Source organism: Acipenser ruthenus, chromosome 39 (genome assembly GCF_902713425.1).
Source record: "Acipenser ruthenus chromosome 39, fAciRut3.2 maternal haplotype, whole genome shotgun sequence".
In the NCBI taxonomy this organism is placed as follows: Eukaryota; Metazoa; Chordata; class Actinopteri; order Acipenseriformes; family Acipenseridae; genus Acipenser; species Acipenser ruthenus.
Genome location: NC_081227.1, coordinates 5,398,686 through 5,470,774, shown reverse-complemented (window position 1 = coordinate 5,470,774; position 72,089 = coordinate 5,398,686). Strand labels below are relative to the sequence as shown.

Here is a 72,089-nt window from a genome sequence, read left to right as displayed (position 1 = left end):
GGTAGCATAGTGGTCAAGGCAGGCCGCGGGAATAGCAGAGGTAGGAAGCAAAATTTTTAAACAATAAAAATAAAGTCAATTCAAAACAAGCTCTGCTATCACAGTGCAGCGCCAGGGAGCACAACCTGCTGCTCCCTGTCCTTTCCCTAAATTAACCAACCCAGAACAAAGCATCTGGCTCCTCTTTTTAATCATGTGACAGGGCTTAACATCAGTTAATCAACTGAGACCCAGCCGCCTTCTGCACACTAAACTGAACTCATAAAAACAGCTTTAAGAATCTTCTTCTTCTTCTTCTTCTTCTTCTTCTTCTTCTTCTTCTTCTTCTTCTTCTTCTTCTTCTTCTTCTGTATCTTCTTTAGTTATTATAAAACAAATATTCCTAAATGTTTAAACGCATTCCTGAAAAAACAGTAAATGCTAAATTGTTGAATATCTTGTTTGTCCATCTTTTAAAGAAAAAAAATATATATATATATAAATAAATATAAAAATAACGATAGACATGAGAAATGTCCCCTTCTTGTACTGGACAGAGCACTCTTTAGCTGGTGTTTTTTTCATTGAAGACATTTTAAGAAATCGTGCAGCTCTGTGCAGTGTGTGTTCAATTATTTACCAGAAGCAAACTAAACCGGCTGCCAGGTTCCTACACGCAGTGTAACAGGTAGTGCACCAATAAGGCAAATGTTTACTGTATTTAGTCATGAAAAATATGCATGAGTAGGAATTTTCACAGTTACACAGCATTGGCTACATTTCACAGAAATCATGAAATCCATGATAAGACTGGACTTGAGTGCCCACTCTTTGATCAGTCCAGAAGAGTCCTGAGCTCTCATTCGAAGCTGTCACCATAACTGTTCATTAGTGACTTTATTGATTCTGTGGGCAGTTTCGCCCTCTGCACATGGTGACCCTCTCTGTTATTCCTGAGGTCTGGTTACAAGCCAAAACTCGAGGGGGTGGTTAAGAGGGCAAAGGTCATAACCTCGGCAGTTAACAGCTACCAGACAGGCTTTATAATCCCACGATAACGCCACTGTTGCAAAGCTCACCTGAACCTTTTAACCTCCATCGGAAACTGCTTTTACACAAAGCTTTAGTGGGCCAACCAAGCTGGATGCCATACAGGTGAAATGCCAGGTTCCAAATTATATTGGCGTGCCCATACTAGAACTGTTCCATTTAAAGAACATTTTTGACAGTGCAATTTGTTCAAAACGCACACGAGCGTTCATATTTTTTTTTCTTCATTTTTGAAAAATAGTACATACTTTGACACAACCATACCTCATATCGTATCTCATTGGCTGGCAGGTCCCAATTCATTATGATATTACATTACATTTTCCGGTTTATTGATAAGGTTGTTGTGTACCAATGGTTTTGAGAAGTAGCTGTACTTCAATAGAAATGTAACAAATAACGCTGCTCTTTGTGAGCGAATATGAAATGCTTGTGATGAAAAGCCCTATGTATGTATTACTATAAAGCACATGTATTCTTCATGGTGAACTACAATGAGCTGTGTTGTGCTTTTGGTCTTGTAGCATGAGACAAACAACACACACCTCTATTCTGATAGAATATATAAAGTAAAGAAAGTATTACGTTCATTGTTACATCCCTAAGCGTGAATGCAATCTGTTGCCCCAGTTGAGACATGTACAGGTACGCTGCAGCTATACAATCAGAGGTTTAGGGTCTGGAAGCTGTCACGCTGTATCCTGAATAAACTTGTATTCCAAATGCAAAACAATCCCATTATCATGTGTAGTATTATCTGCACGCTAGGACCAGGCAATGCCCCATTAGTACTTGTCAATGGTAATTGATGTGTGGTAATTGAGGGATGATCCCTCGCTGACACAAAGACCCTGAGGTCCTTCGAGAAAAATTACAACTGTCATTTTTTATCTAAAGGCACGCAGCTCAAGATATATTTTAAAGTAGACTTGCATACAGCATGTATACTAATCTCCAAGGGTCCCAGTTCTAACTACCCTTTGGAAAGTTAGCAGGCAACAGCGTTACCAGTGATGGCAGCACAGTGGATTGGATAGGGTGGTCCACCTGATATGGCAGTACACCGCATTGATATGTTCAAGCTATGGAAATGTTCAAGCTATGGAAATGTAACCACCATAGTACCATCCCATCAATTGTTCAGGCCATGTTCGCATCCTTGTTCAGAAACATTGTAATGCCATTGTAAGTTACACAGTCGACAAGTGGGGTTCTAGAGCACTATTTCAAAGTTCAAATAAACGTCTGACTCTCTCTCGAGCATGCTTGTTTTCAAAACCACCTTGAAAAATGGACAGGTTTTTCCTCCAGTGTCACTTCTCCAAAGTATCTAGTATTTTCATCAATGACCATGACTATATTTATAAACAATCCCCTTGGGTAGCGGGTGGGAGTGGGTAGAGAGGTGGGAGGGTTCACCACCCCTCTCCCTGAATGCTCATACCAGTCTTGCCGGAGTGTCCTCTTTTGTCATTTCCCTATTGTTTCCAAAGATGGCCCTGACCTGGGGGGGGGGGGGGGCCTATTTATAATTTGCAGTTTCCTCCTCTCTTATTGTTGCCTCTCTCCCCTCCCGTGCTTCACTTCCTATGACAATGATTTTGTGTGCGTGTGGGTGTGGGGGGGTCTCGGTTGTCCTTTCCTCTCCTTCCTGTTTGCGAGTTAGTCCCCGGCTCACTGATTGTCTTCATTGATTGTCTAGTCGCCTCCTTGATTACTGTCTGGCCAAAACAATATTTTCAAGTGTTTTGTTTGTACCAGCCCCTTTCTTCTCCGAATTTGCCTTTACGGAAGAAAAGCTAGACTGTCATAGAGCCGCCTTCCAGTAAATACAGACCTGAATAAATACATTTTGAAACTTGCAAAAGGGCTGCCTGATAATACCCTTTTACAATTTGTACTTATGAAAATGCACAGGTTGCATGGGTTATTATATGCAATGTGTGTAGTATAGTAGGGTTACAGTAATCTGTATCATATATTCTGATGTTTTTGCTAAGGCAATACACAAAGGATGTTATACAAGTGGTGCATGTTATATTATTATTATTATTTATTTCTTAGCAGACGCCCTTATCCAGGGCGACTTACAATCGTAAGCAAAAACATTTCAAGCGTTACAATACAAGTAATACAATAAGAGCATATCTAGAGAATTGCAGTCAGGTTTTAGTTTTGAATGAAAAGGTTTGTGAAAGAACAAGGTCTAGGTATTAAAGTTAATATGATGAGTGTACATGAACAGATAAATGGTCATACTCATTTTTCTTGACTGTTTCAAGAATTATGACTGGTCTGTGCCCTGAGATCTTTAAAAGCTCTGTGACGTGCCTTTCAGACCAAGTGAATCAAACATTCGCCCACTGAGACGTACAGCAGAGTAGGAAATGACGCGGGCCGGAGTTCACAGAGACAAAAACATATTTTGTAAAGGGTTCCTCTAGAGATACAGTTGAACAATAGATCACAATGGCTGCAAACAATAGCCCTGAGTAGCAGAAAATACACATGGCCTATCCCAGGTGCCTTTCGCTGTGTGAGAAAAAGGGTTTAGTTTGATTATTTGGCCCTATGAAAGCTCAAGCCAAGGTTAAGCCCATCTGGATTTCAAAGGCCTTGTTTGAGGGAGTAAGGGTGGACTCTGACCGTGGCTAATCTTCGTTTTATTTGTCAGACAGGGACATCTGTTTATCTCAACCTGCCAGATGTTTCCTAACCTGCTTCTGGACCGAGAGAAGGCATAGCCAGCCTGCTTGTCTGTCCTCTCGGCCTGGTGCGTGTGTTGCCACCGTGGGTCCCATAAGCGTTGTTTACCAAGGCCTGTTATTGCAGAGATGGTTGCCTAGCAACCAGTTGAAAACATACCAAAATGTCATCATGCGCTGGACTTAAGAGAAAAGGAAACAGTTATTTTTAAGTTGAGCACGTAGTTTGAGATTTTAATAAAAGTTGTGAAGAAAGAAAAAACATCTGTTTTTTTTTTTCATTCCGTGAGGATATTTATAGCAAATTATCCAGTACCTAAAGTATTCATAAAGTTAGTTATATTTATTATGATATAAAGCATTCCCACCATATATGTCAACCTTAATACAATGCCTTTAAAAATAAACCAAATCATTAGGGATTGTGAAGTGAATGTGTGCCGTGTGGTACACTGCTAAGCATCGCAGCTTGAGGAAGGAGGGTTGACCAAAATGCAAGGCGGTGTCCTAATACACTACAACACCCGAAGTGCATTTTCTCAGACTCTGTCGTTTTAGGGTGTCTCAGTGTCTAGGAAACACACAGCACTTTTGATTCCAATTCTGAATGGCTTCTGAAGGAAAGAGAGAAATGTGTAGCGATTCTTGGGATAGAGTTTGAATCAAGACACTGCTTAGATAGGAACAGGTTCTTGTTTTGTTTAGGTGTTATAAATACTGCTGGGGAGGGATTGATACTTTCACTGTGTCAGATCTTTTCCTACAGTTAAATTGACTTATTTACAAAATAGCATGTGCTTCATTGGCGACTTTAGTTGATCTAGAATATCATGCTAATCACAGCATGCTATAAAAGTACAAATGAAAGAGAAGCTCCCAGTTGATCTTGTTTGATAATTATTACTATAATCATCTGTTTTTATGCAGGGACCAAAATACTGCTAGTGGATGTCAAGGAACCAAGCAAAAACAGATCCATTGATTTGAAAGGCTTCCCGTACATACAGTAACACACCACATGTTGCTCAGATGAATTAGTAACAGTAAATGGGCCAATATTGATGAACACTACAAGTAACGGATACAGACGATTGGAAAATGGATGCAGTAAGCTCAAATGCAAATAGTGCTGTGTACTACGCCAATTTAACACTACAGTACTTACTAAAGAAAAGAGAAATCAGCAAAAAGAGAGAGGAAGACTGTAACGAAAGTGCAGACCCCCTTTTTGTCATCCTCTCATCCTTGGGGTTTTGCCTTCCTTCCTACTGCCTTATCAGAGAGCAAAGAGGCACCTCTGATGGAGTGGGTCTGCCATCATCTGGATTTCAAAACAAGACTGAAGACACCCAACGGTAGCCCTCATTCTGTCAACAGCTAATTCAAGTGCAGTGCAACTCATTCAGAGCTAAACAAGAGCTCCCCTTTAATACCTCAGTCAGTGACTCACAGCAAACACAGCACTACAGCTGAGGGCTACTTACTACTCACTGGCTCAAAGCCACAGCAGAGAAACCCACACTGAGCAAATTCAACACCCAGGGCTGAGAACGCCTCAGATCAAACACCGTGTTCATCCACCAGCAGACCCCCGCTCACCATCAAGAGCTCCCACAAACACGCTCGGCTTCTGCTGTAAATGTCACGCAGAACACTGCTCAAAGCTAACGAGGGTGGCCGGCTGCTAACAATAATTTATTGTCAACGGGATGACGAGTTCTAGCATCCTTACTTCTCTGTGGGTATTGTAGTTAATGCAGACCCTCCCTTTAATTATGCTGGGAATTTCTTGGTTCTATTGATAAAATGAGCCATGCTTGTGACCATGGTGTGATTGAAGTTAGACTACAGGAGTTGGTTTGAACTGCAGCACAACCAGAAGTTTACCACAGTATTTTTGCACCCCCCCCCCCCCCCCCCCCCGCTTTTACCATGGTTTTACTATGCATTTACCACAGCTTACCATGATTTGCCATGTTTTTATATGCTTTACCATAGCTGACCTTCACAATGCTTTCCTATGCTTTACCATGCTTGAATCAGCGTGCCACTAAACCCACAGTTATAATGCATTTACTGGAATGCAAATACAGTAAATGCCACCCAACAAGATTTAAAAAAAGTAATAATTGATAAAACCACTAATTGCATTTATTATCCCTTTACAAACAGAGCGATGAAAATGCATTACTCCTTTATGTAGCCAGAAATATGAAGTCCTTTGGTATAGTAATGGGCATTGTTTTCTAAAAATAAGTATTACACATCTGTTTGATCTATCTCTAGTGCGCCAACGCTGGGAATCATGTTTAAAAACCTAAAATATTTGTATTGAATCGGCATGCAACTAAACAGTGTTATAATGCATTTACTGGAATGCAAATACAGTAAATGCCACCCAAGAAGATAAAAAAAGTAATAATTGATAAAACCTCTAATTACATTCATTAGCCCTTTATAAGCAGAGCTGAAACTCATCTTCCAAACAGATGTAATCTCATGTGGTTTTAGTCAGGATTGTTTGAGTTTAAGCGACTCCAGTGAATTTTGAAAATGTAAAGCACTCCCGTGTTATTTAAAGATGAAGAAGCAGCTATGCCCCAGGCAGAATCGTTCAGCAGAGGTGTTGTGAAACAGAGCTAGTTTAATTGAGGGTGAGGGTGGCAGTGGTGTGTGACTTCATGTCTGTGGGCATTAAGCATGCAGTGTTGGTTGTTTCTCACTTCATGGCTGACACTTTGTTTTGTCAAGATCAGAAGGTTGTTTTTTTTTTGGTTTACTTGTTGATTTAAGCTAGATAGGCAAACCATTTGCACCAAAAAAATGTTGACCTTTATAAATGTCATTTCAGGTGTAGTCCCTGAATTTTAAAATTAGCTTCAGAGACAATATTTTCACTCCTCCTTTTATTATTGTGCAGATTATGAATATCTCCTCCCCACGCTTTCCTTGCTAAACAGAGACATTCCGTTAATACTTTACAAATAAAGAGCAGTTTGATAAACCTGTCCTGGTCTTGGCTTCTTTAACAGTGAAGAGACATTTCACCAATACTGCATTGTATTTTTCTTATTCTTCAAATAAGAATGATATTCTAATGGCGAGTGGCCACCCTTTGAGGCTAATAGAGCCATACCACTTACCAGATCAACAACAACCAAAAACATCACAAACAGAAAATGGTTTAGTTTGACTAAATAGTACCAACTACACTCAAACACCACCTCACCGCTCTTTAAAACATAGATTTTGCTGCATTTTGCCTGTACTGGTTTCTACCTAAGTGTATGTCAAACCCATTACAAACCATAAATGTGATACTTCAAAAGAACCTCAAGAGCTCAAGGAGTTATATATGGCTCAAGGGCCATCATCAGGACAGCCCGGTTCTAATAGGACGGGGTTTGTGTTTCTTCTCTTCTCAGAAAATAATAATTCATTTGACTGTTGGGGGCACTGGGGGTCCATAATGTACACTGGTTCTACGTGAAAGAAAAAGTATTACAGACTTCAGTTCTTCTAACATGCCATGCTGTGCAGTAATATGGTATGATCTGGCTGCTTTCCAGTACTGTTCTCCTGTGTAAATTAATTGTATCCCGCAGCCAGCGGCTGGGCTAAGCAGTTTCATTCTGCCTAACTGTTATTGCAGAATATGAATCTGCTCGATTCTCGGTAGTCATAGAGTGCTAATCCCAGGAAATGCAGAGGTGTTGTGAATGTGACTGCATGAATTCCAAAAATATAGCAGTCCCTGTATCACCACCCTTGCCACTCTCAGAAGCCTACCTACATCATTGCTTTAAGCAGTGCATACGCAAGGGGAGGTGTTGCGTGACGTACACGGCTGAACCCTGCGTGTGAGGGATATGAGCTTGAAAAACCACTCAAGGAGATGTTGCTTGGGAACCACAGAGGTCGATTGCTCACACCCATCTGTTAAGGTGGTTTGATGTTCCAGTGGTTAAAGAAAAGGGCTTGTTACCAAAAGGTTCCTGACTCACTGTGTGCGACCCTGAGCAAGTGACTTAACCTCCTTGTGCTCCGTCCTTCGGATGAGACATAAAAAACGGAGGTCCTATTGTAAGCGACTCTGCAGCAGCAGTTGTGATGCATAGTTCACTACTTAGTCTCTGTAAGTCACTTTGGATAAAAACATCTGCTAAATGACTAATAATAATATTGCACATACTGTTGTACTGTAATACTGTGTTAGCAGACTACAGTATATCCCACTACTGTTTTATCACTGGTGTACTAATAAATAATATACAGTTTCAGACTGCTACACAACCTTGTAAATCAGTTATGCTATTTAACAAATTAATGGCTTCAGAAGTACAGTAGTAGTCGCAGTAGTCGTGGTAGCAGTAATGCAGCAGTCCCAAACTAACAGTAGGGTTTTTGTATGAGATGCTTTCTACATTAATATACCTTATCTAGTTTTGGAAAATAACATCTGGCTGTGTTTGCACAGCCACTGTCACGCTATGTTGCAACCTGCATGCAATACGGCGAGCTAGAGAATGCGAGCAATGCATGATGTCATCGACTGGTTTCTGCATATGCTATTGAACATTGTCTACGCACAGTGCCTCTCTTAATGATACCAGCGCAGCCCTGTGGTTAGGGCACAGCCACCATGTACCAGTAGCCCCTCCCCTCCACGACCCAGATAGGCGTCTTAACACTGAATAGTGTTACATTTATGTTGTGCAAGCCACACCAAGTCATGCCACTCTGGTGTCAGAATTTAAAGAGGCAGCTGGGGGTTGTCAGGTTGATTTCCTAGTTTGTTGCTGCAATGTTTCAAAAACATTGTGGCTTTTCTTATACATTGCTTCATGTTACTTCTATCTGTGGTCTCTTACAAAAAACATTACCTGAAACTGATGCAAACTACTACTTGTACTGCAAAAGACAGTTGTCCCAGCTTAAGTCATAGCACTGCCAGGTTTATTTTACAGCAGGTACGGCACTTCTAATTCCATATGGTTTGACTCAAAGTGGTGCATTGTGTATTTGTAAAAGTGCACCAGTAGCCATTTAGTAGTTTAGTATATATGTAGGCAAGCATTGTAAAACATAGCGAGGTATGGTAAAGCATATTAAATAACATGGCAAACTATGGTAAATGCATAGAATAACCATGGGAAAACTGCCAAAATTCTATGCAAAAATAAACTTCTATAAGGAATTTCATGACTGTTTAATTTTTCACTGGATTGTGCGTTAACATATACTGTAATTATACATGTTGCTATTTCTAACGCATTGATTTAATGTGCCCTTAAGTGAGCCAATAACTCCTCATATTCCTCAGAGGTCACCTGTCCAAGTACTGGCTTGACCCACTTTCATTGGCTTTTGACATCTGACAAGTTCCCAGAGCAAGATAGGAACACATGTGAAACTGTGCAGCACAGGTAAGATCCAAGGCTTTCTATAGACAGTATTTTATTGCTTCCTCTAAACGTCTGTTGTCAGCACATTTAAAAAGGATCTGTTTAATATATTCTAAAATGCATTGTCTAATTTATAGTTCATACAGGTGATTTATGTACAGAAAAAATGTATTATCAAAATCTCACAAAAAGTGCCAGGAGTTGCTTAATGTTTCCCAGCTTGTCTAGCCAGAGCTTGGAGTTTGCCCTCAAGAGCTTAGAGATATATGTGTATATTCTGTTTTTTACAGTACATTTTTTTGGAATGAATAGCAGCATGTGGAGCAAGGAAATCCATCAAATCCGCTCCATGTTAGACCTCATTGCAGTTCCTCAAAGATAAAGACAGCTTCAAAGCCAGAGGAAGCCGAGGCCTAATAGGGTGCATCCTCCAGGTTTCCTGTTGAGCTGACCCCAGTTTCAGTGCACTTTGCTTAGGCGTAGAATTGAGGTGACCAGCCAACCCCAACCCCCACCCCCACCTCCACCTCTCACAGATACTTGTACAGAAAGTACAAGCTTTCTCATGGTTCCCATGCAGCAGTTAATAATACAAATTGTAGTTATGTATTCATTCATTTATAATTGATTGACCTGTTCTCCCCCATCAGCTAGTAAAAATAGCTAACAGACACATAGCTAGAAAATGATGGTGTAGAGATGATAGTTATTGTGAACTGAGACCCAGGTTTTACCTGGTATATAGTTCTCTTGGGCAGAGTGTTCTAAGAAGCTAAGCAAGTTTTGTGTCTGATTGAATTGGTTCTTCCAACCCGCTGCTCTATCATTAAGATAATTGATAATTGCTTTATGATGGTAAATTATGCCATGAATTATTGTAGGCAGGAAGTCTGTATTCCAATTATATGCGGTACCTATATGGATTAGGAAAGACTAAAACAGCTCTTAATAAGCACTTACAAATATCTGTGCTTTATTAAAGGTTTCGTAAGAACAATTTAGGCGATACATCCATAAATGGATAACCCTAATGTGCAGACAATATTAATGGATTCACTAAGGTAACCCAACAAGGAGACGGGTCTCTCTGAAACAGAAAAACGAGAGAATGGCAAAACCCAGCACCCAGCATTATAAAGTAGTTTATAATTCAAAAAGAATGCATGGGCAGTACAACACTATGAAGGTTAAACGATGATGGTGGATGTTTAATGCTGCTCTAGAGTACAGTTGGGGAACTGGCAAGCGAAGAGTTAAGCATGTCGGAAGGAAACTAATAAAGAACATCAGGTGCACATCTGGATTCAATCTCACCTTGGCACAGATAAAAATAGAGCCTGCCACTCAGTGACGTGCCGTGGCTAAAACACACCAGCCTGAGATCAAAGAAACGAATATTAAAAGAAAGGGGAGGCCTACTGAGCCAACCTGATGCCCAACAGTCAAAACGTCATTGAAGTGTCTCCACGGTCAGATCTCTGAACTGCGCCCTGCTTTGAAGCAGAGGGGTTACCGCACCCCGGTTTGCAGATAAGATCCGCGGATTAGAGTTGTTGAAAGGATATGTTTTCAATTTGAATTATGCCACCCCCTCCCTGTCTCTCTCCCTGTCTATCCCATGTGCCTGACACCTGATTAATAGTCCTTTAGAGACTGGGTGAAATGGGGATCAATAAATCACTTTTTTTATGCATCTGCAGGAAAATTAAAAACATGCTCGTTGCTAAAAATATATAGAAATCTTTCAGCAGATGCTTTTTGCCTTATCTTTTCCTGACTCTGATATGCTTCTTGAATTTATAAACTGCTGTTATATTTAGCATTGGGTTTTGTACGCTTGCTTTTTTCTTTTTGGATTTTCTTTGTTCTGCAAATGCTTCCCCGTCAGCCTCTTTGCTGTACAGGCGTAGTTTGCTTTTTATTGGCCAGCTTCCAGGTAATTAGAGAAAGCATGAAACAGAGGTACAACTCTAATGATCTGTGTATACAGTATTGTGTACATTAAACTCTTGATGTATTTTATCAAATCGTTTTTTAGTACTTAGCATTGAATTCTGTAATTAGGAAAGTAAAATGTTGGACTTGGAATCATTTAAGATATAGTGGGCTTAGTAAGACCCTTTGATTAGAGTTATCATATGGCCCCATGTACATTAGGACAGTTTGGGACAGGCTTTTCAACTCACTGCATTCTGGTACTTTTTACAGCAGGACTACACTTACCAGAATGCATTGAGGTGTGAGTTAAAAAAAAAAAACCTGAACTGTCCTAAACTGTCCTAGTGTACATGGGGTCACATGGTAAACCTGCCTTTGATGGCTCTTACATCTGACACACCCTATACTTCCATCCATAGTAATACCCTTTGACCCCCTGTTTCTTTGGGGGTTGTGGTAAGCCAAACTAGCCGTCACCCACACTCCGTATTTTCGATTTTGGTAGCCTGATTGGTTCATGCTGAATAGTGGGAACCAATCAGAATACTATAAGTTTCCTGATTCATGCACTAGGGCAGCCTCCTTGCTATCAAGTCAGCAGCTGTATTAAAAAAAAAACAGTACTTGTAAACTCTTTTTGTTTCAAAAGCACAAAACTTTTCTCCCCACTGTGCCCATTTAGGTTTCGCAGAATGTCTTCGACTTCGACAGTCCCGTGCTGGGAGGGTAACCCTCTATATACACAGTGCTGTGTCCTTATATAACCATGTGTGGGCGGTTGATTGTGAGGTCTTGGTGTAAACGATCGGGCACAAATGCAGGAAACCAGGCAGCTGTTGAAATAGCAATGCTATTGAGGACTTTTTAAACAAATAATAATAACAAGCTATAGTTACATTTTGGCTGCTTTTGGCAGCAACCCAGTGGAGCTCATTCCTAACCCCCAGCCTCTACAAGACTGACCATACAAGCCAGGTGCAGCCTTTTATACACACACCTGCCTCAGTTAAACAAGCTCAATAAATGAGTTTCCCACCAATCAAGGTCCACGTTTTACTCCAGTACATTAACATTCTCACATGGAAATGTATTTTAAACAGGCTCAGACTGAACCCTTTGCTGCGTCAAGCTAATACACACACATTTAACCGAAACCCTGTTTCCACGAGAGGGTGTCTCACCCTGTCACAAGGATACATCACTGTAGTGAATGGGGTATGAAGATGTAGGAATTTATAACGATCACATAAATCAGCAACACGGAAGCCGCAGGGGAGTGTTAAAGATCTCTCTGATGAGCGAGATACAGAACCCGCCAGAACCTTACATGTTTCCAATATGTACCATGTGTGTTTTTAAAAGAGCGCAAAACGGCAGGTGTGGAAAATATTTGTGCAGGAGTAGCATTTTCTAATCTTTCCATATCAGCCACAACACCACTGACAAAAACGTGTCATTAAACGTTTGCCAAACATATTAATATTGTATGAGTTGAAAAAGAATAATAATATAGTCAAATGTATTTTCCCAATAAATATATTTTAAAATGTATATAATACAGTATATGCCCTATAAAAGTTTACCAACATCATTTTGCACTTTATTTCTGAAGTTTTCCCATGCTTTTCCCATAGTTATACATGCATCTACCATAGTCTAACCTGGTTTTCCATTTTTTTAAAAATATGTTTTACCATGCTTCTCTGGGCTTTACAATGCTACCAATGCTTTACCATACATTCACTATGCGTCATTACATTTTGCTATGCTTTTACTATGGTATGCTTTTATAAGAGATAGTGTGATATGTATTTCTATTTTCTTTTAAAAAAAAAATGAATTGATTTAGTAATACAGTGTAATAAACCTATCTGTATATTTTAATAGCTTCCCAGTTTTTGGTTTATAGACAGTTCTCAAGCTGTTCTTTAAAAAATATGCTTTAAAATGCAGATCTGTAAATGTCTGTAAAAGCTAGAGGAGATACCCAAGCAGAGGTGGCTTGGTAGTTTGAGAAGAGACACCAAGCCAGAGATCATTTTCAAAGACTTTGAGAGTTCTGTCTCAGCCCTGCCTGCTATTGCAACACCCTGCGAGTCTTGTTTACATCCTTAGCTGCCACCTGCAGCAGGATTGCAGTGCAGCACTTTGAACTCCCCTTTCTGCTCGAGAGTGTATGCACTGTAAACAACAGCAGTACATGAGAAAGTGTAAACAGCAATCCATGTGGGCTGCAGGTGTGAAGCTTTTTAGTTTGCTTGTTTGCTGGTTTCAGCCCACAGTAATTGTAAACCCTTATCAAATGATCTTCAATGGCAATGCCACTACAAAAGCAATGGAACGGTTCTGTACTGAGGGATGATGGTACCTACAGTGATGTGAGTCACATGTAGAACAGGACTTTCATATTTTGACAAACCAGTGAACATAAGAACATTAGAAAATGTACAGTCCAGAGGAGGCCTTCCGGCCCATTAGTGTTTATGATTTGTTATCAATGGAAACTGATACCTGAATAGTGCTGCTTGTAAGTCACTACTTCTGCTGTAGATGCATGTTCTTTTTGCCAGGAACATCTTAAAAATGTGTGTCAGGCTCTCAAACTGATGCACGAATCGGTGTGTGCAAAGATAACGTTTGTTTCCTGTAGTCTGTCCCATTTAAGTTTGTTGCAAACGAATCTCAAACCACAGCATAAAATGGAAAAAAGTCCTCACCAGAGTTGAGCACCTTAATTGGGGTTGCTTCCTGTGGTCAGTCCCTGGAACAGAGGCGTTCTCTCTGGAACATCTGGGTTTGGGCAACCACTGGCACTGGTCTCGCTGACTTGACCTCTGACCTTGGATACAGTGGAGCTTTCCTATTGTTTACCTCTCCTGTGCAATCAAGTGCCCCCCTCCTTTTCAGTTGTGTTTATTGAGAGCACCATTGATCTTATCCAATGCTTACATTTTTAAAAACTTACAGTGTGTCCATATTTTGATCACGCAAACCTGCTTCTTTTCGTTCATTTTATTGTAGTTTGTACACATTCCCAATGTAGATTTACCTCTAAAGCATTATCTTCTTCCCCCTCCTGAAGCACGCTTTGCTGTTCTCTGAGCCAAACAAGCAAGTTCTCCTGCCACTAATTCTACTGTGAATACACTATACACACAGGTTAACATCCCTGTGTGAGCTTTATAATTGTGTTAATTTGGGGTGTCCTGGGAAAAGCTGGTGTGAAATGAACTGTAAATTAGGCAAGAATGTAACGCAATGGAAAACAGTTGACGTCAGAGAACGCAAGAATCCTTCATCACTGCTGCAAGTTAATGGGAACTGGGAAGGAGCTGGTTTTGATTTTCTGAGCGGCGGGAGGCTGGGAGTCTCTGTTGTTTTTAGAGTTCACTGTATCGGGACAGTGAGGCTGGAAAGCCCTCGGTCTCTGAAGGGAGGGAGCCCTCTAGGAGCTGGCCAGTGATATACGAGCCCCTGGTGTCTAATTAGGGGGAGCGCTGGGCGGATTTATTTTTTATCTAAAGCGCTCTTTCCCAAAGATAAATGCCAGGGCTGTCTGCTCTGTTTCACTCCTGGAAACAAACCAGTTTCTGACTTGCCAGGCCCATCTATATACACAACCACCCAGTACTCTCTGGATCATGGTCTATTATGTGTCCCAGTTCTTGGGGGGTAGTAAAGCATTCTCAGTGCAGGTCCAGTGAACACACATGGCATGGCTCAAAACAAGAAAATACGTCATACTTGGAGCTGGTGTCTTTTTTACTACAGGTAGAAATTATTCCTTTAAGGACTCAGCCAGCAGAAAACAAGAACATATCTGAGATGAGCATGGACTGTAGTCAGTGGAAACAAAGCTTTTCTTTTTCATTTGCTCAAATAGTTGGGTCAGTGGTTTCCATTCTAGGATGGACACCCTCAAATTATGCTGTTGTTGGTGTTTTTGTCCCATCAAAATTACTTTTTGTAGCACAAATGTGCTCAATTAAGGACACATTTTTAGGGGTCATCATACCATGGGAAATGCACGGTAAATTAAAAACTTTTCCTTGATGTAGTCTTCTAGTATTTTTTTTTTTCCATTCTGCATGTGAAAAAGGCTTTTATCCTCCCCTAGCCGGTGTGTGCAGTATTTTGTATTGTTGTTATTTTTTCTTTTAAAGTTTCATTGACTCAGTGGGGTGGTGCCCAGCTGGCTCAGTCAGACTGTCTCTGGTTTATATTAGACGTGATTCATTCCAGAGGCTCTGTTTACATTGCCAGAGCCTGCACACTGGCAAGGGGCTGAGGGAATTTGTATTTATGTACTTATTTATTTTACAAGCCCTGGTGAAACATTTCTGAAAAGGGTCGGATTACACCCAGAGACGAGTCCTCTGAGGGTTAATTTAGGGGGTCTGGGTGGGATGGCGGCCCTCGAGAATAGAAAGGGGGTGAGAGTGAGGCGACTGTGTTGTTCTGCTATATCATAGTCAGAGTGACTTTTATCTTTGTCACATTATGACTGATCTCTGACTTGCTTTTTGTAGTTAGTCAGGTTTATGACTACTACCTACACAATTTGTACTGGTACTGAAAAACATACAAGATTGACCAAGACCCTGTCCTACAGTGCTTGGTTACAACTCATGTCATTGTGCCACCCTGCTGCACTAAAAGTGGTGGACAACACAGAGGTGAATAAATATACTTCCTCTGAAAGAGATACCATTAGGGGACCTGAAGATTTGTAAACCAACACAGAGCTCTGAGCATTCCGGTGTTTTAAGATTAATTAAAAATTCTAATTGAAATAAACAACCACAAAGAGTGTGGAGCAGGATAGGAAACTTTACTACACGTTTAACCCTCCAATAGTACGCAGGACTTTCTTGGTCTTGTCAGCCTGCTTATCTACAGCCAACCTTTGTTCATACACCTGGTTTTCCTTGGAGGATGTCCATCCAAGTATTGCCCAAACTCTACCTTCTGTATCTTGTGAAATCTAACGAGTCCATCATCCAGATATTGCCCAAACCCAAACTTCTGTATCTTGTGAAATCTGATGAGTCCATCATCCAACGTGGCTTGGTTGTAGTCATTGGAAGCAAGAAATAAAAAATCTTGGTCTTGGTTTCTGCCAAGAGGGACTTGGAGTTCCCCTGGCACAATGTCTACTGACTTGCAGTTTGTCTTGTTAATCTACAGCAGTTTCTAAAACCGCTTTCCAAATGTATTTCTGTAAAGCTGGCGTCAGAAATAATAGCAATGGAAAAAAGGAGAAGCCAGGCCCTTTGAAATAAAGCTGTTCCAAAATGCTGGTGGGGGAAAAAAGAGATTGGATTATTTACACAAGAAATCCTGAAATGACATGCACCCACATCTGGTTCCCAGCGTCGGTCCATTCCTGTCCAGTTTCTGCAAGTGTTTGAGTAAATATGTATTATGCTTGCGCATGATCATATACAGCATTGCATTGTGTAAAGTGTCACCTTTGGGGTAAAATGACAAACACACTTTCCACCCCTAGTCTTTCTGCTTTGGTAGTAAAACGGATAATACTGGGGTTTGGGCTACTGCTGTAGTTATTAACCACCATAAATTAATACTGTTCTGCTTCTGGTCAATACCAGTTGGAGAGTAGGTACTTTTGAAATGCATTTAGCAATTGAGAAACAGATGATTTAAGATTAGACCTTCCTGTCAATCCACACCATGAGCTCCTGTCACTTTGAAAAGTATAACTTTTTATCATATTATCTATTTTGTTCTTTGCAAACTTAGTCAATGTAAATGACCTGCAGATGACAGAAAAGTTCTGTGTTTGGTTAAGACCTAAATGACCAGTGTGGGTCTATTGGAGTCCCGTATAGCATGAAACATAATGCTATTAATGCAATCAAGAAAACTCGAAAAGAAATACATTTTGGCTGGCCGAAAAGTGCTGAAATTAACAGTAATCTGGGGCTGCCTTGCAGAGGTTAAGGCTTTGTGGGAAAGGAATCTTGCTAACTTTGTGTGAACGCAGTCGTAAGCGATATATAAATGAATTTGCTCTCTTATGATAACATAGTAAATCACTCCAGGCTGCCCCGAGCCACAAACTATGTGAGCATGAAAGCTTGATTCTTTCTTGTCCTCCCCTCCAGCTTACTTACTGCAGCTTTGGCTTCTGTGCCAATAAACAAAGTGCAGCAAAGTCCGTTCCCACAGTACCAAGGGAGTCTTCAGGAGCATGGCACCCCACACTCACACCCGTTTAGACAGACATAGCCTGCATGAAAGACCGGCTAATATGAACATGCAGACCTTTAGGTCAAAGCGAGTTTAATATCAGCATAGTACAATTATCAGAGCCCAGCAGCAAACACAGATTTGGGAGACATACAGCAGTGATATGGTACAACGCTGGCTCATGCCATTGAAATGCCATTAGCGTGACTAAAAAAAGAAAACGTTACCACTGTGGTACTACTCTCCTATCCTTGTGACACCATTGACCCATGGTACAGAACCACTGCATTGCCTTTGCAATGAAGAACATTTGGTAAGGACATTGAATCTCTTGTTCTTTGGGTCTATCACAAGGGAGATACAAGTGGATGGGTTTGATTGGTTGTGGAGCATGCTAAAAGTGCCCAAGCAAGGCAGAGCTTAGTGGGATAAGGAAGACAGACCAAGAGCAGTGTGTGTGTGACTATAGATCCTTCAGCTCCATGTGTCAGGAGCTTGTGGCCTCATGCTCTGGTTTATATGTTAGACCTGAAAGGTACTTATAGAGAGGGGGTGGAGGCTGGAGTTTGAAATACATCCTCAACCTGTTTTGTATTTCACCTTTTTATGCCAAGACGGCTCTGTCATCCGAGAGGAGGGACAGCATTACACTATTAAGGTTTTTAGCTCCAGCCTTTGCTTATGCTATTATGTTGAGTATGTGAACACTACTGAACGTGGTTAAGCATAGTGAAAACCCATTTCACAGCCCAGACAACGGGCGCTGAAACTTGTCAAGTCATTCAACTGCGAATGAAAACATATTATTAACATTTTCTTTGCTTTTATGCAGTCGTATTTAAAATCAGGGTTAAACATTTGGGTCTCTGTTGTGTTGGCTGTTTGGCTGCAGCGCCTCAAACCAAATTTTTTTGATAGAATGGAATTCCGGGGGCTGTTCTATGGCTCTGAACAGTGGCAGATCTACAAACAGTTTCTGTTGCTGAAATCAGACTTCCATTCCTGACTTTCCCATAAGAGTTCTTCCCAACCCTGAATTGAAATCATTAAACTTTGACTCAGGCTAATCCCATTTATTCTGTAACAAAAATGAGTTTGATAGAAGAACTCTGGTTTTCATCTGTGTTACTGGATATTGATTGTGGCAGGAAAAGTCATCTGCACCTCAAATCCGTATCGTAACTCTAAACAAGTTGACTGGGAAGGTTGGATAAGTAATGATGGTGGAACTCTCTCCGAGCTTCAGGGTGTGCGTACACAGTCTCCTCAAGCTCTGCTGGTTAGCACAGATTTATGAGCCAGCCATTGCTAAGATTAGCCAAGGGAAACGACAGTCGCTACTGGGCATTGAATCACTGGGCTGACATTGAGGAGAGCGTGTGGCGGAGCAGGGGAGGAAAAGGTCATTGGGCAACCAGCCGACCAACTGGACAGCCGCTTCCTGTCCTTAATCCTCGAAACACAATTGGGTCAAACTAAAAAGATATTGCCACCAGTGGCCCTGAATTGGAGTATATCATTATTATTTTTTTCAGATGTGCAGCGGGATTAAACCCTGACCAAGTTGTGATACCGATTTCACTCAAGGACAGTGAGGTCCTTTTCTAACCCAGTGCAACAGCAGCCACCACAAGCAAGCCCGCGGGTGTTCAATCATGCCGTTGGGGTCTGTATAGACAGCAGTAGAGCAGAGGGTGATCAGGGTGTATATCAGTATGCTTCAGAACAGAAAGCCTTCGTGAAAGGGGCGGAAGCTGCAACCTTACATCAGAGACTACTACTACGAGTGCAAAGCTGCAGAATGAGGGTTCGGTGTGTGTCTATTTTTGCTAGCCTCAATAAAGATGTGTCATGTTTTTTTTTTCTTCGAATATATTTATGGAAAGTACCTGTTTTTACAAGCAGGTTTGATATTTATTGACACAGACCAGTTGAAAGGCCTTTAAAGAAAGCTAAAACAGGGACCACACAAGAAAGAAAAATACTACATTCAAAACAACAACAAAAAAAAAGAATAACAAGCTCTAAGAAAGTGCCCTGAGCAGAGAGGGGGGAGAGGGTGGGATTGGAAGCCAGGGGACTTTGGCATGCCGGACTGGCCCAATGTTTGGTTTTTCAGGGAGGGGGAGGGAGCAAGGGAGAGTGCTGAAAGCAGCAGTTCCTTCACTCAAATCTGGTTTTTATATCTGTTTGTAATGAAAAATGAGGCCAGAGTAGGCAGTCCTCTTGATGTTGCCTTGTTCCCAATGCTACTTACTGGCAGCAGGATAAATCACACCAAAGCAAATGAGGGAGAGAAAGAAAAAAGGAGGATAGAAATATAAAAAGAGGGAGAGAGACAGAAGATGGGAGGTGTATATCAACAGCAAGCCGAGCACCACAGTCAGCTGCTCAAATTGTTTTTTTAAACGTTTGAACATTGATGATAGATGATAATCATATTCCACCTCCAATATGAGGTTAATGCATGAAGGTGGGTGAGGCAAATAGCGTGAGAGTGGGAGAGGGAGATCATGGAGTGGAGAAAGTGACAGAACTTGAAAGGGAAATTAGTAGCTTTTCACCTCCGGAGACACGGGTTCAAGCCTGGTTTAAGTCACAACTGAAATGAGTTTGGATGTATCAAGAAAGGATACACATCACAAAAACAATTTAGCACAAGTGGCACTGGCATCTTTGCAAGCAGTCTTTCAAAGGAAGGCCAGGGTGTTAGCAGCCCACTTGACCCCCAGTAGTCCCATTTACTCAAAGTTCATATTTCTAGTTTTCAAAAAAAAAAAACAGAAAAGAAGAAAGCATTGATGTTACAAAGCTTTGAATACTCAGAAAGATAATTTAATAGTGAAAACATAGTTTAACCGTAGCAGTTTCCTTTAACAAAAAAATATATATAAAAAAGGTGATGTAAATGAGAATTCTAGCTTTACCTGAGTCATAGTGAAAATGAGTCTGAAATACGTTCATGAGGGTTTTGTGCTAATGTGAGGTAAAAGCTTGGTAGTTAGATCTTTAATGGCCCTCAAAAGAAATTACAAAAAAAAGAGTTAAAAATAGACACATAGTGGGGTTAGTAGTGTGAGAAAGAGAGAGAGAGGAGGGTGAAAGGCAGGACACTTTGATTCGAAGCAGATGCTTGACAAAGTTATGGCTTGGGGAGGGGGGGGGGTTTAATTTCGGAAAATTCTCAGGCTGCAGCATTCCCTTTCTGAGGACTGGCCTCCACAGCCAATCAGAGGACAGAACGGTCTGGCCAGGGGGTTTGCTCAAGCCGCCCCATTGGTTTAAGGGTCACATGGTGGGCTCCAAGTGCAGATGTCCTGGGGACACTGATGAATCCCTATGGTTTGGATGTAAAAATGCTGTAAAAACATGAACTCATGCAACTGGAGACTTGCGCAGTGTTCCAGTCCCCAGCTGCACGCACACAAACACACTCTCGCAAAAACTATGCGTACACACACACCCCCCAAACATTTCCATAGACAGTATTCTGGTAATACTGTTGGTAATTCTACTAGTTTTTCCTTAGGGTAATACACTGGTGTTGTAATGCTATGGCGTTGTTTTACAGTAAACATTGGGTTGCACAGATCTGAATTGGTTTATTAGTAATAAACCACGCTTGCTTCCAATCTGCACCCAGATCTGCGGCTGTGCAGCACCTCTTCACAAAAGAATGACTCACTCTCTTCTAGCCTCTTGTTATTAGTGGTAGCATTGTTCCTCTGTTTAAATCAATCATAATTACTAATGGGAATCATGAATTACCATCTGAAATGGTTTCATTTTCATGCAAACCTGGGGTCCTCTTTGTGCTGCGCCCGTCCGCGTGCCTCATGAATATTTCTCTTTTATTTTTCTGATTATTTTGGACCTGGCGAGATCCGTGACAGGGCAGGGAGGGTGATTGGCAGCGACGGCAGCTGCAATAAAAATGCAAATCCAAATAAGAACAGAACAGCCTCAGCCTGACCCCTGCGTCCGCGCTATCTGGAAGCACTGCTTATTAGTGCTTTGCAGAGAATTCACATTTGACTTTCCCTGTTAAAGAAATAACAATATTATCTCGATACATAATTGCACAATAATAAGCTGCTTGTAAAAAGAAAAAAAAGCAAGTTTCTCATGAGAAAAAGATTGATAAATCAACTGGGGAATTGCTCCCAAATTAATTTCACTGCCCACCAATAAAACCAGTCTTCCACTGTCAACAATGCCTGTGGTCACTGTCATGTTGTCGAGGCATGTGGATCCTTCAAACCTAACTTGACAAAGTTCTGAGATTGATCAGCTACTTGCCCATTGTCCTCCTCTCGTTGGTAAATCTTCTTATGTTCTTAGTCCAGACTAGTCCTTTTTTCTTACCAATCTTCTTACAGCATGGTCAACTGTTGAGTTTAAATACCCCAACATGCCACTGAGATACCATTATAATACAATACCAATGCATTTCCCTGGACTGGGGTCAAATACTGCATAGTGATTCTGACAAAGTAGCATATCACCCTATATCACTGCAATTAAATAGCAGTATGTACAAGTTCACACCATTGCTATGTCAGAATATGAAACTGTTGTATCATTGTGGTACTATTCATTCAATGGCATCCTGTATGCCTGGCCTTATGCATTTCCATTGTGGTGCCACTAAATTGCTACTGAAGATCATTTGGTAAAGATACTGTGTGACCCTCACATCAACTGTCATGCGATAGCGCCTGCTTTCAAAAATATGCTTGCTGTGTGAATGTTATAAAAAAATTATTTATGAGATTGTTGCTGGTGTAGCATAGATAAGAGTTTAGGTAATTCATATACAGCATGCATGGGTATATATCTATGCTTGTCCTGCATATACAAAGAGGTGTACAATAGTGAGTGGGAGATGTGTTATATCCTAAATAAGTAGCTCATGAAAGCATGAGTGTCCTAACTGAATGCCAAGTCTGTCAAACGTTGTCAGATCTTCTACTAAGTGTGCGATGCATATTGCCTGTCTTCAAGTTCTCAAAAGTTTACATTTTACAAGAGAGAATTGTCTGTTATGTTCACACTGAGCACCAGTGCCATTAGTAACCTCACTTGTTTGGTGTGAATATTAGCAAAGTACCATATCTTGAGACTTAACACAGTGGGTGCAATGTCTCACTAAATAAAGTGCCTGTCTTCAAAGCTGTTTGATATAGTTGTTATATTGCTGTGCAAGTACAGTGGAGTATGAGCAGTGGAGTGTGCAGTCAGTGTATGAGGTCTTCAGTCAGGCAACAGGTGTTGGAGCTTCTTTTTTGGCAAAAGTAACAGAATCTTTTTTTTTTTTTGGCAGATAAAAATAACCGCCGTGAATTCCCCCGTTTTGAACAGGTACTTTTTTCTGTCGCTGAAACACCGTGCAGCTGCGACTTCGAGGTTTCTGAAGAGACTATCTGATTGATAAACACAAAGACAGACAGACAGACAGACAGACTGACAGACAGACAGACAGACAGACAGACAGACAGACAGACAGACAGAACTCCTGTTTTAAAAACAATAAAGCATTGGTTTTACAACCGAAAAATAAAAACACTTTACTAAGTGTGTGTAACTACAATGTAATTACAGTATAATTACATGAGTGGTTGCAAAGTAATAACGTTGTTATTACACATGTACATGCAGCGTCATTAGAGGTCCCAGAGTGGCTCATCTGGTAAAAGCATGGCCACATAGTGTGCAGGGTGAGTCATTCAGTCAGGGGAGTGCAGGTTTGTGTCCTGGCTGAGCGAGGTCACCGGTTTTCGCTGGGGATTCTGGAGGGAGCGTTGCATTAGCTCTGGTGCGCCTGTAGGTTAGGGAGGCAAAATCGGCAGGGACTGTTTCTCCTCATCGTACTACTGCGGACCCTGCTGGCCAGGAATCCAGTGAGCTCAGGTGGACACCTGCAGGGCTGGTCTTTGTCCTCCCGAGGCTAGTAGCTTGCAGACTGCTCTCGAGTTCCTGGGTATAAAAGAGGAAGCTGGCTTGGTTGTGGGATCGTAGGACGCCCAATGAACCTTCAGTTCCCCTGAGCTGCATGGGGAATTGCTGCGGTGAGGGGACACAAATAACTGGGCATTCTAAATTGGGGAGAAAATCAGGGGGTAAAATAATTGGGCACACTAAATGAAAAAAAAACATTTTATAATACAGCATTGTTACAAAAGACACTAGGAAATACCACCATTTTTCATTTTCATTTGCAACTACACATGTGTAGTTACTGTGTAGTTAGAGACAATGTAGCATTTCTCACCATGTGCATTCGACCCTGTCTCCTAAGGGAAGGCCTATGTTATTTTCTCACTTTCACTAATGGGTTGCAGTCCGTAAACCAAACTACTGCTAGCATATTGCACCCACAGTTTCCATATTTTGTTAACCTTGTATGCGTCTTATACAGAACTCTATTCATCCAGTTGTGATAAAAGCACAGCTGAGCTTTTGAATTAACTCAAAGGAGATTGAAGGTGTGTGGCTTGATCCATCAGGAACCATAAATTCGGTTTTATCCTTTTTTTTATTTCAAATAACATGTCGAGTTACAAAGGTTTTAACAAGACCGGTTTACTTTGCATTGCTTTCGCTATGGTATAGTAAACTGCTGGAGTCAAACCAGGAATTTTGGAGCGGTACATCAGTAGAAATGCGCTGATTGGATCACCTGAAGCATCTCTAGTCTAAGCTGGCAAGCTCTCAGTGCCTGTTACCGGAGTGTGTGACCCACCACTAACTGGAAACAGGTCTGTGCTAGTAGGATGAGAGCTGTTGCCAACAGATCAAGCCAGAGGGAGCGAGACACAAAGATATTCTTCTGATAAGTAACACCATCCATTTTCATCTGTGCTTGGCATTCACAACATACCTGTCTGGCAGCCCAGACTTCACAAGCAATATGCTGCTCTCTTGCGGGGTCAGTTCCTGTTTTTCGATTCCAATTCCACTTCCAATTCCTTTTTAGAATCAATTCCCAATTCCAATTCCAATTCCAATTCCCAATTCCAGTTCCCCAATCCCATTCCCATTGCCTTTTAATCTTAGAAAAAGACCTTCGACCGGTTTCAGAGACTGGTTTGCTCTAGTCTTTTAAAGCTACTGAAGGTCTATGAAACCAGCTGAATATGACAGATTCGACTTAATATTTTCTGAACCCAATTTGAATGTAAAAGCTATTATTGTATGTGAATTCCATATCATATCGTTCACATTCTATGAAAATTCTGTATATTTGGTTGTTATATATATATATATATATATATATATATATATATATATATATATATATATATATGTGTGTGTATGTGTGTGTGTGTTTTCTAGTTATCAATTATTTTTAATCTAAACTATATGTACTATACAAGCTGTGTGCTTGTTTTTTTTTTTTATTTAGACGTGGGCTGTATAGAAGCCAGACATTACAAACACATGAATGGGCCCTGTGTGGATATTCTCTGGGCTGACTTCATTGTCAGGCATGGAAGAAACATGCCTGTTAACCAGGAACATGCCATGGATGAAAGTGCGGGCCTGGGCTGGTGGGTCGTGGACCAGAGCTCAGCTCTTTAACAGTGCACGATGCCAGGCAAAAGCTTTCAGTGCTACATTTTCAACTTTCGGGTCTGAGTACTAAAATTCATACTTCTGACTTCCCCTGAGAGCATAGTGTTAAGACACAGAAATGTGTTTTTACTTACAGTACCAATGGTATAGCACTATGATGGTTTCAGAAAGTCATTTAGCAGTTCATGAAATACGTCATTAACTTTCATGCATCTTCTTTTTCCGTTTAGTCCAAAATAAATGAACAGCTATATAAAATATCATACGAACTGACACAGTTTATCTTTATTAAAAATGTGCATGGCATTTTGCAAATGCATGGCTGATATATTTTGCTAATGTCTTCTGAACAAGTTGGTTTCAACAACACAATACTTAAAGCTGTCTTATTTTCACCAGCCTCATCGACTAAGTGCAGCTATCCTTCAATGTTAAAAACAGTTCATCAGAATTAATATTGAAATGAATACTTAAGAACACCACTCTATGTTACAATGTACAGTTGTCCTGTCAAGAATACTCTTAGAATTAACATGTGATTCCCTGCACACACACACACACACACACACATCTCCACAGGTCTCGCCTCAGCTGTGTGATGTCACATCCTGTAATAATCTCTCCCCTCGGTCAAGTTCTGGTCGAGTTACTGTGTTCCTACGGTAACCCTTCACCCAGATGCAGTGATAGAAACGTCTGTCAGTCAGTCAAGGCCTCGGGGGTGTTACCTAGAATTCAGGTGACCACAGACACAGGGCAAACAAATTAGCAAGCTGCTCTGGTCCCCAGTGTTTCTGATTGGCTGAAGGAGTCTCAGGGAAAGTAGGGATTGGGAAGATTGAGAGTCAAGGAGGAGAAAAGGCTTCTTCAGAAGTACATTATAATATACTGACATACTGATAATGGACAACAATGGTTATCATGCATTCTTAAACCTCCACTGTTGTCAAACAAACAGGATTTAACAATCCCCAAATATAGCTCTACTTTAAAAGCTATTCTTGATTGTTTTTATTTACTTTCTAGAAGCCAACCATTAAACAATTCCATGACTCTCAAACTTTATTTATGACATCAAAACATATATTGTCAATATATTCCATAACATAGAATATGCTATTCTTTTCTTTCTGTAATGACAATTGAAGTACAATCATATTGAAATATGTGTTGCAGCTGCACCTGCCATAATATATTGCTTAAGTTATTAGCCAACTGAAGTTACTCAAACTGACCAGGAAACTAGGATTGCCAAACTCCATTCCGCATTCTCCTTCATGAGAACCTCATGTGCATGTTTCTGTGCAACTCAAAAGTTCTGTTTTAGACTTTGTGTGGGTTTGACCAAACAAAAGTTGCCTAACAGGCTTCGAACAAAATATTTTTATGTAGCAGAGCAGCAAAACACAAAGGTAGCCAGCCTCTCCCGGGAGTCCAAAACAGAACTAAATGCAGCACAAAGGGCCAGGAGGTGGGCCAGGCTAAATTGACAATTAATTAAGCCATTTAGCATGACAAGCTGCATTCACATGATCATTAAGACTCTTTTCTGGAAACATTTATAAAGTAATACATTTAACACACTAAAATATGATGGTAAAGATAATGCTGTAGTTGATTTTACAATAGAGAATCATAAGATCTCCAACAGAGGAGAAGTGTGACAAGAAAAGATATTCCTGATGCCAATGAGAGCTGGTCATGCGATCTTCATGCAGTTCAATCTCAGATTTGTGTGGAAGCAAACTCATTCCATATTTGAATAGTTTTTTGTTTTATTCAATAAGATACATTTTGGTGGTGGTGAGAGGATTGGATAAAGAGACTAGGTTTCACGTGGGTCTGAGAGGCTCAAACAGCAAACTAAGAAGGTTGGTTTATCCACACACACACACACACACACACACACACACACAGTACCAGAGTGGGTATGACCCCGATCTCAAACATCAGCACTCTTCTAAAACACATTCATAATGAAAACGAGCTGAATACACGCTGCTCCACGCAAATTGTTAACGATCTTTTTTTTTGTTGGTGCGTTTGACCACCAAAGGGTAAAATCAACCAAATTAACATGGATACAAAAGCAAACATGGAAGTGTCACCCTAGACCAGGGCTTACCAAACACGGTCATCGAGACCCGTGTTTTCTGATTTTCATTCCAAGCTCTCAAGTACCCAACTTAAACCCTTAATTAAACCAATAATTTGCTTAATTACTTTTTTTAATTGTTCTCAGATGTCATGTTACTTGTAACATCGTATAGTTGAAATCTTCAACTGTTTAAGAGCTGGAAACAATTAAAAAGGTCTAATTAATCAAAGTATTACTTTAATGAAGGGTTTAGTTAAGTAATTAAGAGCTCAGTTGGAATGAAAACCAGAAGACAATGGGGGGATCGGGTTTGGGGAGCCCTGGTCTGGACAGGATTAAACAAAATTGTGTTTGGAGGAATGAGTTAATTTACTGTAGGTAAAAAGCAAAAGGAGTCTGGTGACCTTGTAGTGGCATAACTGGAATCCTCTGCTGGAAAGAATCTCAAGACTTTATAGAAGAGGAGTGGTGCTTTGTGTGAGGATACTATATTCAGATGCATTGACAGAGCTGTACTGGGAATCTCACCCAGAGTACATGTGTGTCTGCGGCCAGTTGTAATGAAATCTGTGTTGGGTAATACAGAGATGCTTCTGCAAGCTGGTCTCTGATCTTGGAGCAAATACCTTTCAGAATTACACCACTGTTAAAAAAGAGAACAAATAAAAACACAAGACTCAAAAGTTATGAAATATTTTTTTATCATGTTTTTTTTTTTTTTTTTTTTAAGTACAATAAGATTTAAGACTACTGTTTTATAAAACTTTCCAGCAGAAATTCAATGATGGCCCAGCATCAGCCTCTTTTAAAACAATTATTTTGCAGACAGGCAATCTGTTTTTTTTTGTTTGTTTGTTTTTTTATTTACAAAAGAAAAAGTAAAAGTCGCTACATTTTTTAAACGGTCTTTTTTTACATTTAAAGCACCAGCTTTTTGTCTGCTTCTCTATTTCAAATTTTATAAAATATAAATTATTTGAAAAATATCAGAAAGTTTGTGTAACACATACATAAAAAAATGATCTTATTAAACAACAGCAACAAAACCAAAACCATATAAAATAATCTCAACAACAAAAATAATGGCTTCCTTGCGGTATACATATAGATCTGTAAAAAGGGTTCCACTGAGAATGATCCATGTGTGGTAGAGTTTACTCAATATTTCATACGAAGCATTGCAAGAAGTTTCAGCTTAATTCCGTGAATCATTTTATTTTCATGTAGCCACATTGCTAAAGTTTAGAAAAATGCACTATGTGTGCTTAATTCAAAACAGGCACTGTCAATTCAGAGTCTGATATTCTCAGAAACTTGAACATATTGGTTCTGAGGTTCTCCCCCACACTTTTGGAAGCTTGGGTGAAACATCTTGCAACATGCAATGTAACAATATAGTGCAAACCCTACCGGATTCTATACAGCTACATACACATACATGCACATACGTACATTATACATACTGTAGACAGATGTATACAAACACATATATAAGTATGCTTGAATACAAACACTTCTTTGGAATGGTTAAAAATACTGCGAGGTGACGAGAATTCTTGCTTTCACTAGCTTACTTATGGAGTGTTCCACCCCATTGTAAAGTACGAAGAATCAGCTACTTTCTTTCTGTTCATACCTATGTGAGGTTTCGAGTGAAGACACAGGGGTTTTAACTACAACAGAGGTGCTGACACCGAGAGGCCTGTTTGATTGTCATTGGGAGGCAAGAGGTCCAGGACACCAAACTGCGGCGTTGCACAGAAGGAGGTCACAGCAACGCCACTGTCACACCACTGCAGCAGTGTAGCAGTGGTCACCCCCATAGCAACCCAACAGCACAGGCCTGTGCGGTCCAGCAAGGATATTCCTGAGCAAGTTCCGGCTTGGGGGGGGAAAACATTAAGAGCTAATGTGTGCGTTTTAGTCAAACTAAAAATACCGCGTTTCAACTGGAGAGGTGATAATTATGATAATTACCAAGTAAAAATAATCCTTTTTGGGAAAGTTATTTTAGTTATCCTAACTCAAACAGAGACGTGTTTTTTTTTCTTAGTCTAACACATATTTATCTTGCAAATCAACAATGTCTCTTTTGAGTCGACAGATAAGACAAGTAACTGTCTTCATTTTATGCAGCAGAATTCTGGTCACCTGCACTGCACACTGTATACAGACCCCATCTTTTTAAGTAAAACAATGAAATCCAATCCGCCCTCACTTTTATAATACTTTCTTTACAATATAGTTCTGCTACATTCCACCTTCATTTTCAATCTCTACAAAAAAGAAAAATGACTATCCAGCCCCAGCACTCTGTTGGTTTGACCAGTTATCTAAGTGGATCTACAGCTCTGTGTTGACTGCTCGGAGTTAACAGCCGTGCTCCTTGATAACGGTTTGCAGAAAAAGAGCTGATTCAGATATCCTGATAGCAGGTGAAACATAGTCAAGTAAGTCGACAGCCGCTTCAGCGAACTCCCTCGTCAGTGGAAACACTCAAAGGCCTGCAGTGCTGCTACTGCCTTGTCTGCCCACTCTTTTTCATCAACGTTTTCAGTCCACGATTCGGTCTCTCTTTCTGAAACAGCTCTTCAAAAAACACCTACCCTCATTAAGGTTCTCTGTTTAAACAAACTTTTTTTTGTTCAATCCTCTTAAGCTATATCGTTCTACATCCCCTCCCGTGCTAAAGCTCTCTGTTTAAACTATGCATCCCATTCACAAAACTCAGGAGTTATTTAAAAGTTTTATGAACATATAGTCAGCACTCAAAATCTCTTTATTTTACAACAAATAACTAACCGATCAGCTTATAGATACCGTGACACAGTCAGGACCATAAAAATAACATTCAGAACTTTGAACTCCTTCAGTCCCATCTTAACCCATCATTTACTAGTTACTGTTTTACAATGTCCATCATTTCCAGAGGTATAATAAATCAGACTTCTCAAAACATGACAAGCTGAATGCGAAACACTGAAAAACAAAGCTGGAGAATGAATGCAAGACGACACAAGCCTTGATTTGGGATCTGTTTTCCAACAGTTCAGTAGTTTGTGACAGTGTGCTTCACTATAATTAGCTCTCCTGTACCCCTTGCATTCGCTGCAATCTCTAGCAGTGTGTGGAGAGTTCTATGCGTTAACGTAAAATAAAAAGAAATCAAAGCTCCATTTTTTAGACAAAGCGGGGCAGACATTCCTTAAAAGGGATAGTTTTGTAGCAATTTTATTTAAAAAAAATAACACTCTCAATAGGAATATAAGAAAGCACATTTTGCAGATCATTATGACATGTTTAGCAATCCTGCACACAGGGCCAGCGTGCAACAGCACAATACAATCTGGTAGAACTCCAGCAAACAGACATGTACAGATCTGACTGGCTACTCTTTATTAATGCCTTTCGATGTCTGCACGTTGCTACTTTTTGCAGTAAAACCTTTCACACGGAGAGCAGGTGGCTCTGTCAGTTGCTGCTGTTACAGAAGTCAGGTAGATTTTTATCCGAGACTTTCGATTTATCTAAACCAGTTGCTTTTGGTATGAGGTGGCGAGTGCTTTTAAGTTGATGGGAGTGGACACCTCTATGCAAATAAGTGGCCAATACTATGCGTCATTGACTCCAGTGTTGTACAAGAACAATCGGGTGGTTTACCCTTTAAAAATGAACCATTATCCAGCTCTGTGCACAGAATTTCTCATTCCTTCTCCATCTCCAGTCTTAAGGAGATGTACTTACACTGTGGTTTGTAAAAAATCCTTTTTCGATGGGGTCTAATATACATTTACCTTCATCTATTTTAAAAACGTACACACGGATAACTTGGCCACAAAAATACAATACTGAATTCAGTTTAGACATGAGCTTAAGACACAATAGGAATACTGGCACAGACTTGTATAAAAATGACAATAATAATATTAATAATAATAATAATAACAATAATTAAAAATTACATTTTTTTTTGGTCCCAAGTGATGAGAATTGTTCCCCTTTGTTCACGTGGACAGAGGGTCAGTGAGTGAGACAGCAACAACAAACACAGATAATATACCTATATAGTTCATTTTATTTGGCAACAGTTTTCGTAGCAGGACATTTCCGTCCATCTTTTTTCCATCCCAGAATCCTCTCCTCCCTCTTCTGTCTTGTTTCCATGTCAGTTACTCGTGCTATTAAAGCAAAACTGTTCAAACTTTTTTTTTTTTTTTTTTTTTTTTTTAAATTAATTAATTTTTTTAATTGCTAGCTTTTCATTTGTCTCTGTCTTGAGCTGCAATTTTTTGGAGGGGACGTTTGTCTTTGTCGCACGTGTACGGAATGACCCCTTTTTCTTTTTGAAAAGCTCAGAAAGTAAATTGACAAACAGCTCTGCATTAAAAAAAAAAAAGCAACTCAAGACTCAATCCCACCGCACCCACCAATCTGTCAGTAAAGCCTTCAGTCTGGTCCTTCCTTCGTACACCTCCCCCCCCACCCCACCTCCGCTCAGTTTCACTCATCCACGTCCGGTTTCACATCCAACATGGCGTGCAGCTCCTCGGGCGTGTACCCCAGCAGGCTTTTCAAGTCACACACGAAGCGGTACACGTATCGCTTCCCTGACGTCTTGTGGATGATGTTTTTGTCATAGTAATAGCGCAGGCCTCGACTCAACTTCTCGTAGTTCATCTTGGGCTTGTTCTTCCGTTTTCCCCATCGTCTGGCTACCTGTAAAGAAAAAAACAACTCAATCAATACAAATGTATTTTTATATAGCGCCCTCCCTTCAAGCCATGGCATCCCAGAGCGCTGTACAAAGTTAAAAACAAAACAAGACAGCTCATGTGTACAACACACTCCAGCGACAACCAGTTATTAAAAGCATGTTCAAAAAAGGATGTTTTCAATTAAGACTTAAAAGAATCTAATGTTTCAAACTGCAGTTCCACAAACAAGGCGAACAACAGCTGAACTGGCTGCAGTTGATTTAAGATTATTTATTTGGAACAACTAGAGTCCTGCATTTCCTGATCTCAAAGAATGACTAGGAATATATGGAGTTAGTCGTTCCTGGAAACACGATGGCCCTAATCCATGAAGGACCTTATAAATATATCAAACTTAATATATTGCATGTACTGTTTCCAAAATGCCACCCCAGTTAATCGAACCTTCATGAAGGTGTTTTTAATTAACAGCACTCCCCTTGCTTCTCTCTCTCTTGCAATATTATAAAACTGGTAAAATAGGATTAATCTCTCATTCACACACCAGCTTAATGTAATGACTGAACATGCATCTCTTGAGAGACTCACTGCAAGAATTCATGATAAAACCACAGAATTTGATATGGTCTGGAATCCCTGTTTTCACTTTCTAGGTTAGTGAGTATTAATGCTTAAACCAATCCACTGATAACACCCTCAACACTGTCATTATTTCATCTCTGGTTTGCAACTTGTTGAATATATTTATTCATTTATGAATTGGTCTATTTAGCCATCTGTCTATATATATATATATATATATATATATGTTTTTTTTTTAAATTTATTTACTTATTGGTTTGTTTATTTCCAATATTAAGTTTGATATTTTTAACTGTTATTTCAATCCTCTTTATTATAGATGTGTTTACTTGTTAGACTGGGGTGAGGGGGGCTGAAGGGTGAGATTGGGAGGGTGTGAGGATTGGGGTATATGTAGTGTAAAGTGCTTTCCTTAGATTTTGTTGATTTGATTGTTTATATGTAATAAAAAACAAACCCAGCGCTCACCTCATCGGGGTCGGAGAGTTTGAACTCCCAGCCATCCCCCGTCCAGCTGATGAAGGACTGACACGACTTGTCCGTCAGCAGCTCCAGCAGAAACTGCCAGAGCTGGATGGGTCCGCTACCTGCCAGAGAGGAGAACAGGCATGGATTAGAAACGTGACGCACAAGCTAAACCGCAGTGCATTAATGCAGTTCACAGGACCCGTGATTGCGGCACACGCTGAGAAGCAAACATCTCTGCCTCTTCAATAACTGTTAAGCATTAAGGATCTGAAAAAAATATAACTATAACACTATATTGACATTGAATCAAATTAAGAGCTTATCAGATGCTTCCAAAAAAGTGTTTTTCAGGACTTGTTTGCCTATATCTGTAAGATCGAACAAGGAAACTGAATGGGTTGTAAAGAACTATTTTTTTTTCATTGAATCAGCCCAACCAAATAATTAACTCTTTTTTCGTAATTCTTTGGGAAAAAAAACATGACTGAAGTATGTAAATGGTTTTCAAAGCTGCATCCTTAGAATTTACTAAGAAAAGCATCTAAACTTCCAAACACAGCTCTTCAAAGGCTTACGATAAATGTCCACACCAGTATCTCTGTTTTTTCTGAATCCTTTCCTCACAACAAGGTACTTGTAGCACTTATTATTGCAATAGCAAAATGGGACAGCTGGTCTAGTGGAACCCATTTCTAAGCTTGTTGCGTGTCGGTAGAGAGCTCTGGGTTGCAAAGGCAGCTTGCTGGGTTGCAAGGCTGGCCAGCGAATTAACTCTGCAGCCAAGTGGCTCTCTGCTAGGATATTGTGCCTGTGTGGGGTTTTTGTTTTTGGTTTGTTTGTTTCCTTCGCCCTGTGGCTAATTCTCTCAGTCTTTCCAAAAATTCCACGCAGATGATATCACGCAATTCTCAGAAAGGGTATTTTTCTTTTTCTGCACGAGACTTGAGAGCATGACTGCGCCAGGGAGGCGTGTCCTGAGGAACAAGACTCGGCTCTCATTCACAATTCTCTACGCACTCTCCCGTGGCTTTCATATTTTAGTGCTGCTTAACAGGCGAGCCTGGCACCCACAACAACACAAAATACCACTGGGATAATACCAATGTGCATCCCACGTACTGCAATGAATGACCATTATGATAAAACTTGACATAGGAAACCGCTACCACTGCGGTCTCATTCTATCGATGGCAGTTTCACTAATATAGCCTTGAGCCACTACTTTCCATGCAGGACCGTAGCATTGCCGTTGTGGTCTACAGCATTGCCACTGAGGATCAAGTCGCGATCCCCCATTTCTAAAACAAACCGTTGTAACACCGAAGGCGACTGCATTTGAGGCTGTAAGGTTGCCCATCACACTTGCAAAAGAGCTAGGTGAGATTTAGTTCTACTTAACTAAAATTAACATTTAAAAAGCTTTTTCAATACATGTTATTACAGTATGCTCCATTTGTCTTGCTATCTACTGTAGTGAATTAAGTCCTGTTTGATCACAATGAAAAGTAGCAGTGTGCTTTCTGCAATCTGCAGTTTTGCAGCAAGGAGAAACTGTTTTTTGTTAAGGCACAATGATGTATACTTAACTGGGGCCCAGACTAACTGGATCAACTTTTCTGTTGAAAACTGACAGTACACATTCAGTCCGCACCAAGAGACCAGCTTGTGATCGCTATTTTAAAGAATGCACAAAACAATTTAACTGGGGACATAGACATGATCAGCATTCTGCAATCTCCTGTCATGTCACTAGCCAGACAATGTGACCATTGTGGAGCGGGCACCATGTGACGGCCCGCAGCTCAGGACTCGGCTATTCTTACCCGCTGCCAGGGCCTAGGGGTCAACGAGAGATACAGTGCGATTCATTCTCGATCACCTTCCTGCACGGCACATTCTTAAAGACTGCTGCTGACTCGAGCCCCACAGTGTGGGTGGAAGCTATGAAAAAGCAGAGCTACAACCCAACCACTGGCAGTCTACCCTCGCTGTCAAGTGCCTGTTTCTTTTCATGCCTTTAACCTTTAAAAGGTGCTTGGTGGTGAATTTCTTACAAATGAAATGAAGCTTCCAGACAGAGCACTGTGTCTGTCTGTCTGCCTATCCACACGGCAAGCACAAGATTCTTACAGTGTATGTCTGATCCAGACAAACAGACAGCTTCAGTCTGTAGTCCTTCCTACTCTATAACAAGTACCAAAACGCTGCCAAAAGAATTTGTAAAGGAACAAAATATACCACCTGGAAAACATTGCTTTTGAATAATTCCTGTAAGTTATATAATTCAACACTTTAATATTATTTATTAATAATAACATACGTAGTATTATTCAAAAAGGACCAGAACATTTAACTAAATAACTAAACTAAATGAGAAGACTTTCAGAATTTGTTAAGACTCTTGACTTCTCGCTTGTCGTTATGGGCTGTTGCAATGAAAAACAAGAAACCCTCAAGGTGGAGGCAGTTAGGAGTGAATCTCTCACCTTTCTCTCTGCCTGCTTATCAGCTGCTCCATCTCGAAAGATCTCTCGATGTCTGTCCCTGTGGTGCTGTGGCAGGAAACAGAACCTCGCGTTTTCATAAACTGTTATTCCGATTATGAATTTTTAATATCATTTCTCAGCTGTTGCTCTGTTTCAGAGAAGCACGCTGCTACCTCATACTTGAATTATCTACTACTTTTCTTTCTTGGCTCGGGGTAGGATATTAAATTTAAAAAAAAAAGGTTTTATACTGCAAGTTTTCTGCCAGAAACTCTATTAGCTAAAAATATTTAAAACTTTTCGTAAACCGCTCAAGAGTAAACACTCTTAAACACACTGCTACTGCCATCTCTGCTATTTACATTCTTGGCATAGCATCTACATTAAAATGTTTTCCTATTTTTAAACATAAAAAGTTAAATCATCCAAAACAAAGAAAAAATCCCACAAAACGTGGATTAAATTACACAACCAACAAAACAAAAACATTTTAATACACCACTGCCGCTATTAATGAAAGTTACACACAAAACCATATAAATATAGTCATCTATCAAGGACCACAATCTTGTCTGAGACACACAACGAATAATCTTCAGAAGATGTACACATAACAGGGGTTTGCAGTTACGCATACTCAAATTGCCTTTAAGTATTTAATCGTCAGGGAAACAAGAAAAGCTGTGTGCCTTCCCTCACATTTACAACCAAGTACCAATCAATGACAATTAACTTTCACATCGAGTGTTTTAAAAGCCGACTGGAAGATCATTCTCCTCTCATCCCAGGCACTGACATTTTCACTGCCGTACTTAATCCTCAAGGATCACAGCTTTTCTTGTGTTGAAATCAACACATCAATTATTATTATTAATTTTCTTAGCAGACGCAATTATCCAGTGCGACTTACAATTGTTACAAGATATCACATTATACATTATTTCACATTATATAGATATCACATTATTTTACATACAATTACCCATTTGTACAGTTGGGTTTTTACTGGAGCAATCTAGGTAAAGTACCTTGCTCAAGGGTACAACAGCAGTGTCCCCCACTGGGGATTGAACCCACAACCCTCTGGTCAAGAGTCCAGAGCCCTAACCACTACTCCACACTGCTGCCCTATCAATGAATGGATTTATTTAATACCTGCCGATAAATACTTCTTCAAGGCAATAGTCCCCAAACACATACTAACCTAAATACTGTAGCAGAGGGTTGACCGTTTATATCGTGTCTAGCACTAATATGATTGTTTGGACGCTGTATTTGTGTAGGTCATGTATACAAATCTTATTATTAACTACAGCAATTACAATTCGTTTCTCACAGTGCTTCTTTAAGGGTTTCCACGGCAACGTAAATAACTTAAAGCTAGATCAAATCATGTGGCGTCTGAGAGATGTCATGTCCATGGAACTCCTGCCTGCAGTGAATGGTGAGGCTGTCATTTAAAACCAGATACCATGTCATTGCATTATCATGCCGTGTCAAGTGGTACAGGGTTTTTAGAACATCGCTTTCACTTGTCTGCTGTTGCAGATTTCTTCCTCTGTTCTTCACTGAAAAGGTTGCGGACAGTTCCTGGAGAGTAATGTAAACAACCAACTGCCCATGACAGGCCCACCCCATATTAATAGTGCTACAGTCAGTGCTCCTGATTGATTTACATATCTTGTATGTCTCCCATTTGTACTGCTCTTTGGTAAAGACAAAACAACTGCTAGTGCTAAACAACTTCTAAAACAAAACAGCCAGCATTTTAAACCACATGTTAAAAATGTAGGCCACAAATCGAACCAAAGGCAGAAAAACAACAACCACTCCGAACTTTTTCTTTTAATTATATACTGCACTTTTAAAAAACGCTTTAAGAATGTTTTTGTATGTAGGTTACAAGCATGTTTTTGAGGTAAGTCCTCTCTTTGACGCTTCACAAAAGTACAGACAGGTATCACTAGCGCTCTGTACCGCTCCCAGGTTGCCACGGCAACCCGATAAATAGGTCAAGATGTGGGATAGATAACGCTGCAGATGAAAACTCTTCGACTTATGTTGAAAGAAAAAAAAACACGCAGCCAGAGATAGCTCTACTTCCTGTAAAATGCTTACTCTCTCACCTCAGTGGATTCAGTTCTGTTTCAGAAAGTACCGATAAACACAGATAGACAATCTCTATGGGGTTTTAAAGCACATACACAGTCACACTTTACCAGCAAGGAATACAGATACCGCAGACAGTAGTTACATGCAGCAGTGCCAGTATATACTGTAAAGAAAGCTGCTCCACTAAAATTGGTGCAAATAAAATAAAACCACTCTCTCCAACACGCATTTTAGATCAAATGAAAGGGGGGCCGCTTGTTTCATTTTTATGTGCCAGGACCAATTTTGTTTTAAAGCGTGCTGAGAGTGTTTGTTATGAAAACATTGGAAGAATTTGATAAAAAAAAAAACATTAACTGCAATTGCGTTACACTTTCACGGTCACTGTTTAATGGTGACCAGACAAAAGTTAGGGACGAGGGTTGACGACAAACTTCAGCCATGTATGTGCTTTTGGAAGCACTCCTGTGCTGGACATGAACCTCCCTAACTGAAGCCCGGAATGGTACAGCCCCCCCGGTGGCGTCCGTACCTGTGTAGCCGGCGAGTGCAGCGGCTGGGATGACAGGCTTGTCCTTGTTGAGGTCGGCTCTCTCCCTCACGTAGTCCTTGAAGGTGCCTTTGGGTTTGTGGCCGTGCACGGTGCTGGGGTAGTCCTCCGAGTCGAAGCTGTCGTAGGACGGCACGCGCTGCAGGCTGCTGAATGACGATTGGCTGCTCCAGGACTGCGTGAGATGGTCACAGCTGTCAAAGCTCTCGATACTCTCCAATGAGTCCTGTCCGGCTAGCTTCCCTGGGGTGAGAGAGGGGGAGGAGACAGGTCAGGACAGCTTGAATACGAGGGCTTGTCCTAGAAAAAACCTTCATTCATATTACCAGCCAAATGCAATTTTCTGAAAACTGAAGTGGGTTATCACGCTTTTTGACAATGTCTTGTTTAATTTTCCAGACAATATTGGTTAGTCTATGGTCAAAAGAGCAGGGACAGCAGGATTTGTATGAATTTGTAATGAATGTATTGTTATGGTATTTGAATGGGATTTTATAATCAGTGCTATTTGAAGCCATAGTAACAATAAAAGGGGAGGAATATATATATATATTTAAATCTTTGTCCAAGAGCTGTATGAATACGCAACTAAGCAATATATAGTCCTGTATTTAAAGAGCTGTATGAATACTAAGCAATGCCTTTTGACCCTGCAGAGTTTTCCGTTGGTCAAGCGGTTATAAACGCTGCTGTGAAATAGTACCAGAAACAGTAGCAGCCTCTGCCTCTCGCTGTGTCTCTGTGCACTGTGTCTGAATCACACCGCTCAGGCAGCTCCCTCTCTGTGCCCCAAACCGCTTGAAACAGATAGCAAGAAACAAAACAGAACATGCCTGTGTCTGCGTCTCTCTGTTCTAACACCTACCTCATTTCAATAAACCCTCAAACACACACACTAAGCGAGGAGAAGACGCTTTTAAAGGTTATCTGACAAAAACAAGTTACAGACGGGTTAGAGAGCTGGGCCACTGTGTACAAGTTGTTAGTTTGAGAAACACAGTTAAGTGGCTTACACAGCACGGAACGAATGTGTTTCAAGATATCAAAACTTTGCAAGCTTTATTTACAGTATGATACAAAGTCAGAATTTTACATTACTTTTACACAAGAGTAACTTATTAATATATATATATATATATTAATTCCCATTTTGCTACAATATAGAGGAAAGTCTACTCCTCTTTGCATTTTGACTTGGGGGCTAAGTTGCATTATAGATCATGTTAACCCTATATTTTTTTTAAATCTCGAGAGAGCCACTTGTCTTCTTGTGCAGCAGGGGGCGCTGTGGCGAGTGTGGGGCACTCTCACCTCGGCTGATGCGGCCCACGCACATGTTGTCCGGGGAGATGACCTCCTGCTTGACGGAGAAGTAGTCTCCCTGCAGCGGGTTGAGTGGGGCGTCGCGCAGGATCACAGAGGGGTAATCGCTCTCGTACTTCAGAGACAGCAGCTCCTCGGAGCTGATTGGGTGCAGGGTCTGGTAGGACTCTGTGATGAAACCGGGCTCCGAGTACTCTGAGGGAGGCACGCACTGGGCATGCTCAATACCATAACCTGGGAAGAGAACAATTGCGGTTTTGCTTTGAATTCGTTTTGCTCACTGATGTTTGATAGAATGAATTTAGGATGCAGGTCTATCACTCGTTGTCTCATGTGTCGCCTCGCTACTTACTGAACTGAATTGGGTTGATTTTAGTAAATTTGGAGGAAGAGTAAAACAAATTCAGCTCTCCTATTGGTGCTAAAATGTGCTGAGGAAGTTCTGAAACATACTCGCTCACATTTTAAATATAAATCAAAGGGGGAGGGAGTTACTGGGTGACTATTGACACTGATAGATTAACAATCTGAAGATCTTTTTTAAAGCAGGAACTTGGTCTGTGTGTGTGTGTGTGTGTTTGTGTGTGTGTGTGTGTGTGTGTGTGTGTGTCGGTGGGTGAGGTTAACAGGTGACACCTGGTCAGCCTCACAACTGAAAATAAACAGACCGTGATAAACAATTACGGCAAATAATGTTTGCAGTAGGACCTGCTGTACTTAACGATGCTTGACTGAAGATAGCAGTTTATCTGTAAAGTGGAGAGCTGGTACTTACTAGCAAAGTAATCCGAGGAGTAGCGCGACTCTGGGAAAGTGGAGCTTAATCCGCTGACAGGAAAATGCTTCGCGTCTTCTTAATGAAAGAGAAAGTGTGTGAGTGAGGAAACTTGCCCAATGAATCAATGCAGAATACTGTACAGGGCAAGCTGGAAGTCAGCTACACAGACTACGTTTAAGATCACACACTACAATTAAAGAGCAAGCCGCTTGTCATTTTAACAGCTTTTTTACATTTTTATGCTGTTAGATTTTTATTCGGCCACGAATGCTGCAATATATGCACGGTTAAACAGAGGTCAATCATTTAGAGTTTCTGGTTGATCCATAACCTTCCACGCCTGGCTTAAATGAGCCCTTACCTTTCTGCAGCATCTCCAGATGCTCCCAGAGAATGTCTCCTACGAAGTCTGGGGCGAGCTCTAAGAAGCGCTCCTTCCCCAGCGCACAGAGCATGGCGCCGTTCATGCAGAACTTGTGAAACTCCAGGTCCTTCAAGCTGAACTCGTTCGCCGTCCACGTCAGCCACTCCGCCACGTGGCTCTGTGTCCACTGATGGGGGTCTGGGAGAGCAAGAGAGGGAGTGGGTGAGAAACAAGGGCTGGGAAGGAGACAGCCCCCTACTGATGGTCACCCAGTAATGCAACAGCAGCCAGCATAAAAAAAGGCAGCAGGGATGTTTGGAACTAATTGCAGAGTATTATAGTAGATACATATGTGGCCATTCTAAAGACCAGCACAAGCAATATGGCATTTGTGGTTCCAGTACCAAACTCAAGGCGCTTAATATGTCTTTATTATGTTAAATTCAACGGCATCATGACTATGGGAAACGTCATTGAAGATTTCATTATTTGACTTGTTTTACAGATTCAATTTCTATGAGACTAATGGGATTGCAAGATTTCACAATACCATAATTCCTTCAGCGTACTTTAGTTCGTGATCTGTATGCCTCTGTCGTAACATCCCCTAGTCTTTTCCAAAATGATTATTCTCAACTCCCCAGGGTGGTATTAGGTTGTATTACATGTGAAACAGACTCTAAACCGTGCATAACAGGCTCCTTCCTAGCCGCTGTTTCTCACCCACTCCCTGAGAACAAAGTATACTATGTGGTATCATGTAGCCTGTTCAGTTCTATGCTGAAATGGAATTAAGTTGGTGTCTGCTTACTTAAATTTTCCATGGATTGGCTTTCTGTTTTCTCTGCTGTGTCAGCGCAAAAGCCACGATTGTTGTCTATCTGAGGTGGCTTCAGCTTTTTTTCATTACAATGAACGTCTGCTGGTCTAACCGTGAGTCTTGGACGGTTTTGAAAGGAGACGTTTTAATTCAGTAGCTTCATGAATAAGCTAAGGTCGTGGTTTAGTGTGATCAAGTGTACAATTTATCATGCCCTTAATAGTGATGTCTTTAAAGAACCATTTAAAAAAGTGAAGGGTTATTATTATTATTATTATTATTATTATTATTATTATTATTATTATTATTATTATTATTATTAATAGGTTACCTTTGGGGATTCCGAGCCGCTGCTGCTCCTTGGTAAATCCGCTAAATGTAGCCTTTAGGGCTTGTGACATCATCTCTTTACTGCCGGGTGTGAGCAAGGGAACATCTCCACATTCCAGTTCTGTCAAAAAGAAAGAGGCAATACATTCTCTATCAACTGTGAAACCACCTCACAGCACAACAGCAGTTCATAAAGCTGGTCTCAGGGGGTATCTCCATAGACTGTACACAGCCAAAACCAGCGGGAAGAAAATACATCACAAACCTTGTACACGTGTTACAGGCATTGTCAATTTCAGTACGTTACTCCATTATTTCGACTGGACTAAGCAAGCAGTTTTACTGCTTGTTTGCATTCCACCCGAGTTGCTACTGTTTTCAGTATATGTACCGATTTGGTTTCAGTATCACTGACATCTGACCCTGGAAACTTTACTCTAAAGTTGAACTGTCCAGACCGGGGCTCTAACACATGTGTGGGCCAAGACCCATGGCTCCCTACTACACACAATTGGAGGCCTTAGACACTAATTAATAAAGTGCATCTCCAACCTGCCCCTCACCCCAATACATACACACAGACACAGAGGGAACAGTGTGCTTGAACACAACAGGGGGCACGCAGCAGGAGTCAGAGGTCAAAGGGCACTGCGGTGATGTCACACTAGACCCTTCCAAACCCTGGGTCCTATCTGACACATGGGCTACTGTTTGAAACAGAGCCCCCTTTGATGGCTTAAACAGCCCTTGTTGACAAGTAAAGATTTAATTAGACCTCCCAGCCCCGGGGGAAATGAACAGCAGGGTGCCGGAGAGCTGAGGGTGAAGCGCAGACACCGTAGGGGCACGCTAGCCTGTACTGCGATGTAGCGAGACAAGTAGATATCCAGATTAATTCAGCTGAACGCATTTAACCCAGATGCAAACCCGTAAGATGCAATCTCATTTACAACGATGCATTTTTTTTAAGGTTTTTGAGTACATTTTTCACCGTGAGGCATGCATGTAAATTAGTAAACTACCTTCCAGTGTTAAAAATTAGTCATATTACTTATTTTCTGTGTCAAAATCTCAACCACAAGCAACGTAAAAAACTCCAGTTATACCGCAAATACAAATGATCTTATATAACCTCCTATAGCTGCCCTCAGAATCTACCGTAATAAACTTCTCGGATTTTTTTTTTTTTTTTTAAGTGCATTCTAAGTGCATTCAGCAATCTATAGGCTTACACTGAGTAGTGCCCAAACTATTCGATTATTATTTGGAAATGTACTAGCAACTGATTCATATGTACTGCATGATCCCGTGGTACCACAATGGATTTTAATGGAGAATTCTCTCTAATCTGAGCTTGAAATGAATGACTATTTGTATCTGTTATCCTTCCAATGATGTACAAACACAGTAATGGTTTAAAGCACAGTACTGCCTCATACAGCCACGAGCTAGGAATAAGCATGCATGCTTATAGGTACCATTTTATAAATATCTTAACAGAAAAACAGCATGTACATTAACTGTGTAGCAACTCAATGTAAGAGACTTAACAGAGATGTCCTGCGAATATATTTTTGCACATATCAGACCTTCATTACTTATCCTACATCAACACACATGTATAAAGTGCTGTATCTGAAGTATAATAGGCTGCTTTGGAACTCAATTGTGAGTAGTAGGTGCTAAGACCCCACTCAATTAATGGGAGCAGTTTATTTGAAATGGATCAGGCGGAGTTTTTCTGCCCTTTTGAACCCGGGCTAAAGGAATGAACACCCCCTCTTTCTATTTAACTCTGCATATCTCTCTCTCACTCTCTCTCTCTCTCTCTCTGCTCTCCCACGCAATGCAAAACCGTTTAACATGAAGGCCTTATAAAAAGCACCTCTTTATACTGACAATGTGGTTTACAGCGGTGACACCCATCGCAAGGCCCAACACAGGGCTGTTATCTCAAAAAATAAACCTGATCTTTTCGCAATGCTCCGGGTAACTTGGAACTCTCTTCCTTTTTTTAAACTTTTTTTTTCTTAATTTAGAAGAGTTCAGGTCAGAGTTTGGACAAAAAAGGGATTGTAACTGCAGGATAGAAAATTCATCTTTTTTACTGTTATTTATTTTACCTGTTTAAACCAGTTGGGTCTCAGAAAGGCTAGGAGCCAAAAAAAAAAAGCATTGTCAAAAGAATCAAGTAAGTAGTCACAAAGGTCTGTTGGTAGCCCCTTGACATGATGGTTAGAGATTTTAGAGATGCTCTACTCATAGACATCATCTGGACTGCACTCCAGGTACACAGTAAGGTTCATCAATGTCTGGACAGCAGTTCTACACTATTACACTACCATAGCCAGAATGTCCACTTCTGTTTTCTTATAGTTTAGTATGCAGTGTTTATGATGTAGTGTTTGAAGTTATATATGAACCAACCAATTTAACAAATGATTACGCAAGCATGAAAGTAGTACTATTGAAATATCTTAGCCTTTTCTCTTGTAATTGCATAACAGTATACAGTAAATGTGCCAGGATTGCAGCCTACAAACAAAAATAGGCATTATTTTGCAATACCAGGGGCCTGCTTTGAAGATCATATTTATCGTAAAGCCAACGCCCTGCACAAACCTCCTTGCTAGTTTTGTATTAACATTATAAAAAAACATGATAAATCTGGCCCACTGTATCAATTTCACCTCACCGCTCCACTGCTTACAGAGGTAAAATATTTTCATACTTCAGAGATTTGCAGTTTTGCTTTGATAAAAAGATTAAAGGAGAATTCAAAAGCAGCCTGAAACACATATGTATTAATAACTAGAGGAAAGTATATTTGAAAACGGTTTAACATAAAAACAGGAAATGGCAAAACGCATTTGAATAAAAATGATCTATAATAGACATTATTAATAAAGCAATAGTACCCGACACAAGGATTTATCAAGGATTTCTGTTGACGTTTAATATATATTAAGCAGGATATACTTTCAGATAGCTAAATGTAATGGATAGCAGGTCATGCACATTAGTTAACTTGCATCACGTTTTTGAATTTAGAAAGCATTCCTTTTGTATTAATTTGTAGCTAGACCACTCAATCATACGAAAAACAGATGAGCTCTTAATACACTGCAGATGGAATCTTTTGGTTTGTTGCAGGGATTGGTCTTAACCTGTTTATTTTGGGCTGCTTCTGCCTTGCTGTTGACTGAGACTAACGAGTTTACATGTTTCTTTGTAGCCTGCTTGTCTCGGCTGCCCCAGTGTGTTAACGGCATGCTGTAACGCTTGATGTAAATCCTCTCATATCCCTCAACAGGGTGCTATCAGTGTCACCTCCCCGGGTGACTGACGAGGGCTATCTGTCTTTGGCATCGACAGCGACGGGCTTCACAGCTCGCTAGCCTCCAGTCCTGGCAGCGTCTTACTGACTGGGGGACGTCAGATCATGGATCAGTCTTATCAGGAGCTCTGATAAATCTCAAGAGCCCTGGAGAGATTAGATGACAGGCCACTTGAGAGAGGCCTACAATGCAATCATCAGGGTGGATCATTATCCCACTACATTATTCAAATCCCTGAATGCAACTCGTGGCCTCTTTAGAGTGCGGCCATATACAGTATCCATTGATCTATAACGGGGGCACTTAAGCAATGTATCTATTTAGAAGCAGGATTCCAGTTTCTTGTTCATCTGTGTCATTGAACTCTGTTATAACATTTCAAGAATAGTTCAGATAAACCAAACAACAGCTAAGGCAAGCAGTTCATTGACCGTGTACTGGGATGCTTCATTGTGCAATATGATATTTGCGCTACATATTGTTTTTATAAATACACATTCCACCAGTTTTGCGCTGTCGTTGCCACTAAGAATTGGTTTTACGTGTCTTCGAGTCAGACCGCCCTTAATATCCATTTCTAACACCTACCTTTAGACAACCATGAAGAGCTAAAGTCTATAAGAAGCACATGAATCTAATTAGCAGTGTCTGTGCCCACGTGTCAGAACTGTGCGTGAAATTTCAATTCTGCACCGCAGCTGAGTGGCTGAGCTGAGTCTGTGGAGAGGGGCAGTTCATGGTGATTCAGAGGATTGTAATGCGAGACGGCCACAAGACACAATTCATGGGATATTCAAAGGGGTCTTAAACTGCTGACATAGCAGAGGAACAATACATACTTCTTGCTTTATGTTGAACAGTGTTCATTCATAAAGCCAGCAGCTCTCTGAAGATGATGCAATGGCACATTTAGAAACTGCAATGCTGTTACACAGAGAAATGGGAATGCAACCACATTGTTCCTGGCTGTTTGCTTTCTAGATTATTTACAGATAAGCCTTTTATTTACTTCTTTACAGTTCTAGCTGCTGGGATGTCTCTCTGTCTTGAAATCCGCTTGACACTTTATCACCCTTTGAGCCAACACAACTTGGGGAAGTTTCAAACTCAAATCGACTAAACTGCACAGATCTGATTTGACTACTTTTGAAATTGTCATCAGTGCCAGACAAACGTTTTTGTGTACCAAAAACAGTCTGGCACAATCATCTGTGTACTTCCGTAACTAACAGGTACGGGAGTTAAAACACTGATAATGCTGTTGTGATTATGACTCAGACCTCAAACCAACTCAAACGAGGTGCCCCTGTTCTGAATAAGAAGGTTTTGGCAGAACTATTCTCACTGAGCACAGAGCCTATTAGATTATGGGGGGAAGGGAGATGTCTTTCCTAAACAACTTAAGTTTGCACAATCTGCTTTGTCTTTCTTGTGCTTTTTTAGGATGCATTTGAATGTAACATCCTGTTTTAGGACGTCGAGTCCTCGTTTAGGATCGGGGGTTAATGACTTTTGGATACTGAATTTACGAGTGTAGACTGTGCTTCTGTCTGTATTGAATTTAAAAACAGGACAGCGGAGTTTTAATCCCAACCCTTTAAGGGTATAATCTGTGACGTCCTCAAAGCAGACATGACCTCTGATAAATATCTTATCTAAAGATCTTACAACTGCACAAGAACTATCCAATACCAAAGGAAATACAGCTGTCTGCAGTTTGACAGAACTTCATGACTGACATGGAATAATAGGTGTCCCTAGTTATAATCCACTATATACTTGTATAATTCCACCACCATGCACTGCTACACTAGTGTCTTCCCATCCAAACACTGACCAGGCCCACCACTGCTTAGTGCTTAAGATCCGAAGAATCCGACCCTTCCTCACCAACTATGCTACCCAGCTCCTGGTCCAGGCCCTGGTACTCTCCCGCCTAGACTACTGCAACTCCCTCCTGGCTGGCCTCCCTGCGTCCGCCACCCGTCCGCTCCAGCTCATCCAGAACTCTGCTGCCCGCCTGGTGTTCTCTCTGCCTCGCTTCGCCCACGCTACTCCACTACTCCGCTCGCTCCACTGGCTCCCGATCACCGCTCGCATCCAGTTCAAGACTCTTGTACTAGCCTACAGATGCCTTGACCAGACTGCACCCAGCTACCTCCAGACCCTCATCTCTCCCTACACCCCCACTCAACCTCTCCGCTCCGCCTGCACTAGAAGACTGGCTCTACCTCCGCTACGCTCCCCTGCCTCCCGAGCCCACTCCTTCTCCACCCTTGCTCCGCAGTGGTGGAACGACCTTCCTACAGATGTCAGGACTGCCCAGTCCCTGACCACATTCCGGCGCCTCCTTAAGACTCACCTCTTCAAACAGCACCTGTAGAACTCCTCTGTTGTATCCTGGGACACTATCACCCTTCATTTAAATATGCTTTATTTTGCTCTTATCTGCCCCCTATTTTACTACATTTAATCCTGTACTTCAGAATATTGTAATCTGCCAAGTGTTTAACCTGTAGTATTTTGTACTTAATCATATCCTGATGTAACTATCACTATTTAATCATATCCTGATGTAACTTTCACTATTATCTGCTGTATTATTGAATTGTGGTTTGTCACACTTGAAAAAAAATTATTGTATTTCTTGCTCTTATTGTATGACTTGTATTGTAACACTTGAATGTATTTGTATTTGCTTGCGATTGTAAGTCGCCCTGGATAAGGGCGTCTGCTAAGAAATAAATAATAATAATAATAATAATAATCATGCTCATATTACATGAAGCAATGCATTCAGACTTGACCGTACAAAGGGGGGAATCCTGTGAATCCTATCACTAAGCCACTGTTCTGTTTTGTTTTGTTTTTTTTCCATTAGACTTTCTGCTTGCTACTGGCAGTAGATAGGAATAGAACAGACCCTGTATAGATTCCAAACCACAGCCAAGCCCACATACAACCACACAGAGTCCATTATTAGCAGCTAAACACGTTTGGCTCTCCCTGACCTATTCTTAGCTTTGCCCACACTTGCTGACAAGCTCTCCAGCACCTTGCAGCTTAATAATAATAACTAAAACTGTTCTCCATCCCTGTTCCGCTGCACCCTAACAGCGCACACTAAAATATCCTCACTGCCACCTTGCACTTTTAGGAATTCTCATTTCCTTCTTAACGCTCCACCTAAATGAACCCTACAACACTCCATACTCAGAACTCAGAACCCTGTCATCCTTGCACACACGCACACACAGTGACTGACACAATTCCCACTGGAAATAATGGAAATTCCACGCATTCTTGTTAGATTGTGAATGGTAACCACATGCACTCTAAGTGACATCATGTGGAATGCTGCTTGAGACAGCAAGGCAACACGCTACATGCAACAGACAGGAACTCCACCCAAGCAGGCTTCTGGGGGAGGCAGCGTGTCCTGGGAATACCCTGTACAGTACCTGTATTTACATAACAAATAAGACAGACTGTATGCATGGCCACATAAATATTGACATGTCTGTAATCCTAAACCATTTTCCGTTCTGTATGATTGGGGGCAGGTGGTCAGTCCTGGGTGTGCATACTGTATGAGAACGAAGGCAGCAGGGATATCACTAATATATCATCCATGAAATCGAGTACACACTGCCATGGCTCATAAACAGAGACATTCATTCTGAAACACAAATGCAGAGACTGTTTATTCGCTTAACTAAACACGCAGAGACAGAATCATTATTTAGCTAGCAAAGTATTTTTATAACCTGCGCTGAGCATTTTTTTACTTTCCGATGGTAACAATAACATGCTGTCAGTAGTCCCAGTATAATTGGCATATTCCCACACCGTATTTACACACCGCGTACACACATGCAGACTAATAGGTAGAGTGCTAAAGGAACATTTACCTTCTCCCTGGATGCAGATCAATCGCTTAAATCAGGAAAGACTGAAGAGGAAGTGAAAAACAGATTAAGAACACTGCAACCTAATTGTTTCCTGTTCCATAAGGTTTAATTATATCTCACTTCATTTGCAGCACTAATTAGTGTTGTGTAAGTACTTTCAAACTATTTACACACAAATAATGATGCACTCGAATTTAGAATGTACTGAGGAGGACAGGGACAGTATGTTAAACACAAAGCACATTGTATTGACCCAGGCAGGAAAGTGAAACGCTTTAGCCATAATTGTTTCTTAGGGCCTTTAAACAGTGATTGGAGAGTAGTAAAAATGGTAAGGAGTGGAAGTTTTTTTAAAGGGATGAAGTAATTCTAGGGGTTTTCACCAGATCATGCTGTTAAATATTTTAAGTGGTGTGTTTCTGGCTCACTGTAATTAAGACAAATGTACATTACAAACACACAGACTCTGAGTACTGCTATTTAACAGCGTTTATGAGAAAGTCAGAGCATGCTGTCTCCCAGCAGTTCTAACAGTGCACATAAACGATGTCAAGCCTAAGTGCTCATTACAGCGAACCTCTCCGGGCCCCCTTGGGTCCTCTCCAAACGCCTACAGTAATTGTACAGTTAGCAATCCTCACCTCCGAACTACAAGTTAAAATGTCTCAGTAAAGAGGGAACAAAAGCACAGCTGTGCAAATTCCCAAAGCAACTACTTTTGAAAAAGCACATGTGCGCGCTGAGGAAATGCGTCACCTGGAAACCGATTCAAGTCAAGAGTCACGTGACAGGAGAAGGGGAGCTCCGCCAAATACTACAAAACATTGCAACAGCAGTGTCTTTCACTTCGGGGTATTGAAGTAGTGCCGGGCCCTTAAAAAGACTTCTAGGGGAAAAGTTTCTGACTGAATGTATTTCTAAAGACACAAACGTATGAATGTTCTGAGATTATAAAGCATGAATAGGAATATGATAAGCCCACAGTCGTCCTAACACTGTATCTGATTGCTAGGTTAAACAGTTATTTACCATTCTAGCTGGCAGCCACAATGTTAAGAGCCTAATAAAGCTGTCAGTCCCATGAAGCTCTCAGTTACTCATTGGTGATGAATACGCCCAGGGCCCTGTGACTCACTAATTAGCCATGCTGGACGGTGCAGTTCTAGAGAAAGAGTTGTTGCAGGAAGACACCACATCAAGGGCTGAGGTGACGTACGAGATGTTCATGAGGCTACAGGGGGTGAGCTAGGTCATGAAATCTTGCGGACCAGGGCAACGTTATTTGCCAGCTCAGATTTCTACAGTTTAGATTTCTGCTGGGAATCAGGAAGAAGAAGAAGAAGAAGAGTGACCCAAGTCAGAATCAAAGAATCAGCTTCAATTATAGTACTGAGTGACTGACTGATTTAAAACTCTCAACAGCTCATTATGGGCGTCTCTTCCAGACACCCCCCGTCCTCTCACAAAAAGTAACAACAGTTACTAACTCTGCTTGTTTTATTTTTGAAGTGCCAATTATCCAAGTCAAGATGGCTCAGTCTGCTACCAGCCTCTTCATCTTGTGAAGATTACAATATCCAACTAGTCCAGCTCACAGTACATAGTGCCACACATTTTAATATTCCCAAGCCAAATGTGTGTCACAAACCATATTACATTTACTTAATAATCAGTGTCTTACTACCCTCACCGTTGGTTGTCCTGTTACTCGGTGGATTGCAGTGTAGATCTTAAGGCCAAGATAAATGCTTTCCTATCATGTGACATACATACACTTGCAAGGAACCCTGGCGTTCTGTGCCACAGCAACCTTTCCATTATGAACCAACTGTAAATCTGTTTTCCAGAAAGGAATTACATACAGCCCTATGGAACAGCAGGCTGAAGTAGAAACTGTTTGGAGTTTAGAAGTTCTTGTTCCACAAAGAGGCACCCAGCAACTGAGGAGTCATCTTTCTTCTAAGAGCCTGTCGCTTTCACCCAGCTCTACAGACACAGCGCCGTGCACCTTATGAGGTTCAAACTGCACCAGAGGAGATGTGGAAGGGGATATGATTCCGATATCTCTGCTGTCTGTTTCTAAAGCTGTCGCACAACTTTCTACCTTAGCATCACGGATACCAAAAAAAAAAAAAGCCTCTGCTGTTTTCTTAGCTGTCCATAACAAAAACAAGGCTCCCTTCAGGGCTGCTTTCATGTGAAGACGGGCTCAGTTGCAAAGTTTGAGGTCAGCTATGTATTGTTTTTCACAAGCTTTAAATCTGTGAATGAAATCGCTTTGCCTAGTCAAGGGGAATACACAGTTAAAAGAAAAGCACAAATTGGTGTTCTTTAGAAACAGGCTTCATTTTTTTTTTTTTTTTTGTTTTGTTTATAGGGTATTTTGTGATCCAGTACTGACAACAAATGAGCATGCAATTCTACACCATACACACTACAAATCTAAGATGCAGTTATAATGAATGTAATACCCCCACATTGCAAATTCAAATTCAGCAGAAGCGATCATGAAAGCATGTTTTTTTTACCAGTTTGCTGTTTGTCAATCTACTAGAAACCACAGACCTGTGCAATCATATCAAACACATTTGCGGTGCAGTAAATTGGTACATAGAGCAGGATCTAGTTAGAATGCAACCGAAATAATGGAGTTAACATACTATAAAGCACAGTGTAATCTGACTACATTCTGCTGTTGGTGCCAATTTACTGCACTTGCAGTTTTCCATTTGGGAATGTACAGGAACAACGGAAACACTGAAAAAGAAATGTACCCTTTGGCTTCAGTGCTGTGCAATACGACAGATGTACTTCATGTTTACACAAAACTTTTTTGCTGGGTAAAAAAAAAAGAGAGAAGAAGGTCCCAAGTTTTGCTACACTGGTGGCAAGATGCCAAAATACCAGCACTAGCAATGTACCGGCACGTTTCTGTAGCCCTTTGGAGACTAAACAAGAAAATGTACCCCTATTCTAGCCAGTGCATCAATAACCCCAAGCTCCAGAGGCCATGGTACATATAGTCAGTGATGGAACAGAGTCTGTTAGTTGCAATGACTGTTTTGTAGATAAAGATTATTTTAAATTAAGCTCTGCAGAAAGTTCAAAAGCATAAGTTGCACTCATCAAAAACTATTCAGATGTTTGGACCCTTTTTTTCCAAGCTATTCTTTGCATTATGACACTGAGAAAGGCAACCACCTCATGTCATGCAACCAGGTTCATCACCAGCATTTGCAATCAACGAGTGACGGCTCTTACCCAATGCTAGCACAATGAAGCAGGAATACGCTTGGGTTGCAAAATGTTTTTTGCAAGATGGTGTGAAATTTGGTTTATCACACAACAAAGTAAAAAGTCAGCACAATTAGGGTTGAAGACAGTATTTCTACCCAAGCAAAGCAAAGCTACAGTACTGCATGCACAGGTGACCTTTCAGCTCAAACTGGCCTAAAATGTACTGCGGCCAACTGCGGTGTGCTGTTCATTTTTATGTCACACGCAAGGGTGCGAGTGAGTGGGAAGCCATCACAGCTGCTCACACTTCTACAAAGAAGCCACAATGGGCTACATTGTATTGTCTCAAAGAAAAAAAAAACACAACATAACTTGTATTTCTAAAAATGAATAATAAACTGTTTAGATGAATCGCAAGCCACTGAATTAAACGTCAGAGTTGTTTTATTTTGGGGATGGTAACTTCACTGGGTTGCTGATGACCAATTGGTAGTAAAAGGCTTTGAGAATCTAAGGTGAGAAGTGGAACGATCACCCAAGTCCAAGTGAATTTAAAAATCTACATAGAAATAATAAGGTATCTGTGAGACAATGCTGCCGTGCTAAGAAAACCTTCTCAGGGAATCAATGCAAGGCCAGTTTTATGACAGTACAGAAAACAGGAGCATGTGATGCTACAGTCTGTACCATTCAGCCAGGGCAAGCACTGCTTAAAGAGATGCTCAAAGGGGTGGTCTGGCACAGCAGAAGGGGTGGGGAGGGCTTATTATTATTATTATTATTATTATTATTATTATTATTATTATTATTAATAGTGGTGCACACAAAAAGTAATCAAAGAAGTAAATTGTTGTACTACAGCCAACAGCACCTGCTTGCTTACCGTGGCAGGTAAATCTGAGGTATTACACTGCTTCACAGCCCGTGCTAAACAGAAGCTTGAATCACACAAGGCAGTCAGGCACTGTAGCATCTCCTCCGATAAATCATTTTTTTGGCTCCCAGATGAGCTCGGGTTCTATTGATATTAACTGCGGTATAGTGTGCATCTCCTGCCTTGCAATAAGCAAGGGGCTTAAAATAAACTCAGACGCAATTAATCAGAAAGCAGACAGACCACCCCGCCCCCGCAAAACACAGGCAGTAAAGGGTTAAACGTCAATGGTCTCAGTTCATGATAACGGGCTCCTTGTTATAATGCACCCCTCGTGTTTCCCCTGGCTTGTTTTGGTATCAGGCACTAGTATTTAGAAATAGCCTCCACTTTTTCGCATCAGCATAAAATAGGGCACTCATTTTAAGTTGGTTAGAAATGTTTCAAAACAAAAACAAACAAACAAACAAACAAAAAAAGGTTGTACTAATGAAATGCGCCCAATGTATCTTTCTGTGTGAAGTTTCAGGTGATGGGATATGTTTATGTGAGTCCGTCTATATAAATAACATTTGTGGGTATTGACGAAAAACAAGCGACAAAACATGTCAAATGCTTCTGAGACGCACCCCTTCCACTCATAACGGTACTAGTATAATATGGAAGCAGACTTCTGTTTCAAGTTCAAAACGGGATGCTCCAAAAAAATGGACCAATCGAGCGACCGAAACGACATCACTTTTCAGCTGATTGAAACTATTGACGGTTGCAAGTAATTTACCGTGCGTGCACAATACGCGCGTTTTAATGATGGACTTGCAAATAATCATAAAAGGAAATGTTTCAAATGACAGTGAAATATCTATTCTATTACAGTCAATAAATAGGAAAATAGTGTGCTGAGCTCTGCGGTGTCCTGCTGTAATGAAACCCGGTTCTGGACTACCGTTACATCTGATTAAAAACGAAACATTCATATTTTTCAGCCCACACATTATAAACCACAGCACTGTCGTCAACATCTGTCTTCGTTCTCTGCAGCTAGGACAATGATAGGGGCTAACCCATTACACTTTAATGATTAAGAAAATGATAATACAATTGCAAAACAATAAGGTTACGAAATAATAAACTAATTTACAAACTTTGAGCTTAATGTTTTAAAACTAAGAAGAAAACCTAACTTACCTTCCGCCTTTTCGGTCTTTATGATCATTAACGTCGGCTTCATGTCCACAGCTGCCGTCATGATCGGCGATTTGGAGCACAACGTTAAAACACACTATATGTATATGTATATGTATATGTTTATAATTAGTATTACAAAACTCTGAAAAAAAAAAACCTTCTTGTTTTAATTTCTTTCGCCCTGTTGAGAACCAGGCAATGCACGTTTTTGTCTTTCTGCAGTTTCTATTCTTTTTTTATTTCCCTTTCTCCCTCCTTCTCTCTCTCTCTCTCTCTCTCTCTCTCTCTCTCTCTCTCTCTCTCTCTCTCTCTCTCTCTCTCTCTCTCTCGCTCTTTACAATTGTAATTGGTCTCCTCTGATAACTATCTTCTCTCTTTCTCTCTCACTCACTCCCTCACTCCCTCTGATTCCTTTAAGGGCGTTTCTCAGCCCCTCAGTTTCACCGCTTAGTGGAGGCTGTCCTTGGTTAGCTTGTCATCGTAAAAGGGGTGGGTCGGAGCGCACAGGGCATTTTAATTCAATTACATTCTTGTCTGGCCTCTCGCTTTAAAGTATTTGGTGACAGCAACCTATCTCTTAACCTCACGGGGGGCTAAATTAAGGACCGTGTTCAAACATATCAGAGGCAAATTAACAAAATGCAGAACGCAGCATTCCGCAGAGAGTAGCTGTGCTTATAGAGCATACTGCTTTCAGGCAGCTGGGGGAGCAATACAAAAAGCGTCATAGCAGGACTGGTATATACGTCGTTATCCAGCGCACAAACAAACATACATGCTGTATTGAATCTATATTACTTTAAATAGCACTATGCCATAGTAGTACTAATTCACTGTTACATGCATGTATTTAGTTTGTATTTACAGCACATATGTTCTTAAGGTACCATGCAGAAATACTGCGGTAAACTTTTATAAGGGTACCACTGAGGTGCTATACTATGGTATTCTATGGCATAGCTCCTATATTGTAACTGCATTGCGCTACCACTGCCCCAGCACAGACGCCACACTGTAGTGTCACTGCATTCCACCCTTTCTGTGTGGATGGCAGCACAGACAACCACATCTGCCCAGGAGAACTGCTGTCAGGCTAACTGTCAATGGGTGGATTGCACCATCTGAAGGTAGGATCATCTGAAACAGAGAGACCCCCCCTAAAGACAATCACCAAGGACAGAAAATTACAAACAAGTAAGCAGTATCCTGCATCGCTGCTGGCGTTTGATTGCCTGGACACACTGTCTATACAGCTGCAGCTCAAATGTGCTGCAACACAACGTTCAAAGGGATTGCTGGTGGATTGCCCTTGCAAAAGATTCCCGTAGTAGAAGCGTAGCAACGTGTAATAAAGCACCATGATAGCATGGGTATGCATTGTAAAGCCCACAGAGGTATGGTAAAGCATATTATAAAAACAAGGCAAAACATGGTAAACTATAGTAAATGCATAGTATAACGGGGAAAAGCTGCAAAATTACTGTGCAAATTTACCACAGTAAACTTTTACAAGGGTGTCCTGGCTCAGTTTGCAGGCAAGAATCTCCTACTGACCCTGACTTCTGCTGTGTCTACCACACTGCTCTCCACCCAGTATTGAGGTCAATGAGCTCTTTATCTTAGAACACTGAATTACATGGCCGTCCTCAAACAGGATCTGACTCCTTTTTTTTGTGAAATTTTATTTTGCTTTATTTTTAGACAGCAAATTTAATAACAGGCAATTAACATGCCATTTTAGTAATTTCGTTAGTGAAGTCCTCTGCGCAGTGACTCACACAATCCGGAGAAAGCACAGCAACCTTTTCTCTCCAGGACCCCCAACAAACAAGCAGATTCTTGTCATTCCTCCACCACTCTGCTTGCTAAATCTGACACTCTTAGGTTTGCATGAGGGGCCAAACTACTGTATAAATACTGGTTCCGTTTTTGTATCCCCGTTTGGAAAGTGCAGCTATTTCAAAGACAATGCCATGCTTGTTTAGTTACATATTAAATCCGGTGGATTCTGAACACACTAAAAGGTGGACCAGTTTATAAAGCTAATAAGAGGTAAGAAACTGGATTTTAAATAATTGGTGACTATTTTATGCCTTTTAATGAATTAATTCTTGAACTTAGAGGTGTCTCTGTTAAACAGCTGAAGATTTCTTGACAGCAGCTTCATCTTTAAAGAATATTTAAGCCCATTAAGACGGCTCTCCTACCACAGTCACCACACAGGAAGGTGGGTCGAGATCTTGGTGGCTGTCCTTATTTACAAACCATCAACCGGATGTGCAAATAATGTGGAGATACAGAACTGCTGTGGCCCTTCTGAAACCTGACCTGGATCTTTACAAGGGCTGCAATGGAGCAGCACCACGTCCAAGGAGCCGGACGCACTGGTCTTATGTGAAGTCCAACAACTGGAATAACTTACTCGGCTTCAGGAGGTTTATTTCGTGGGGGGGGGGGGGGGGGGGCTGCAAACAGGGGAGAGTTACAGTACTCAAGATACAATTTGCATTCAATTACTTTGATCATTTCTAGCAACACTTTATTCAATGCATGTGTAAAGTAATTGGCAGAATGGGCACCCAGGAAACCAGGAGGGGGAGGGGTTGAGTTGAGAGAGCCCAGCATGTCGATTTTTAATTGGAATTTCTACAGCTTAGAAAGTGAAATGCAATAATTCTCTCAGTGCTCATGCCCAATGATATATGTGACTCTGCAATGGTAGCTACAATAGCATAGTTGGTACGGCATCACAGTGATAATATTTTCTTACTACTGGTATCACAATGGTATGAATCTATGGTCCTATCACAGAATTATATCTGAATATCAATACAGCTTGATAGGGTTCCTCTACAATGATAAGCACAGATCTTTTATGAAAGAATCTGTAGACATTCTAATCGTGATTATAAGTCCCTTGGAAAGGTCCCTAGGAGGAATCGTATATAGATTATTGGATTTTATAGATTTTTTTTTGTTTCTGAAGGAGAATCCATTAGCTGGCCTGGATTGTATTACCCCTGTCAGATCTCAGCTGCAGCCTGGTGATGTCTGAGACACAGGGGGGGTTTAGTGATCAGAGCTAAGAACTAGAAGCCAGGGAATGCTGCTGCTAATCTCAGCTCCCTTACTCACTCACTGATCTGTCTTCTTTATTCTTAATGATCTCCACGTATGCTCTTTTTCAAAGGACCGCACAAAGCCATTACGGCACCCATTAACTCCAATAAGACCCTCTTTTCAGATCTCGCCTGGGGCATTTAGCTTTAAACTCAGGTAGTGATCTTGTTGTCTACAGAATGGTTAATATTCAAGACTTGACTTATAAAAAAACAAAAACTTGTTTAAATCAGAAGGACAAAATTATTCCTGAGACGCGTATTTGAATTTTCATGCCTGCTTGAGATGTATCAAAATGACGATGTTCATGTTCGTTCCCATAACAGAATGCATTAATGTCGGTATTAAAAATGAATGCATAATTGAAGTCACATTCTTCTGTACAGTGTTTTCTTTCTGGGATACATAATTGGACGAGGTGCCAGGTCTACCATATTTCCCTTGCAATGCCAAGTTAATTCAGACTTCGACCCAGTCTACTGGACTCTCCAGTCTGATATCAAAAAGGCTGGCTTTATAATAGAAGCATTAATATTAAACACATGGTAAATGTTCCACACATTGTGACATGCTCAATGTTTTGTCGAATGGTCACCACTGTTTATACACTATGCAAACACATACTGTGATTAAATATACAGCATCTTTCACACGCACTTAAAAGGGTAAGAAAAGGGTCTACTATCATATAGTGCTGGGATAAATATTCAGACAAGCACTGCTTGAAATTCATTCAGTGACCAAAAATACATGAATATGTATTTACTGTATAGATGTAGCATAAATAAATAACACACATTTTAGTGTACAGAGAGTGTTTCTCTCCTTTCTTTAATTTCATGGGAGATTGGGGTTATTTTACATCTTCTTTAATATAGTACACATTTTTCCAGCTAACTCAAAATTAAAGAATATTTATTTCTATATATATATATATTTATACCTGGTCATGTCTTAAAGAATGTAAAGGTTTTTTTTTTTAGATGTTCTTTAGTATTCAAAGCGTTTATAATGGTCAGCACCCTTTTTTTTAATAAAGATTTGATGTGCCTTTATCATTATATATATATATATATATATATATATATATATATATATATATATATATATATATATATCACATGTATTTAGAACGCATCAATATATAAGCAGTGGTATAGTACACTATATAGTGTTTCTGTGTTTGTGTGTATTGAAGGCTTGTCAGTACCCCTGTGTTCTCTGCATGGCCCCACACATCCCTTCCCTGCCCCTGTAACAGCCCTCTTGTAGCCTCTATTTAGCTGCCAGCCCTGCTCCGTGTGGCTGTTGTCTGTAGAAGCAGGGGGTGGACCGAGCTCCTAAGAGATCACAGGGCCCACGCTGGGTGTAACAAAGCCCTGGCTCTTTCCAATCAATTAGTTTCACTTAAAGGACATCTCTCCCCTCCATTAGTGCCACCACGTGGCCCCCCAAGCATTCTATTGTGGAGCTAATTGAATAAACCCTCCCCTCCAGAGTGTGGGCCTTGAAAGACTCTCTCTCTCTCTCTCTCTCTCTCTCTCTCTCTCTCTCTCTCTCTGCATCCACAGGAAGATGTTATTTTTCTGCTTCTTATGTTTTGTACACAATTTTTTTTAAAGTATTTTCAATTAGCTTCATTTATTCCCTGTACCTAGTCCGTAGGATGTGAAGAAAAAATTAGGATTTGCATGAATACAATATTAATTTAGTGCAATTACAATATTTGTCCACCAAATGGCGCTGTGCGCATGTCTTAAAGAATCAGAATTTGTTTTACTTTATACTTGTGCATCTACTTGTTTACAACATTACCCGGGTTGTAGGGCAGTGTATTCTGTTTCATTAGGGCAGTATTCTTCCTAACTGTGCTGAGTTTCTCTTTCGAAAGCTGCCGTGTGGCCGGATTCCATCACACCAGACGCATGTTTACTAACACAGTGTCTTTCAACCAGATCCAAGCACACAGGGCCGCAGTGCAAAACCACATGATAGACAGTGCTAGCTGCCAGACAGGCAGACAGTGGGAAAGACAGACGGACAGGGCAATGAGACTTAGCAATGACAGTCACTAACAACAGGCAGAAACAACTTCTTATCATGCCACCCCAATGATCCTTACATGATAGATCCTCTGCCTACATCTCCTCTCTGCACCATTAAAGACCGGATGGGTTAACAATCCCTGGAGACACCTTCCAGCACCTTGTGGAGTCACGTCGCATCAAGGCTGTGATCAGGGCAAACGATGACTCAATACCACAGACGGACAGACAGACATACAGGTTCTTCCATTTAGCCTAGATTCTGATAACCTGCCCAATGCCCTAACCAAATGACCCAGAGACTGAACCGCACCCTTGCAATGGGGGAGATATCCCAGCTCTGTGGATCAATAGACAAGGCTTCTGTCGTCAATGCTACCAATCCAGGACCAATTTTTTACCCACCTCTTTCTACCCATAATAATTACACTCTGTCATGGATATTCAAGACTGTGTCAGTGACTCACAAGTTAACAGAAGGAGGTGGGGCTCTGTTATATATATACACAGCTCTTTGAGCTTATATATATATATATATATATATTTTAATATTGTCGGGGGAAGTGTGTGCCTGGCTGATTAGCATCGCTGCTTCCTCCTTTCCCATAACCTCCAGACCCCCGCAGGCGGCGTGTTTACTTTTAGAAATAAAAAATGTGCCTGCGTCCGCGAGGACGTGCCCCCCACCCACTAGCCCCCCCCCTCCCTCACACACACACACACCACCCTCCCTTCTTCCCTCCCTCTCTCACACTCTGTCCAGCTGCAGCCTACAAGAACAAAAAAAAAGTCACATCAAATAAAACAGAACCCAATGCTCCCCTTCCTATTGCAGCCAAGCTCACAGCTGTGAGGAGAGAGAGAGAGAGAGAGAGAGAGAGAGAGAGAGAGAGAGAGAGAGAGAGGGGGGGGGAGTGGAAGAGAGAGAGGGAGGGAGTACTGTTTAATATAGAGGGAGGGAGGGAGTTATTCACTATGTAGGAAGGAGGGATACTGTTTAATATTAAAAGATGTTTTCTTTATCTCTTTTTATGTTGTTTATGCCATGTATGTGCTTTGACAACACAATTGTTTTTTTTTTACTGTCATGCCAATAAAGCCAATTGAATTGAGAGAGAGAGAGAGAGAGAGAGAGAGAGAGAGAGAGAGAGAGAGAGAGAGAGAGAGAGAGGGAGGGAGGGAGCCGGCCAGATCTAGGAGAATCTTTATTTAACAAGGAAATATCAATTGCAGCCTTTAATGGTCTGTCACGGGGCACAAGCAGAGAGCGTATTTGGCACCCAAAAGGGGTTTCAATGGAGACACTTTGACTGTATATGACACCCCTAGATCTGTATGTGTCAGGCTGGCTCTGTGGCTCTGTGGCCCCCTTATTGAGAACCCCAGCACTACTGCATACACATCTGCACCTGGTGTTCCTTGGAGGTCTCCCACTCTAGCGGTGGACAGGACCAGCACTGCTTAGCTCTGACTGGGTCTAAATCCAAGATGGAATGGTTACACAATATATGAAACGATATTTACTTCAATGGGAACTATATAACAGTTTCCCTCGTCAGAGCATTTTTGTTGGCTGCCTTCTCTTTCACAGGATCATTTGGGTTAATGATTTAATTTATGTGGGGGACATGGTTTGAAGCTTTTTTGTTGGGGGGGGGGTGGGGGGGGGGGGGGTATGTTTGCCAGGAAGCTAAATAGATGGGGTCAACATCATCACAAATTCAGTTAAAATACAGATGGAGAAATGAGAGTAAAGCAGAGGGGGGAGAGCTTTTAAGATTCTGTTTTCACTCAATGACCCCACACTGCACTACGCCAGTTTGGCACAAAACCAAGGTAAGCATGGCAATATCTGTCCACCAGGTGGCGCTATTTGCCTCTGTTTAGAAATAGATACATATTAACGCCTTAAGGGTGAAGTGATTTTAGCCGCAGTATTCTTTTTGCACGTTGCTATTAGTGCTCTGTCAGCAGACAAGCATTCATGAACTCAGGACAAACCCAACAGAAGTTCTTTCCCCCATAGCACGCGTGAGTTTGGGAACAGATTACAGACCCTCAAGTAGTGCTGGGACTTCAAAAAACAAAACTACTGCCAAGGGTACAACGTGTCCCAAGCACTGTACGCCCCTCACCCCACTGAATAAATCACGTTAAACACAGGAGACAGAGAGAGGGGGAGAGAGTCACAGAGGGGCAGCGCATTGGGAAGAATGTTCAAGATAAAAATAGGCAGAAAAGTAAACTATGAAAAATGCCTAGCATGTGGCCGGTTTGGACGGAAAATATGATGCATCTGGTAAAAGCATCACGCTGGGGTCACTCCCCTACAGAGTTTCAACAGGCTAGGGCTCTGTGGGGCTTAAGCTGTGAGGGTAAGCTGCTTCTGGGAGCCATACAAATAAAGATCTGATAAAAAATAACACACAGGCGAAAATAAAACATTGTGGGGAATTCGAAGCAGGCAGACCACCTGGAGGTCAGTGGCAGCGTTAAAGAGTGCTCTTGGATTCCTGCTTGCACTCAGCGCTGGATACATTGTTTTGGAAAAGCCGTCAGTTTCACAGTAATGTTTCATTTTCTTGATACCAGTGTTACTCAAGGGAGTAGGGTTTTCTTTTCCAATTTTGTATTTTAAAGAAGCATAGAATTTTCAGTACAGAACTGGCAATCGCAGTTACCATATTCTACCACCGAACGGCGCTGTGTGCAAGCAAAATGATCACGATAATAAAAGTTAGATAACAGCACTTTAAATTGTTTTACACACAATATTTCAAAATGCACACTGCAGAGATCTGAAATTCAATCTGTGGCATCTCTTGGTGTTAGACACCAGCCTGCTTAGGGTTTCTACAGAGATAACCTGGGCAGGTATCTTTATCAGTGTGTAATTAACAGACATGGTGTACAAGCTGCCTCGCTGCTTCATCCTACCTGAAGTGCAGTACTCATGTCCAGTCGGCACCTCCTGTGCTGACACCTCCCCCCGGGTCGGGTAAGGGGGCCTGGGTTGGTAGTAGGGTTGAGGGGGGTACCCCATTGATATATAGGGGTCATGATAGATGTCCACTGCATCTTGTCTCTGCAATGAGAGAAGAACCCTCTGTTAGAAGCTTGTCCTATACGGTTTATATTTCATACAAGACAGTCTAATTAATGAAACTCATTACACACTCATTAAACATTTCTAAACTGGCATGTCAATTACTTTCTGAGCTTTAAACCCCTGCTACTAGAATCATTGCCAGCGACTGTGGCACCAAGCTCTCTCATCAGTAGATGGCGCTATTTCAAATGATCAGCGCTAACAGAACACAGTAATAACCGATGCTATTTCTGTACCAGTTTTTTGTGTTATTTTCTTAAACATATTCATATTACTTTCACGGCCTTACCCTGTAACTTATCATGTGACTGTGTGTGTAAAACTTGCCCGAATTCCTTGCTTGCTTCCAATTTCCCAGACCCCCATTTGCACTAATCTAGGACTCTCCGAGTCTGTGATACCAGCCCTGTGTCACATACGTTTCTAAGGTAAATCATTAGGAATGAAAGTCTAAAGCTTAAGCCAAAACATTTTATATACTTTTACTTCAGGATTTATGAGTGAGCGTTTGAAGCCCTTGATGTTTAAACCTAGATTTAACTTTTTTTTTTAAAATCTTGACAGAACTTTTAGGACAGGCGTGTGGGTGCCTCTTCTCTTAATCCTGAGCTACTGACTGTCTGCAGAGTCTTGCATCGTGCTAACTGACTGCCAATCTGATAAGGGCTTTTGCAAATGCAGGACCGGGGTTTATCAGCTGCGCCTCTGCTTTACAACCTGCTAATGCAGCCCGGGCTCGCGCTGCTTATCTCTGCACCAACACAGGGGCTGCTGCCTTCCTTCTGTATACGCTGAAGGAGCACACTGACAGGAGCCAGGTCAGGCTGGGGGTCGCAGCCCAGGGACTGGGAGAAAGAGTGACCTGGAGGTCAGAACTGAAGGACTAGGTGGCAGCGGCTGGCGGGCAGAGCTGAGGGACGGTCAGAGGCAGGCTGGAGTGGGAGTTAGAGATCAGGGACTGGGAGGGAGACAGGCTGAACTGGTTACTGGCCTAGAAGTCAGAGCTGAGAGACTAGGAGGCAGCGTGGACTCGTGGTTAGAGCTGAAGGTCTGGTAGGCAGTGTGGTGGCCTAGTGGTTAGAGCTGAGAGACTGGGAGGAAGACTGGAACTTAGTGTCAATGGACCTCAAGGCAATGTTTAGAAAATTCAGTGTTTAGGAGTGGAGTTTACAACAAATTAAATATTAGGAAAATGTAAATTATATTACTTCAACCCACTATTCTAACTAGCTTTCCAATTCAGCACCCCTGCTTGAACAAAGACTGGCAACTTACGAAAACCCTATTGTTTTCATCTATTGAAAAATGAAATGCAAAACAAAGGATTGCTTTAACCTTTTGACTACATGAGTCTTCTGCAGAGTAATCTCAATTTCAAATCAGATCAAGTCAGATAAACTCACCTGAGCCAATTAGCTGCACCCACGCTTACTCTGAGAGGCTTGGTGAAAGGGTAGGTCAGGGTATTATTAGCATGTGACCCCCTCTTCTGTATCAAATCGGTCCGCACGATGCATACAAATTAAAACAGTGATGTCTTGGAATTCTAACAGGATATCAATCCCAACTCCTCTCCTCCCTACAATCTCTCAGTGACCTGTCGATCTATCCACTAGTCGAGGACTAAATATTTAAATTAATTCAAAGAACTGACTATTCAGCTTGAAACTCCTAATACATATACATCTATGACATGTGGGGTCATTGCTATCTCATAAAATCTCTCTCTCTAGCTCTGACAGTTCAGTCAGGCTAATTCTGCATGTGTCCCAATTTCTGAGGATATATATTCAGGTTGACGTGAGTCTGCCTTCAATCCTGCAGATGTTGTGGTTAAGTCCAGACCCACACCTACACTCACACTCACACTCACACACACACACACACACACTCACTGCAGCAGCACAAGCCACAGCACCTCAACCCAAGCCTGGTGATTTATGTCAGGTCCTTACCATGAGACCCAGACGCCCACAGGAGTGAGAGGCCAGACACACAGACATGGGCTCCATGTAGTAACTCATCTTGAGATCTTCAACTGCAAGGAGAGGCCAACGAGAAACAGATCCAGTTAAATCAGACCATCAATGAGTACAGCTTCATTACAGCTCAACAGCATGCAGATCATGTAACCCTAATAAACACTGACCATGGTAAATATGTGCAGGGAATTTGCATTGCTTAGCATTCCTTCTCAATGCAGTTTGCAATGTGTTGCACCATGCTTTTACTGTGCTTGACGTCACTTTGCTTTACCACAGTATATATAACAGGATGGTTATCGCAATGTCTTCATTGTCAATCTTCTGCAGCACAGGGGCCATGAAGCGCACAGTGTTGAATAAGTCACAAATAAACCACCGCAGGCATTTCAGGTTTTCTAAAGATTAGTAGTTATGCTTCCATTCTGACACTTTGTGTTTGGTTTTTTTTTCAGTTTTAGTTTTTTAAAGCTTAACGGTCTCTCTTTACAATTCTGGATTGTTGATTGTAAGTTACGACAGAAGATTGTCACTTTAGAATGGTAGATACAAAACTCTAGCTGCATGCTGATTTTCATACAGAGCTCTTTGGGGTTTTTTTTGGCTTTGGATAGTTCAAAGAAATTGAACATGCATTTAAAGTGTTTAAAGTCTCAGATTCTGTCTCTGATGAGTTCTACCTGGTAAGGCATGTGGAGTTTTGATTAGCTGTGAGGGTGCTGCTTCAGTTTAAAACCCCTACACTGCACTGACCGTGTCAGGCAATGATCTACCTCCACACTGTGGCGTGCACAGCTGATATCCTTATCAGTTTATTTAACAGCCTGACAGCCTTGGCCAAATAAAGTTTTAGTTTTCATAAGTGTCTCCTATGTTAGAGCCTGGTTCACAATGGATTGCCTGTGTTGGCTGTGTTGGGTTTGCACCTGGGCACAGCTGTAGAAGATCCATTGCATTGCTGTTGCTGTATTCAAAAGGGGAAGTGGTTCAAATGTTTCTATTATTACTTTTTTATTCTTTTAATACCCCACCGTTCACATCCTGTTTGTTGACCAAGCTGGTAAAAGCCCCTCAATATGTTTACCACATCAGGGAGGGGAGGGGCACATGTTGTCTCCTCATAACACCTATGGTAGTATTCTTCTTGCTAATACAGTACCCAGTATGATTACTTGAAAGCCAGCACAACTCTGGCTAGCTTGAAACTACTGTAGACCAATGCTGAGATTTAACACAGTGAGACAGAATCTAACACATCAGACATCGCCACATTTCCAAGAGTGTCCTACTATACTTTGGTAGACCACAGTAAATGTGTGCAGGCAATTACTGTACACGTATCATATAGATAGATAGATAGATAGATAGATAGATAGATAGATAGATAGATAGATAGATAGATAATTATTATTATTATTATTATTATTATTATTATTATTATTATTATTATTATTATTAAACAACCCTTACATAAATGTATCAAAGGGAAATGGTTCACTTAGTTTTTTTGTTTAAAATAATCCAAATGTATCATATGCACTTCTAGGCATCGTTTAGTGGTTTTCAATCTGGGGTGGTTGAGCCAGTTCCTTGTACTCTGAACCACTCTGTCAAAGCGCTTGCGCTCAGCTGCTGTGAAGGTGCAGTATTGGCAAAACCAACCGCAGCACCCTTCAGTTAGACTGCAGGCGCAATGCCGCTGAGTTAAATGAACTCACTGAAGTTTCCCCGTGCCGGGCTGTGGCATTCCGTGTATATAGCTACTGTAGATCAAAACCCCGATTGCCAGGTTACACGGGTTAGTTATAAAGTACAGTCATTTGAGATTAATCTGTGATTCTCATTCTAATACTAATCTGATACGACTGCGTCAGGAACCGTAGTTAGGAAAACAAACATCTTCAGCGATGCCCCTTATTTATTTATGTATTAATTCGTGTAAGTGTGTATCTATGTATCATACTTACTTTAACTACGTTTTTTTCTTTTAACAAAATATGACACCAACATTTTTGAGCTGTAATTCTGAAGCCGAATAATAATAATAATAATAATAATAATAATAATAATAATAATAATAATAATAATAATAATAATAATAATAATAATAATAATAATGACGACAAAGTCTTTGACCATTTTCCAGTTAACGTGTTTTGTCTGGAAAGCTGGAAACCCGTGTTTTACTTTCAATTACAAGAAGATCCCGACCCAGGCAAGTAGCAGTAAAGAAAAATAACTAAGTCTAATTTCAAATAGCGCAGTTCCTAGTTTACGGTGGAACCTCAAGCCAGTGTAATTAGTACACCAAAGTTGGAATTTTACTAGGAATTACAGCGTATACATTTTTATTTAAAAGTATTGCACATGGAATTATACAATATATAGCCTACTTACCGGTTGTTGTGGGGGGAATGCGAGCTTGCTGTTGTGAGACGCTGAATCGCCTGCTTGGTATCTCTGTCTGTCCAGACTACCTGCAACTGCCCCTTTACAGTCCAGGATAAAGAAGGATGCAGCTACCGTATTTATAAGAGTAAGCACACCCTGAACAAACGCGTCTCTCCGGGGTCTGAGTTATCACACGCTGTCACACACACGCACACACTTTCTCCTGGTTCTACAAAACACAAGGGAACGTTGTACCTGTAATTCATTAAAACAAAACAAAAAAAAAACACTGCAAAACAGGCAGCCTAAAACAGAAGTGTAAATAAATAAATAAAACGGTATTCCCTATTTCCTATGCAATGCTTTCAAGTGTAGTTTGCATTGCAGAGCAATGATAGAAGGAGCAACGTGATGTACGTTCTTCACAGGCGTGTGTTTTAGGAACAGCGGTTACCAGTGAGGGGCTCAGGAATGATGTTCCTTCATATTAGGAAAAACAAAACATCAAATTAGTGTAAATGACAAGCTATTGCTTTCTCCTGTTGCTTGACTGCGGAACCTCATGGAACCCCCCCCCCCCCCCCCCATCCAGCTCGGTTCCGGAACAGGACGGGAAGTCATCTCTTCCCAATGGATATGCCTCTGATTCTGTTAATGTTTTCAGTCACAGGGAACAAATTAGGCTCTATAGCAATTACAGGGAAATTGTTTGGGAATTCTAATGGAATCATTATACTGTGCTCATTTGGGGAATTGTTTTAGCATTACTTGTTAACTATAAGTAATTATTACCATTCATGTTTTATTAAGCACTAACATTTATGTCTACCTTGTAACTGTTCCCTCTAAATGACCACTGAGAACACAATGTGGTACCATATAGTAATAATAATAATAATAATAGTAATCTTTATATAGCGCCTTTCATATTGGACCACCATCACAAAGCACTTTACAAGATACGAGAGGGTGTGTGAACTATGCATCAGCTGCAGAGTCACTTACAACAACTTCTCACCTGAAAGACGGAGTACAAGGAGGTTAAGTGACTTACTCAGGATCACAAAATGAGCCAATGGCTGAGTTGGGATTTGAACCGGGGATCTCCTGGTTATAAGCCCATTTCTATAACCACTGGACCACACAGCCTCCTAAGTTGTTACATCTCACCAATGCTTTTGTCTTGTATGTTAATTCTGTAACCATGTTAACTGTACAGATTACTATGCACAGTAGATAGTTATTGGGTTACTATTAGGTTTGTTACTAGATGTCACTGGTAATGCAACACTTAAGTCCCTAAGGGGCAACCCTTCTAAAAGTCTATTAAAAGCATTGCAAAGTGTAGTAAAGCACAGTACAAGCATGGTAAAACATAGGTACGCATTGGAAAGCACAGCAAGGTCTGATAAAGCATTTAATAGACATGGGTAAACTATGGTAAATGCATCGTATAACCATGGCAACAGCATAGGGGGGTCATAATGGACTCTTTACAGCAGTGTTCACTGCAGTTGTGGTTCATCAGTGCCTCTTGTTCTAGTAGTCAGATATGACTGTAGAAATCTGGAACCCGTTGTTACAAATTAACCACCTGTGCAAGTGTAGTTTAATTGCAGTGTAGTTAGAGGCATGTTGTGGAAAGTGTTAGCATGGTAAATGTGCTATAGGGATATTTTACTGTGATATTTACTGCAGTATCCCTCGCAACACTTACCTCATAGATTTGCCCCAGTTTTCAGCCTTCATTTTTTGTCCCAGTTGGAAACAGTAAAACTGTTTAAATCATCCCCGTTTTCCTACTGTATTCACTTTTTTGTTTTTTAAGTGCAAAACTGTAGCCGCTTGCTCAGCAAGTTAACAGCAGAATAATGTATTACATTGTGAGAGCTCAGAAATAAAATAAACTATCTTATGGATAATTAGTTCACTAATTCTGATTATGTATTTATGAATTCATATTCTGTTTAACTTATTAGACCAACCTAGCCATTTTAAGTTAGTCCCAATTGTGTCTTGCTTAACAGAAATTTTTACGACTGGTTTATATACACACACACACACACACACACACACACAGTTAATTTAACTGCTTCAGAGTAGCTACAGGGTCAATGAATTGAAGAACATTTATTTTTTCAATCTGGAAATCTGGTAACTCTTAAAAAAACTGTGCTCTGTTACAAAGGTGTGAGGTGCCAATGGCACCACAACAGCTACACCCCATGGTAACCCATTGTAGCACTGTCAGATCAATACCAGTGTGTGCTATCAAACCAGCACTGCTGTGCTGTATAATCTTCCTCCAGATCCACTGTGTTTTCAATGCTAGTGAGACTCTCCTTCAGCATAAATAACAGGCATTTTTATTTTTGGAAACGGTACCATGCTTAAGGGAATAGTCTACGAGAGACCCTTACTCACTCCTCAGCTATGTCATAACGTACTCTTCTCCCACCATTCACATCCCCCCATTTACCAATCGCATGGAAACCTAGCTGCCAGGAAAGATCACGCAGTCACTGTGAAGGCCATTTTGTGAGCCATCAGTACTCTGCCAGTGACATCACTTCCTGTCTCAGTGTTTAACCCTGCAAGTTTGTCGGTGAGCAGGGAGGGAAGGCTAGTTAATAAAATGTACAAACAGGAAGGAGAGGAAAGGACAAACTGACGGTCAGCCGGCCTGGTTTCCTTTGACGTAGTCTGACATGGAGCTACGGGCTCAGAGGCAGAGAGGCCAAACTGTGGGTCGCCTAGCAACCTGCCTCCCAGCCACCAGCCAGTTAAATGAGCAATTCAATTGAGTTGGATTGGGTATTGGAATTATTTTCAAATATTTAAACACCATAGTATTTATTAAGTAATCTGAGCGGCAACTAGATTTTTTTTTTTTTTTTTTTTTTTTTGGGCAGACCAGTATATATTAAAAAGAAAAATGTAAAAAAATGGTTATATTGTTTTGTGGAGCAAACCTCTTATTTGAAACCTTGCCAAAGTTATTTGGGAAATTATCTGGACAGAAAGATAACTTCTGGGAAAAAAAAAAACTTGACTTGCGTGTCATCCAGCATTTTAATGCTCTATTTTCCTGTCTGACGCCAGGCCTAGCTGCAGATATTCAACGTGTCGCTGAGCTCCTCGCCACCTCAGCCAGCAGAGCAGCAGCGAGCTGGGGGGGGGGGGAGGGGGGGTGATGGGGGATGAGTTATTGCAGTGTGGAGGGGTGGGGGGGGGGTGCACTCTCTGACAGGCCAAACTGAACTGAGAGAATGAATTGAATCCAGACCTTTGATGCTCCAATCCTGTTTCAATTAGCGTCCTGTCCGTTCAAAGCCAGCGCATACAGTAGATACACCGGCGCTCCACACGAGACGTTACTGAACCCTCGCTCTGCACCTTTCACCCTGTCGATTTCGTCACGTTTCTGAACGTACTCCCTCCTTCTGCTGCCTGATCCTGATTCATATTAAACAGTTTATATATTTGCCCTGTTGGCAAATATATAAACTCAAGTTGTTTAAATCATATCCAGTTTAAGTTTGGTTTTATATTTTCTTTATGAAACTGTTTTAGAGTTTGTTAACACTTTAACAAAAGGCTGGACAAGTGCAGCTTATTTTAAAGGGATTGCCCCTTGGGTGACTAACAACCTTTAAATCACTCGTGGGTTAAAGCTTTTTTGTAACCTTGACACTTATAAACTGGGTCTTTTTAACCATCGGATTGTGTGTCGAGATTCAAACAACTTTAGCAAACACTCCAGGCTACTGCTGTAATGTTTCAGTGTTCAAAAGTGTGCTTTTAAAATTCGGACACAATCTAAATACTATAATATAATTATTATTATTATTATTATTTATTTCTTAGCAGACGCCCTTATCCAGGACGACTTACAATTGTTACAAGATATCACATTATACATTATTTCACATTATACAGATATCACATTATACATTATTTTTACATACAATTACCCATTTATACAGTTGGGTTTTTACTGGAACAATCTAGGTAAAGTACCTTGCTCAAGGGTACAACAGCAGTGTCCCCCATCCTGGGATTGAACCCACAACCCTCTGGTCAAGAGTCCAGAGCCCTAACCACTACTCCACACTGCTGCTATAATCTATATAATAAAATGATACTGGTGATCCCAACTGGTCTACGTGTATATCTTTGTATGAAGCTCACTGTCCCCCGTGCTCACTCCAAGCCACCTGTTAGCGATCATGCAGAACAAGACCAGTTTCATGAAGAATGGGGATTATTGGCATGTCAATGCTATTTATTTAATTTTTTTGAAGTCACTGTGTAGTGGATTCAAAATTATTCCATCATAAAAAAAGGGAAAAACTTAAATATGAGCCCAACTAAACCAAACGAGTCACGCAGTGGTAGTGTGACTCTGGTTAAACCTGCATGCTGAACATACCCAAGCCAGCCAGCAGTACCTCCCTCCCCACACAATGCCACCTGCCTGCAAGATGGGATCAAATCAGTCAGCCACAGTAATAATCTCTTTCTTCTGAGTTTCTCTGGCAAGACTTTCCAATGGCTCTTACTATTATTATATGGTCTTTTTTAAGTGTCTCTTTATTGTTGCAGTTGAAAAGAAAACTTCACTCCCCCTCTATCTGCAGGAGAGCCAGGATCTCTTTGATTCCCTGCCCAACCCTTTTTTTCCCAAACTGCACTGCAGATGTTGCTTCCAAAATTACCGAGGAGAGGGCCTTTATGTGAAATATCTATTTTCGTCCCCCTTTCTTCCGAGCTTTGATACTTTCAGAGGTAGAGGGTAATCTCTGAACAGATTTTGTTTTTATTACTGACTGGACTGGCTATTTTTAGATAAAAGCTTTTATTAATGAAAAAAAGTAAGTCTGTAATATTTTATGACAATATTGGCCACATGTGAAGTTTAGTTTTACTTCCCTTTATCAAAGGAAGTCCTTTATTTAGGTTTCTTTACATGAATCAATTGAGTGCTCAAGCAAGTGTTATAGAGAATATTTAGCACCTTCAATTCTCTTTTTTGCTGAGAAAATTCACCCCCACATTTGAAGTCTCCACTGAAGTGGATGAGCTTGTGTGGCTTGTAGTGGTTTTTCAGTAGAATACAATGCTAATTTAAGTAAGGTATTGCACCTGCAGTTTTACTCCTAGTTTCACAGACCTTGATTAGCTCTAGTCTTGGATTACCTTACATAAATTAATACTGTCCAAGACACGTGCTAATCGGGGTCTGTGAAACTAGCCAGTAGTGTTGCTAAACTGCAGCCTAACTGAAGGCTTCTGCGGTGAAATCGATTCAAATGCCTACCTTCATAAATACCCTGGTATTCATGCACAGTATTTTTGCAGTTTTCACCAAGTTTTTCTATGCATTTACTATTGTTTACCATG

At 40.9% G+C, this 72,089-nt stretch overlaps 1 protein-coding gene across 3 annotated transcripts; it reads right to left on the bottom strand.

Moving 5' to 3' along the window:
* Positions 1-30,168: 30,168 nt before the first annotated feature.
* LOC117397179 (protein c-ets-1-B) lies at positions 30,169-66,801 on the bottom strand. 3 transcript variants are annotated; one of them, XM_059009609.1, is made up of 10 exons: positions 66,693-66,801; positions 64,269-64,351; positions 62,142-62,289; positions 41,493-41,612; positions 40,339-40,539; positions 39,975-40,052; positions 39,188-39,433; positions 37,859-38,119; positions 32,729-32,847; positions 30,169-31,679 (listed from the first exon to the last, which is right to left on the bottom strand). In XM_059009609.1, exons 2-10 carry the CDS (start codon positions 64,335-64,337, stop codon positions 31,464-31,466), a joined length of 1,458 nt encoding a protein of 485 aa, XP_058865592.1. In that variant the 5' UTR covers positions 64,338-64,351; positions 66,693-66,801; the 3' UTR covers positions 30,169-31,463. The 3 variants fall into 3 exon arrangements, with proteins under 3 accessions (XP_058865592.1, XP_058865593.1, XP_058865594.1); XM_059009610.1 differs by having other exon boundaries at positions 39,975-40,049; XM_059009611.1 differs by lacking the exons at positions 62,142-62,289; positions 64,269-64,351; positions 66,693-66,801 and adding an exon at positions 54,040-54,504.
* Between the last annotated feature and the right edge of the window lie 5,288 nt (positions 66,802-72,089).

Coding starts and splice junctions, on each gene's coding strand:
- LOC117397179 (XM_059009609.1), bottom strand. CDS start 64,337: ATGAGTTACTACATGGAGCCCATGTCTGTGTGTCTGGCCTCTCACTCC. Junction 62,290..64,268: donor GTGGGCGTCTGGGTCTCATG/GTAAGGACCTGA, acceptor CTCTCATTGCAG/AGACAAGATGCAGTGGACAT. Junction 31,680..32,728: donor AACTCTCCGACCCCGATGAG/GTGAGCGCTGGG, acceptor TTTTCTTTACAG/GTAGCCAGACGATGGGGAAA.